The sequence below is a fragment of the Apium graveolens genome, chromosome 5 (genome assembly GCF_009905375.1).
Source record: "Apium graveolens cultivar Ventura chromosome 5, ASM990537v1, whole genome shotgun sequence".
Classification (NCBI taxonomy): Eukaryota; Viridiplantae; Streptophyta; class Magnoliopsida; order Apiales; family Apiaceae; genus Apium; species Apium graveolens.
The window spans coordinates 189,374,835-189,446,923 of NC_133651.1; positions in this window are offsets into that span (position 1 = coordinate 189,374,835).

Genomic DNA, 72,089 nt, shown 5'->3' on the forward strand with positions numbered 1-72,089 from the left:
TAACATCAATGCTTCATGTCTTCAAAATGCGGAAGTATACGCTTCCTAAACTTTCCTCTATCTCAGATGAAGCAAACTTTGACAATGCATCCGCCTTAGCATTTTCCTCCCTTGGGGTGTGCTCAACATGGCACTCATCGAATTGAGTCATCACAGCTCTTACTAGGCGGATATACTTAGCCATCATATCATCATTTGCCTCAAACTCTCCCTTCACCTGGGATATGACCAACTTTGAATCTCCACAGACCTTTAAGTTCTTGACTCTCAGGGTCCCTCCTAGGCCGAGTCCATCTATCAAAGCTTCATATTCTGCTTCATTTTTTATGGTTGGGAAGTCTAACTTTATAGCATATTTAATCAAGAACCCATCGGGGCTTTGTAAAACTAGCCCTGCTCCACTTGAATTTGTTTTTGATGCTCCATCAAAATAGAGAACCCAATATTCTTTCTCCTTAACGTCCTTTTCTTTGCCTCCTTTATCAACTTCTGTGACTTGAGGTATAGTGTCTTCATGCCCCCGACTTCTTGGTTGGGTATGGTACATTCCACCACGAAGTCAGCCAATGCCTTGGCTTTTATTGTCGTTCGTGGCTTGTACTTGATGTCAAATTTTCCCAACTCTATTGCCCACTTAATCAGCCTCCCACTAGCCTTGGGACTATAAATAATATTTCTCAAGGGCTGATTTGTTAGCACCTCAATCTGATGAGCCTGAAAGTAAGGACACAACCACAAACCATCCATGAATCTCAGCATCTCATGTCCAGCAGTAGCATCTATTAATGTATCTATCCTTGGCAATGGGAAACAGTCCTTGGGGCATGCATCATTCAAATCGGTGAAATCCACACACATCCTCCATTTTCCATTAGCTTTCTTTACCATCACAGGATTTGCTAACCATTCCGTAAATTATATCTCCTCAATGAAACCAGCCTCTAAGAGCTTCTCTACTTCTTGTTTAATAGCTTCTTGCCTCTCTGGAGTAAAACTTATTTTCTTTTGCTTCACTGTCTTCCGATTCGGATCAACATTCAGCTTGTGAGTAATTAGTTTCGGGTTTATGCCTGGCATATCAGCTGTCGACCATGCAAACAGATCACTATTTTCTTGCAAAACTTTCACCAACTTCCCTCTAAGGGGCTCCTCTAGTGTGGTTCCAACAAAAGTCACTCTCTCATGATCCTCGGGAGCCAAAGGAATCGAAACCAAGTCTTCTGCTGGCTTCCCTCTTTTCTCATCATTCTCTCGGATATCCAGATCTTCAATAGGCAGAACTTGCCCCTCAACTCCATCTGCCCTAAGAGAGGCCACGTAACAACTCCTTGCCATCTTTTGATCTCCTCTCTCTTCTCTAATCCCATTCTGGGTAGGAAACTTCATCACTAAATGGTAGGAGGAAGGGATTGCCTTGAAGGCATGTATTCCTGTTCTTCACATGATCGCGTTGTAAGTTGAACTAGCCTTTACCACCACAAAGTCCAACTTTTGAGTTGCTTGTCTTGGTTCCTGACCTATGGTTGTTAAAAACTTAATTATCACTTTCACGAGGCACTTCACTACTGCGAATCCATATATTGGCATATCGGTCGGGGTTAGTTGAGAGTCATTATAACCCATCCTTAAAAAGGTATCATGGAGTAAAATGTCCATCGAGGCACCGTTATCTACAAGGACCCTCTTCACCGGGCTATTCCCTATTATTAGTGTTATGACCAGCGGGTCATCATGAGGAAATTTCACACCCTCCAAGTCAGAATCATCAAATGTCATTGTTACTCCTGTCCTGGCCCTTTTCGGGGCTTCCCCAACAATATACATAACCTCTCTAGTATACGCCTTCCTGGAGTTCCTGGATAATCCAGCATCAGTTGGTCCTCAAAAATTGTATTTATCACAGGCCCTCGGGGTCACGGCCCTCCAAAGATTGCATTTATCACCGGTCCCCTAGGCTGGGGATTCCTCCCTTGATTGTTTTGGTCCCTCCTACAATCTTCAAAGTTCTTTCTCCCATCATTGTTCCTATCTCCCCCGTCTCTAGTATACTTGCTCAATCTTCCTTTCCGAATGAGGAACTCTATTTCATCTTTCAATTGCCTACACTCATCGATGTCATGACCAGCATCCTTGTGAAATCTACTATTTACTTTTATCTAGCTTGGTAGGATCAACCTTCAATGGTTTAGGCCAACGAATATCTCTATCTTTCTCGATTTCCATCAAGATCTGGCTTCGAGGAGCATTCAACTTAGCATATTCAGTGAACTTTTGCCCAGGTCCTCCCTTCTTCGGGGTTGAATCGGGGTTTTGCTCAGTTCTAGGATACTTGTCCTTAGCAATATATTCCAGATCAGTTTTCCGCTTCTTGCCTCCAAAGGGCTCGTTACTTACTACTGTGTTCCTCATGCTCTCCTCCACTTTTATGTATTTCCCGACCCTATCTTGGAGCTGCAACATACTTTCAGGGGGGCCTTTGGCCAATGACATCTTGAAGAACTCATCCCTCGTTCCCTATTACAGTGCTATCATGGCTACCTTGTTGTCAAGGTTTGGGACTTTCAAGGCTTCCTTTGTGAAACGATTCAGGTAATCCCTCAAGTACTCTTTTGCTCCCTGCACTATGCTCATGAGGGATACTGAACTTTTCTCATGCACTCTCCTGCTAATGAATTGCTTAATAAAAGCCTGACTTAATTCTCTAAAGGACCAACAGAATTCGGGGGCAAATGACTATACCATCTTTGAGCCATTCCCGACAAGGTTTGAGGAAAGGCCCGACACTTAATAGCGACATTCACGGGCTGCAACAACAGTGCATTAGAGAATGTCCTGACATGATTAACGGGATCTCCAGTGCCATCATAAACTTTGATGATGGGCATCTTGAACTTCCTTGAGATAAGGGCACTCATTATCTCTTCAGTGAATGGTGGAGTAGGATCATCAAGATCTCCAAGGGGAAGAAGATTGCTTGGATCATGTAATAACCCCTATTTTTGGAATTTTTGAAACACTGATGAATAGTAACTTTTTACTGATGATGTTGATTAAGGAAAATTATCAGACCACACTATATAGGAGTACTATTATGGAAATTCTGAGATCGTATTAGTATTCCATAAATTAAATGAGTGTATGTAAATATCGTCAGAATCCAAATTCGAACACTTTGATTTTTTCCCGAAAATCCACCAGATATCGAAAGGATTAAGTATAAGGTAACATAATTAAAATGATTTTATTTAAGGATTATAGTAAAGGATCATTAAAGGAATATAAGATATTAAGAAAGGTTTAGGGGAACCCAAGTAATAAGATCCCGGATATGATCCCTCAAACTACAAACGAAAACGAAAGTTAAGCGAACCGTATAACAGATAAACGGTCATTAGCCAAGTAATTAAGCACTAATCAAAGGGATTAGGGTAGGATGACATCATCCAACCACAAGGATTGAACAAGTGTCGTTGTGATGATGTATTAAGGTGAGATCATCACTTTATTAAAGCAAAAGCAAAGATACTTTGAAAGGTTAATTTTCAACCAAGCATTTCATTTCATTCAAAAAATATCAACCAAGCAACATTTCATTTTTCTCCCCCCATTTCCAACCTTCTTGCTCTCGGCCAAAATAATACCAGTAACTTCAAACTGCCATATCTCCTTCAATACTGACTAAAATGTTGTGTTCTATAGCTCGTTGGAAAGGTATTGAGATGGCCTACAATTCTTGTTCACAAGTCTCATCCAAATTATCAGGGTAAGACCCTCATATTTACAGTTCTTTAAATCGGATAAACTGTGACTCCAAAAGTTCTAACTCATTTCTTGAACTCCTTTGCAAGTTTAAACATGATAAACATAGATCAAGGCTCTATTAAGGATTAAAATCTCTTGTAAGTGGTTGAAGGATCTAATTAAGGTATAAACTACAAACCCTAGCTTTGATTTTATGATTCCATTAAGTTTTATCGAAGCATTGTTAGTATTAAGGCTTGATCTTTGATTATAAGTAGTTTTGGTAGATTTGTATTGGTTTTGAATATTGGGTCTTTGATTGATTGGATAAATTGGTAAAACTTGGATTTGGGGACTGATTTTGTAGTATGATGGTTGAATATTGTTGTGATGGTGATTGTGAGTGAATTGATGAGGATTTAGAGTGGTAATTATTTTGGAATCTCGTAAACATAGCCGTCGTAATGCTCTTTTTCCTTAGACTATTTTTCATGAAACTTTAGGACCCGTTAACTCACTGTAAGCTTCTGACCTTTGCCATGTTTAGATATTTCATGTTACGAGCTTCGTTTTGATATGTCTTCGCCTAAATCCGAGTTACGAGCGATGAGAAATGACCATTTTAAGAAATGTCGTTTCGTGAGCGAACCACAAAACCTCGAGTAACTTTGAGACCATAATTGTGACCATTAAATGATTAATCGAAACACAAAACAATTATGTAAGGTGAATTAGGCAGTTGGTAAAGTACTCGCGAAAGAGTCGCATTAAAATTCGTAACAGTTAATTTATTAAAATTGGTGGAGCCGAGGGTACACAAGGGATTAACGCAAATCGTTAAGCGTATAGGCGACTGTTAGCGACCGTTAGGGTATGATTGAGTTTTGATTAGTTTCTTAAGCGACCATGGTCTAATTCCGGCTTATGTTGTTGTTCATAGGTTACCGGACCCACTCCAAGCTTAAGTCTACCCCAGAACACTCATGCAAGTTTTCTACCCGTTATACTGTTGTTGTGATGTATATATTTGTATATGCATTATCTTGTAATAAGTGCATAGTTGTTATTAGCAAGTCTTGCGATATATTGGAGCATGTTGATATGATATATATACATATATGAATGCCTGTTTCTTAATCTTGATATCTCATTTTTTATTCAATTGATTATAATCTGCATTATACCTATGCTAGAGATAAGCAGTAATTGCGTATACCCTTAGTATAGGGGACCCAGAGTTGAACATTTTTCTAAACCGGGAGGCGATGTTCCCGAGTATATTATATATATATATAAATAGTTTTCAAAACTATTAATCGAATAATGTTTATTTGATAGTTTTATATTATAAATGAATATTAGTCTGAATATTCATTCGAGGACTTATGACTCCGCTCATTTAATTTAATGAATATTAGTTCGAATATTCATTTGAGGACTTATGACCCCTTATTTTATTTAAAAAATATTATTTTGAATATTCATTCGAGGACTTATGACTCCGCTTATTTTATTAAATAATATTCTTAATTAGAGAATAATGTTTCGATATTTGCCAAGTATTCGGAAAATAATTGATACTATCAAATCATCCTTATTCTAGACGCTTTCAAAAATATTTTGAGTCTTCAAAATGATTTCAAAGGTTAGAGCGGATCCCAAAACTTGTTTTCAAATTTGAGATCATCCTTTCGAAGGGGATTTAAATACTCTCTTAAAAATATGAGGGATTCGGCTCCATGATGTATTTTTTTATATTCGCAACAAGGTTGCTGTTTTGATAAACGAGTTTTTGATTACTTACCTAACACTCGGGAAGTAAAATTCTTGGAATGAGTTTAATCCATTAACAGGCATCTCCTAGGAAATATCGGTGAGTTTTCCTTTCCAACTAGATAAGGCTTCTTGGTGGAGTTGTATTAACAAGTTTCTACTTGGGAAAGGGGGGGCGAGCTTTACGTTTCAGAGTCATTGATTTCATCTAAACTAGGAGTGGCGTAAGTGGTCGAGTGGCACTGACCCAGCCTTATTATATTGGCCAAATGACCTGGAAGTTCCGCTAAGACGGTCCATTCCTTAGGAGTCCAGCGTTCGGTCGACAAGTAAATCCGACTATTCTCCTCAACATGTAGAAAATTGTGGGGTTGCAGTACTGCGACTGATCATCGTGAGTGGTCTTCTTGGCGCGGCAAACTCCCGTAATGAGTTCATCATCCAGTTGGATATTTCTGCAACACTACCCAGAGCACTTCGATAGAAAGGCTATGGCTGGGCGATTGTTGAGTGTTGGTAGGGTCGAGTTTTCAAAATGATGTTTTCATCAAATGAAGTATCTCGTAACTTCATTTCATTTTGATGATATTTCAAAGATTGATTCTATATAAGTTTTTTCTTGTAGCTTCATCTATGGGATGAACTAATTATACCTCGAACGGTGGTAGTTCAAGTAGTATTCGGAAAAGATATAAGTATATTGGAGTGTCTTGTAACTTCATCTTTTCAACTTATATCTAGTTAATGATTATCTTATGCACGACAAAGATTTTCAGAAAAACGTTGAGATAAGGTTAGATATATGAGATCACCTTGCAACGATATTTTTATACAGTTATAAAATAGAAATATGTGTATATTATACATGTCAGAGGATTTTAAAGATTTTAAGAAGTATATATTTATATATATACTGAATATTTTGCGACTTCGTTGTATTAAGATATCAAACTTGGTTCATTTCTTCTTGACCAAGACTTTCATGAGTACTATGAGAATGTTCATATATTGTTAATTATTATACATGTTATTTTGGTGGGCTTGTTGCTCACCCTTGCTTAATTCTTTCATCACACAACAATAGCTAGACAAGATGAAGAGGACCAAGCTCCCAATTCACAAGCGGATAGGAAATATTCAGCACTATCCTATAGGTGTTGATGTCGTTGTAGCTGAGGTAGGAACTACCAATAGGCTAGGCTTTCAACTTTTGATGTACCGGACTTATGTATATTTATGAATTGTAATAATGGCTAAGAATCTGTAAATTTATTCAGAAACCCTTTTGAGGTGTAATGACTTATAATTGTGGAATAAAATGACTTGTGTTATTTTTGGTATTTATCTTTGAGACTATAACTTGTGGTGTGTGTGTGTATATTGTGGGGTCACAGTACACAGTAGTTGGTTGTTTATTAATATTAAGTGTTATTAAGGGAAATAGAACTCATGACAACCTGTATCCTCGACCCCGGATTTGGGGGTGTTATAGAAATGGTATCAGAGCTAAGCGTTATAAACCTCAGAGACGATGTGACGTTAAAATAATAAGTTCACTAAGATAATAAGAACTCTTTCCAAGTTCATAGTCGGACTACCTAACGTAGAACGGACAGTTAAAACCTTTATGGGAACCCTTATAAATATCATGATAGTAATATAGATCCATGTAGCGGGGCACCGAACCCTGAGGTTAAGGAGCAACAACGCGATGTTGTTTTATTACTTATTAGAGATTAGATGGTGGATCCGATAGAGCGTCCTAACGAGGGACCGGATAATGCTCATGTTGAGGATGTAGCCGTTGAGGAGGTTGTCCCAGGAGAGATTGTTGCTGAGGAGGACCCCGAGCAGGATCCTGACATTTTTAAAAATTTGATCACTGAGGAATTGGTGACCGTAGTCAGGGCGACTACAAGAGATCGGAATTGTTGGTTACTACCGTAGGTTCGTTCGGAATTGGGTGCACAACTCTTCACCTACCAAACAATTAATGTCGTGATCCATTATCTCCTCTTGACAATTCCTTATCTTTTCTAACAACTCTGGCTGGAAAGTCATACTATACACTTTTGCTTCATCAGGTTTGCAAACTCTGATCTCCAATTCTAATTTCTAAAATTCCTTGTATATCTTCTCGGGTACTGATAACACATTCAATTTCTCCTTTCGACTTAATGCGTCCTCCACAACATTTGCTTTGCCGGGATGGTAGTTAATCGTGCAATCATAATCATTAATCAACTCTAACCATCTTCTCTGTCTCATATTAAGCTCTTTTTGTGTGAATATGTACTTCAAACTTTTGTGATCTGTATCAATCTCACATTTTTCTCCATATAAATAATGTCTCCAAATCTTTAAAGCGAATACTATGGCTGCTAGCTCCAAATCAAGAGTAGGATACTTTTGTTCGTGTGGTTTTAGTTGCCTTGACGCATACGAAATAACCTTATCGTGTTATATCAGAACACATCCTAGTCCTTTATGAGAAGCATCGCTATAGATTAAGAAATTCCCTTGGTCATCTGGAAGTGACAAAATAGGTGTTGTAATTAATCTTTGCTTCAATTCCTGAAAGCTTTCTTCAAATTTGATGTTCCATATAAACTTTTCATGCTTCCGTGTAAGCTTTTTCAATGGTGTTGCAATCCTTGAGAAATTTTGAACAAATTGCCAATAATATCCCACTAATCCCAAGAAACTTCTTACTTCTGTCGGTGTTTTCGGCCTTTCCTAATTTGTAATAGCTTCAATTTTTGTCAGGTCCACTTTGATCCCTTCATTACTGACTATGTGTCCTAAGAACTGAACTTCCTGTAGCTAAAACTCACACTTCGAGAATTTAGCATATAACTTTTTCTTCCTCAAAATCTCCAGAGATGTCCTCAAATGTTCTGCATGATCCTCTTCTATCTTTGAATAAATCAAAATATCATCTATAAACACAATAACAAACTTTTCCAAGTATTCCATGAAAATTCTGTTCATCAGGTCCATAAATGCTGCTGGGGCATTGGTTAATCCAAAAAACATCACTAAAAATTCATATTGTCCATACCTTATTCTGAAAGTTTTCTTTGGTATATCCTCTGGTTTAATCTTTAGTTGGTGATATCCCGATCTCAAAATAATCTTGGAGAAGTACCTGGCTCCTTTCAACTGGTCAAACAAATCATCAATTCGAGGTAAAGAATACTTGTTCTTGATTCTAAGCTTGTTGAGCTCACGATAGTCGATGCACAGTCTCATGCTCCCATCCTTCTTCTTGACAAATAATACCGGTGCACCCCACGGGGATACACTGGGTCTGATTACTCCTTTCTCTAACAAATCTTGTAATTGCTTTGCTAATTCCTTCATTTCGACGGGCGCCATTCTGTACGGGGCGTTGGATACTGGTTCCGTTCCAGGTGCTAAGTCGATTGCAAACTCAATTTCTCTGTCTGGAGGAAGTCCTGGTAACTCATCGGGAAACACGTCTGGAAATTCATTGACTACAGGAATATCTTCAAGTTTTACTGTCTCCTGACTTCTATCAATTATATATGCAATGAAATGCTCGCATCCTTGTCATAGCAACCTTTTAGCTTGGATCATTGTTAAGAACTTCTTTGCTTACTTATGGCCCTTAAACGTTACTATCCTTTCGTCTGGTGTCTTCACAATCACCTTCTTATTACGACAGTCTATCTGGGCATCGTGCTTAGATAACCAATCCATTCCTAAGATAACGTCAAACTCTCCTAGCTTAAATGGTATCGAATCCACAAAGAACTTATTACCAGAAATCTCAATTTCACAATTCTCACAAACTTGATTAACAGATACACGTTCTTGATTTGTTAATTCCACATTCATTATTTCATTTAAATACTCAACTGGACAATTTAACTTACTAACCAAATATTGAGAAATAAACGATCGAGTTGTTCCCGAATCTATTAACACCTTGGCACATAAAGAATTCATATTAAGCGTACCTGCCACGACATCAGTGTCCTGAATCGCATCCTTCACAGACATATCAAAAACTCTAGCCCATGGAGTCTCATTCACTGCTCGAGTAGATCCCATAATCCTCAATGCATTACTGACTGGGGCTGGTGTCTTGGAATCCCTGGCTATATGTCCTGGCTTCCCACATTTAAAGTATGTAAATCCAATGGCTGGAACCTTAACTGTTGGATTCCGGGTAGGCTGATCCTTGCCCACTTGCTCTCTTGCTGGCTGGTTGCGGCACTCCCTTGAATAGTACCCTTTATGATTACAGTTGAAACAAACCACACTCAACTTATTACAAACTCCTCCGTGCTTCTTCCCACATACCTGACAATCTGGAAAAGTTAGCCTCAACTGATTTGGCTGATTCACATTGGCTAGACGGTTGCCTTGACCTCCGTCGCCTGCATTCGGCTTCTTGAAATTAGAATTCCTTCCTGGATGAAACTTGCCCTTCTTAAAATTTGGAAACTTCCCAGGATGTGAATGTCCTTCATTCCCTTCAAACTTTCTTTTCTTGCTTTCCTTCTCTTTCTGTTACATCTCGCTCTCTGTTTCTACAATCATGGCCTTCTGTACAACTCCTGCATAGGTATCTAATTCAAATATGGCTACCTTCCCTCTGATCCATGGCTTCAGACCTTGCTAAAATCTCTTGCCTTTCTTCCTGTCAGTATCCACATTTGATGGCACATACCTTGACAATTCTTCAAACTTACTTTCATAATCAGCTACCGACATACTTCCTTGCTTTAGCTCCAAAAACTTCAACTCTATCTGGTCCTGAACAAACTGGGGAAAATATTTTTTTTAAAAACAATTCTTTGAATTTTTCCCAAGTAATAGCATTTGTACCTCCCAATGTCTTCACAGTTTGCCACCACTAGGTGGCCTCATTCTTCAAATAATAACTTGCAAACTCAACCTTCTATTCTTCCTTTACCTTGACTAAGGCAAATGACTTCTCTATTTCCTTTAACCAAACATTCGCTTCAATTGGATCTAAGGAACCCTTGAATTCCGGTGGATTCACCGCCTGAAAAGTTTTGAAAGTTACCTCGGGGTTGGTCTGTCTCTGTTTCTGTTGAGTCAGGTGAACTGTTTGTTGAGCCAAGATCTGAAAAATACGGGCTATTGCTGGGTCTATAGGTCCTAGGTTTGCATTCTGGTTGGTATTATCTTGGTTGTTGTTGTTGGTTTCTTTATTCTGGGTGTTGGAACGGTTATTTCTTCTGGGAGGCATTTTCTGTAAAGAATCAAACAACTTATTTTGCCTTTAAATCAAATTATTTGCATAAAAGAAAGGTTTTATAAAACAGAAATATCCCTTTTTGAAAACAATTGTAACAGTTGAACTAAGTAAATTGCATGCTTCTTTACAGAATGTAAACAATTAAGGGGTTAGGGTATGTGGTATCACAAGAGGTATAACTGGTGCAATAAGTAAAGTGAAACAGGTTCAGTAATATAAATGACAATGCTGGAAAGGAAAAGGTACTGATATATATAGATAAAAAGTTTTAGGTAGTACAAGCGTAAAAACACTTCAGAAGTAAAAGCAAAAGGGTACAACAAATCTACTCACTAGTCAGCAGATCTAGTCTATAAATACAACCCAAAATTCTATTGATACATACTTCACAATACTGTACATAATAAACAACTACAACAACACCGCTCAACATCTCCATCACTGTATTTCTGTCTCTCTGGCTCATGGCAAGTCTGGACCTCCAATCTCCCCAAGTTCTTCTAGAACCGCTTCTGTGGTGCCCTCCAAACCCGGGTCAGAAGTTTGGGGTCCACACACACACACCTTATTTATAACCTTCTTATAATAATAATAAAGATAATAATAATATGCAGTGACCCTACTTAACAACTACAACAGATCACAACAGGTTAAAGTATGCACACAAGCCACACACACACACACTTATATTATAAACGCCCAAATCCCAACTATTTAAACTTACAACTGAATAATAAACATTATTACAAAATTCACAAACTTAAACTATTCCAAAAGCCTTTAGCTAGTTTATTCCGATCAACCTGGAATCCTAGCTCTCGCACTGGATTGGGGATCCTCGCTACCAACAGATTCCTTCTTAATTGGAAAAGAGTATAAACAAAATCGCACAAATGAGCTAACTAGCTCAGCAAGTCATATTGACAATACTGAGAATAAATAATGATCAAGTGAAATGAGTTAAGGTATCAAGTGAATAATGAATAATGATTTAGAATTGGATATTAGATTTTCATTTTAAAAACCAGGGTTAGGCTACTGATCAGTCACGTACTAACCCCGAGCAAGGCACACAACTCTACTCTAATTACTGGATCCAAGGCACACATTGGCCTAACTTGACCACCAATCTGGTCTGATCACGAATCTGGTCCACAATTTTATAAAACAATCCAATTTTATCACAATAAAAGAATAAACAATGTAAAGCAATAAACAGATTCATAAACAACATTGGATTTCCAATCATGAAATGGTTTCAATCTTCACTAGGAAACTATATGGCAATTACAAATAATGGCTATCAGGTGGTGAAAGAATTGTATAACAAAAGAATCAAAGTTTAAGAGCTACAAGGATTTGGTCTTTCAATGTATAAGGTACAATGGTTTGAGTATGTAAGTAATCCTGGTTCAGTGTTCAGTATTTAGTTTGTATGTATTTGTGGAGTAGTATTGTATATCTGTGGTTTGTATTCGGGTATTTAATATTCACTGGTTCAGAAAGAATAAGTTTTACGGCTCAAAGATCAATAACGGGAATCAAGGTTTAGGGTTCAGTGCTTCAAAGCACTTGCAATATAAAACAGAACTATCAACTATTCATAGTATATCTCGAGAAAGTTCAGAACACTTGCCTTATATTAGCTTGCTACACTCTACTAGCTTTCAATCACAACATCTTATTCCTCGACTACTTGCTTCCCTTTTCCTACTAGCTTTCAATCACAACCTCTTACTCCTCGACTACTTGCTTCTCTTTCCTACGCCTTGCCTCTTCTGCTCACATAGCATAAGTATCTATCAATACTCAACTCATATGATTATACTCGATATAAGCTTCTATCTACCCTTCGTTCTACCCAAATCTGATTTACAGATTGAAAGATACGACCAAACAGTCATATAACGTACACATTTGCATTTAACACGTTAATCAGTGCACATATAATACATACATGTAAGATGTTTGATTTAAAATACTTTTCAAAGAAGGTTTGATGTTAAAAGGATTTTTCAAATACTTAATATGGATTTTTAAACATTTTTCGGAATTTAAACGGGCGGTTGAACCATTTTTGAAATAATAAACAGGGTTCGGTTGGTCGATTCTGGCTTCAAAATAATTTTATAATAATTATCGAGCCTTAAAAACAATTTAGAATAATATTTTAAAGATCGAAACTATTTTTCGGAATTTTTAAATCAAAAATAAATAATTAAATCTAATTAAATAATTAATTAAAATCAATTAATAATTTATTAAATCAATTAATCAATTAATTTTTGAATTTAATTGACCAATTATCTAATTAATTATTAACTAAAATTAATTAACTAATTAATTCATATTTATTTTTGAATTAAAAATAATTTTTTGGAATTAAAATAATAATTTTTAAAATTTTTTAATAATTAAAAATGAATTTCTGTAATTAAAATAAATAGTAAATATAATTTTTAAATATTTTCAAAACAGCAATCCTATTTTTGAAACTTCTGGAAACAATAGGGACTAAACTTCATCGTCCCCAAAAGTTCAGGGACTAAACTGCAATTTTTCAACCCCTCGCCGGAAAATTCCCTTGTCTCGCCGGAGAAGACGATTCCGGCATCCTCACACCACCACCTCCAAATATCACCTACTACTCACTAGGAACATAACCTAATAATCAAATCAGTCCAATAACCCCAGAGGTGGTCGGAAATTGGCCGAGAAGTTCGCCGGTTCCGACGAACTTTGTTTGCTTCGATTCGAGCAAACCAGGAATCATCAGTTGTTGTAATATACATGAATCGATTGCAAATTCAACAAGGAACATGATGCAATCAACAAAAACGTCTAGTAACCCCTAGAACAAAAAGCCCCAAATTTCAATTAAGAACATTCATACGGGTTATAAACCCTAATTTTGAAATTTGAGAATTAAACCCAATTTTGAACATGTTATTGAACTCCAAATCAGTCATATAATATATCAAAATCATCAGGAAGAAAAGCTCTACAACATGCGATCATCAAATCATCCAAACAATCATCCGAACAAAAATTCATAATTTTAATCAAAATAATTCGAAAGTAATTAAAATATAGAAATTAAACCTTGACTTCTGCAGTAAATGAGTCCTGGAATCTGAAAGTACACTCCAAATCCTTCGTTTTGGTTACTCCAACTTTCCCAAATGATTCCAATAACACCTTGAAACTGTAGTTTGATTCTCAAAAGGTTTTATGAAATTAGGGTTTTTCTCTGAAAAATTCCATAATTACTGTTTGCAAATGATTTTCGGTACGAAATAAAATACAGTAAGGGCTATTTATATTCACGGAAAATTAGTACCCCGTTGGATCATTACATATATAAAATAGTGCATTTATTTATAAAAACATATCCAAAATGGTACTGGTTTCAGGATAATAATCCAAATCTGTACAATTTGTACTACGGTCTTGGTCTCAGCACCTGATTACACGTATTACGAGGTGATAACTAAAATAGTTTAATAAAAAGATCCTGTTTATCGAAAATACGAGTTTTATTGATTTATAGAAAAAAAATTGTATCAAAAATATTGCGTCAGGACCTGTACAGGATAAACCGTACGCCGGATCGAAAAAGTCAAAACATGGAAAATGCTCGGAATATTGCAATTAGGTTAGGAAGGAGTTCTCGGAAGAGTTTTGAGTTATAAAAACGTAAAAACGGGTGAAGTCGGCTGGTTACCGATTATATAAAATGATGTAAAAATACTCGGAAAAAGAATTTATTATATCCATAAACTTTCTATAAAATCATAAATCAACATATAAAATTAAAAATAGAAAGATATGAAAATTATCTATATTTTATTTTGGACATATAAAAATTAAAATACTCAATTTATATTATTTTTAATCTTCCAAACACATATACCACTTAACAAATAATTCACAGAATACAAACTGAACATGCATAATATTTATTTATTAACCAAAATGATTACACGTTATATCCCAGATATTATAGCTTCTGCCCCATATGATAACATGAAGGGAGTTGCTCCAGTCGTGACCCTACAGGTTGTCCTATAGGCCCATAGTATTGGGAGTATTTCATCCACCCAGTTATTCCTCGACTTCTCGATCCTCTTCTTTAGTCCATCCAGGATTATTCGATTTACCACTTCTGCTTGCCCATTGGCTTGCGGGTGAGCTATGGAGGTAAATCGCAACTCAATATCATTCTCCTCACAATACTTCTTGAATTTCTCATTGTTGAATTGTGTTCCATTATCGGTAAATAGGATACGGGGAATTCCATAACGGGACATGATGTTTTCCCACAGGAATTATGTAACCTGCTTAGTTGTGATCATGGCCAAAGGCTTGGCTTTAATCCATTTAGTAAAATAATTAATGGCTACAATTAGGAACTTCCTTTGTGCCGTGGCCATGGGGAAAGGCCCATATCCATTCCCCGCACGACAAAGGGGATGGGAGAGTTGATGGAAGTCAACATATTGCGGGATTGTCGAACAACAGGTGCATCTTTCTGACAACGATCACACTTCTTCACATACTCTTGGGCATCGCCCATTTCTGGACAATGGAAGCCTAAACGGGTTATCTTATGAGCCAGCCCTCTACCCCCAAGTGTTGCCCACAGACACCTTTGTGTACCTCCTCAAGAGCCAAGTGTGCCTCATCGGGCTTGAGACATCTTAAGTTAGGAACTACATAAGATCTTTTGTACAAAATCCCATCGATTAAGGAGTATCTCAGTGCTCGAACAACCAACTTTCGTGCTTCAGTTACGTTATTTGGCAGCCAACCAGTTTGAATATGGGCCTTAATGGGATCTATTCATGACGTCCCCAGCCCTATACGAGCTACAAGCTTAACATCAATGCTTCATGTCTTCAAAACACGGAAGTATATACTTCCTGAACTTTCCTCTATCTCAGATGAAGCAAACTTTGACAATGCATCTGCCTTAGCATTTTCCTCCTTTGGGGTGTGCTCAATATGGCACTCATCGAATTGAGTCATCACAGCTCTTACTAGGCGGATATACTTAGCCATCATATCATCCTTTGCCTCAAACTCTCCCTTCACCTGGGATATGACCAACTTCGAATCTCCACAGACCTTCAAGTTCTTGACTCTCAGGGTCCCTCCTAGGCCGAGTCCATCTATCAAAGCTTCATATTCTGCTTCATTTTTTGTGATTGGGAAGTCTAACTTCATTGCATATTCAATCAAGAACCCATCGGGGCTTTGTAAAACTAGCCCTGCTCCACTTGAATTTGTTTTTGATGCTCCATCAAAATAGAGAACCCAATATTCTTTCTCCTTAACGTCCTTTTCTTTGCCTCCTTTATCAACTTTTGTGACTTGAGGTATAGTGTCTTCCTGCCCCCGACTTCTTGGTTGGGTATGGTACATTCCACCACGAAGTCAGCCAATGCCTTGGCTTTTATTGTCGTTCATGGCTTGTACTTGATGTCAAATTTTCCCAACTCTATTGCCCACTTAATCAGCCTCCCACTAGCCTTGGGACTATAAATAATATTTCTTAAGGGCTGATTTGTTAGCACCTCAATTTGATGAGCCTGAAAGTAAGGACACAACCATAAACCATCCATGAAGCTCAACATCTCATGTCCAGCAGTAGCATCTATTAATGTATCTATCCTTGGCAATGGGAAACAGTCCTTGGGGCATGCATCATTCAAATCCGTGAAATCCACACACATCCTCCATTTTCCATTAGCTTTCTTTACCATCACAGGATTTGCTAAACCATTCCGTAAATTATATCTCCTCGATGAAACCAGCCTCTAAGAGCTTCTCTACTTCTTGTTTAATAGCTTCTTGCCTCTCTGGAGTAAAACTTATTTTCTTTTGCTTCACTGTCTTCCGATTCGGATCAACATTCAGCTTGTGAGTAATTAGTTTCGGGTTTATGCCTGGCATATCAGCTGCCGACCATTGCAAAGACATCACTATTTTCTTGCAAAACTTTCACCAACTTCCCTCTAAGGGGCTCCCCTAGTGTGGTTCCAACAAAAGTCACTCTCTCATGATCCTCGGTAGCCAAAGGAATCGAAACCAAGTCTTCTACTGGCTTCCCTCTTTTCTCATCATTCTCTCGGATATCCAGATCTTCAATAGGCAGAACTTGCCCCCCAACTCCATCTGCCCTAAGAGAGGCCACGTAACAACTCCTTGCCATCTTTTGATCTCCTCTCTCTTCTCTAATCCCATTCCGGGTGGGAAACTTCATCACTGAATGGTAGGAGGAAGGGATTTCCTTGAAGGCATGTATTCCTGTTCTTCACATGATCGCGTTGTAAGTTGAACTAGCATTTACCACCACAAAGTCCAACATTTGAGTTGCTTGTCTTGGTTCCTGACATATGGTTGTTAAAAACTTAATTATCGCTTCCACGAGGCACTTCACTACTCCGAATCCATATATTGGCATATCGGTCGGGGTTTGTTGAGAGTCATTGTAACCCATCCTTAAAAAGGTATCATGGAGTAAAATGTCCACCGAGGCACCGTTATCTAAAAGGACCCTCTTCACCGGGCTATTCCCTATTATTGATGTTATGACCAGCGGGTCATCATGAGGAAATTTCACACCCTCCAAGTCAGAATCATCAAATGTCATTGTTACTCCTGTCCTGGCCCTTTTCGAGGCTTCCCCAACAATATGCATAACCTCTCTAGTATACGCTTTCCTGGAGTTCCTGGATAATCCAGCATCAGTTGGTCCTCAAAAATTGTATTTATCACAGGCCCTCAGGGTCGCGGCCCTCCAAAGATTGCATTTATCACCGGTCCCCTAGGCTGGGGATTCCGCCCTTGATTTTTTTGGTCCCTCCTACAATCTTCAAAGTTCTTTCTCCCATCGTTGTTCCTATCTCCCCCGTCTCTAGTATACTTGCTCAATCTTCCTTTGCCGAATGAGGAACTCTATTTCATCTTTCAATTGCCTACACTCATCGATGTCATGACCAGCATCCTTGTGAAATCTACTATTTACTTTTATCTAGCTTGGTAGGATCAGCCTTCAATGGTTTAGGCCAACGAATATCTCTATCTTTCTCGATTTCCATCAAGATCTGGCTTCTAGGAGCATTCAACTTAGCATATTCAATGAACTTTTGCCCAGGTCCTCCCTTCTTCGGGGTTGAAGCGGGGTTTTGCTCAGTTCTAGGATACTTGTCCTTAGCAATATATTCCAGATCAGTTTTCCGCTTCTTGCCTCCAAAGGGCTTTTTACTTACTACTGTCTTCCTCATGCTCTCCTCCACTTTTATGTATTTCCCGACCCTATCTTGGAGCTGCAACATACTTTCAGGGGGGCCTTTGGCCAATGACATCTTGAAGAACTCATCCCTCGTTCCCTATTACAGTGCTATCATGGTTACCTTGTTGTCAAGGTTTGGGACTTTCAAGGCTTCCTTTGTGAACGATTCAGGTAATCCCTCAAGTACTCTTTTGCTCCCTGCACTATGCTCATGAGGGATGCTGAACTTTTCTCATGCACTCTCCCGCTAATGAATTGCTTAATAAAAGCCTGACTTAATTCTCTGAAGGACCCAATAGAGTTCGGGGGCAAACGACTATACCATCTTTGAGCCATTCTCGACAAGGTTTGAGGAAAGGCCTGACACTTAATAGCGACATTCACGGGCTGCAACAACAGTGCATTAGAGAATGTCCTGACATGATTAGTGGGATCTCCAGTGCCATCATAAACTTTGATGATGGGCATCTTGAACTTCCTTGAGATATGGGCACTCATTATCTCTTCAGTGAATGGTGGAGTAGGATCATCAAGATCTCCAAGGGGAAGAAGATTGCTTGGATCATGTAATAACCCCAATTTTTGGAATTTTTGAAACACTGATGAATAATAACTTTTTGCTGATGATGTTGATTAAGGAAAATTATCAGACCACACTATATAGGAGTACTGTTATGGAAATTCTGAGATCGTATTAGTATTCCATAAATTAAATGAGTGTATGTAAATATCGTCAGAATCCAAATTCGAACACTTTGATTTTTTCCCGAAAATCCACCAGATATCGAAAGGATTAAGTATAAGGTAACATAATTAAAATGATTTTATTTAAGGATTATAGTAAAGGATCATTAAAGGAATATAAGATATTAAGAAAGGTTTAGGGGAACCCAAGTAATAAGATCCCGGATATGATCCCTCAAACTACAAACGAAAACGAAAGTTAAGCGAACCGTATAACAGATAAACGGTCATTAGCCAAGTAATTATGCACTAATCAAAGGCATTAGGGCAGGATGACATCATCAACCATAAGGATTGAACAAGTGTCGTTGTGATGATGTATTAAGGTGAGATCATCACTTTATTAAAGCAAAAGCAAAGATATTTTGAAAGGTTAATTTTCAACCAAGCATTTCATTTCATTCAAAGAAAATCAACCAAGCAACATTTCATTTTCTCCCCCCATTTCCAACTTTCTTGCTCTCGGCCAAAATAATACCAGTAACTTCAAACTGCCATATCTCCTTCAATACTGACTCAAATGTTGTGTTCTTCTCGTTGGAAAGGTATTGAGATGGCCTACAATTCTTGTTCACAAGTCTCGTCCAAATTATCAGGGTAAGACCCTCATATTTACAGTTCTTTAAATCGGATAAACTGTGACTCCAAAAGTTCTAACTCATTTCTTGAACTCCTTTGCAAGTTTAAACATGATAAACATAGATCAAGGCTCTATTAAGGATTAAAATCTCTTGTAAGTGTTTTAAGGATCTAAGTAAGGTATAAACTACAAACCGTAGCTTTGATTTATGATTCCATTAAGTTTTATCGAAAGCATTGTTAGTATTAAGGCTTGATCTTTGATTATAAGTAGTTTTGGTAGATTTGTATTGGTTTTGAATATTGGGTCTTTGATTGATTGGATAAATTGGTAAAACTTGGATTTGGGGACTGATTTTGTAGTATGATGGTTGAATATTGTTTTGATGGTGATTGTGAGTGAATTGATGAGAATTTAGAGTGGTAATTATTTTGGAATCTCGTAAACATAGCCGTCGTAATGCTCTTTTTCCTTAGACTATTTTTCATGAACTTTAGGGACCCGTTAACTCACTGTAAGCTTCTCACCTTTGCCATGTTTAGATATTTCATGTTACGAGCTTCGTTTTGATATGTCTTCGCCTAAATCCGAGTTACGAGCGATGAGAAATGACCATTTTAAGAAATGCTGTTTCGTGAGCGAACCACGAAACCTCGAGTAAATTTCAGACCATAATTGAGACCATTAAATGATTAATCGAAACAAAAAAACAATTATGTAAGGTGAATTAGGCAGTTGGCAAAGTACTCGCGAAAGAGTCGCATTAAAATTCGTAACAGTTAATTTATTAAAATTGGTGGAGCCGAGGGTACGCAAGGGATTAACGCAAATCATTAAGCGTATAGGCGATTGTAAGCGACCGTTAGGGTATGATTGAGTTTTGATTAGTTTCTTAAGCGACCATGGTCTAATTTCGGCTTATGTTATTGTTCATAGGTTACCGGACCCACTCCAAGCTTAAGTCTACCCCGGAACACTCATGCAAGTTTTCTACCCGTTATACAGTTGTTGTGATGTATATATTTGTATATGCATTATCTTGTAATAAGTGCATAGTTGTTATTAGCAAGTCTTGCGATATATTGGAGCATGTTGATATGATATATATACATATATGAATGCCTGTTTCTTAATCTTGATATCTCATTTTTTTTCAATTGATTATAATCTGCATTATACCTATGCTAGAGATAAGCAGTAATTGCGTATACCCTTAGTATAGGGGACCCAGAGTTGAATATTTTCTAAACCGGGAGGCGATGTTCCCGAGTATATTATATATATATATAAATAGTTTTCAAACTATTATCGAATAAAGTTTATTTGATAATTTTATATTATAAATGAATATTAGTCTGAATATTCATTCGAGGACTTATGACTCCGCTCATTTTATTTAATGAATATTAGTTCGAATATTCATTTGAGGACTTATGACCCCTTATTTTATTTAATAAATATTATTTTGAATATTCATTCGAGGACTTATGACTCCGCTTATTTTATTAAATAATATTCTTAATTAGAGAATAATGTTTCGATATTTGCCAAGTATTCGGAAAAATAATTGATATTATCATATCATCCTTATTCTAGACGCTTTCAAAAATATTTGAGTCTTCAAAATGATTTCAAAGGTTAGAGCGGGTCCCAAAACTTGTTTTCAAATTTAAGATCATCCTTTCGAAGGGGATTTAAATACTCGCTTAAAAATATGAGGGATCTGGCTCCATGATGTATTTTTTTATATTCGCAACAAGGTTACTGTTTTGATAAACGAGTTTTTGATTACTTACCCAACACTCGGGAAGTAAAATTCTTGGAATGAGTTTAATCCATTAACAGGCATCTCCTAGGAAATATCGGTGAGTTTTCCTTTCCAACTAGATATGGCTTCTTGGTGGAGTTGTATTAACAAGTTTCTACTTGGGGAAAGGGGGGCGAGCTTTACGTTTCAGAGTCATGGATTTCATCTAAACTAGGAGTGGCGTAAGTGGTCGAGTGGCGCTGGCCCAGCCTTATTATATTGGCCAAATGACCTGGAAGTTCCGCTAAGACGGTCCATTCCTTAGGAGTCCAGCATTCGTCGACAAGTAAATCCGACTATTCTCCTCAACATGTAGAAAATTGTGGGGTTGCACTACTGCGACTGATCATCGTGAGTGGTCTTCTTGGCGCGGCAAACTCCCGTAATGAGTTCATCATCCAGTTGGATATTTCTGTAACACTACCCAGAGCACTTCGATAGAAAGGCTACGGCTGGGCGATTGTTGAGTGTTGGTAGGGTCAAGTTTTCAAAATGATGTTTTCATCAAATGAAGTATCTGGTAACTTCATTTCATTTTGATGATATTTCAAAGATTGATTCTATATAAGTTTTTTCTTGTAGATTCATCTATGGGATGTACTAATCATACCTCGAACGGTGGTAGTTCAAGTAGTATTCGGAAAAGATATAAGTATATTGGAGTGTCTTGTAACTTCATCTTTTCAACTTATATCTAGTTAATGATTATCTTATGCACGACAAAGATTTTCAGAAAAACGTTGAGATAAGGTTAGATATATGAGATCACCTTGCAACGATATTTTTATACAGTTATAAAATAGAAATATGTGTATATTATACATGTGAGAGGATTTCAAAGATTTTAAGAAGTATATATTTATATATATACTGAATATTTTGCAACTTCGTTGTATTAAAATATCAAACTTGGTTCATTTCTTCTTGACCAAGACTTTCATGAGTACTATGAGAATGTTCATATATTGTTAATTATTATACATGTTATTTTGGTGGGCTTGTTGCTCACCCTTGCTTAATTCTTTCATCACACAACAACAGCTAGACAAGATGAAGAGGACCAAGCTCCCAATTCACAAGCGGGATAGGAAATATTCAGCATTTTCCTGTAGGTGTTGATGTCGTTGTAGCTGAGGTAGGAACTACCAATAGGATAGGCTTTCAACTTTGATGTACCGGACTTATATATATTTATGAATTGTTATAATGGCTAAGAATCTGTAAATTTATTCAGAAACCCTTTTGAGGTGTAATGACTTATAATTGTGGAATAAAATGACTTGTGTTATTTTTGGTATTTATCTTTGAGACTATAACTTGTGGTGTGGTGTGTATATTGTGGGGTCACAGTACACAGTAGTTGGTTGTTAATTAATATTAAGTGTTATTAAGGGAATAGAACTCGCGACAACCTGTATCTCGACCCCGGATTTGGGGGGTGTTATAGAAAATGGTATCAGAGCTAAGCGTTATAACCTCAGAGACGATGTGACGTAAAATAATAAGTTCACTAAGATAATAAGAACTCTTGCAAGTTCATAGTCGGACTACCTAACATAGTACTTGACAGTTAAAACTTTATGGGAACCCTTATAAATATCATGATAGTAACATAGATCCATGTAGCGGGGCACCGAACCCTGAGGTTCAGGAGCAACAGCGCGATGTGTTTTATTATTTATTGGAGATTAGATGGTGGATCCGATAGAGCGTCCTAACAAGGGACCGGATAATGCTCATGTTGAGGATGTAGCCGTTGAGGAGATTGTCCCAGGAGAGATTGTTGCTGAGGAGGATCCCGAGCAGGATCCTGACATGATTAAAATTTGATCACTGAGGAATTGGTGACCGTAGTCAGGGCGACTACAAGAGATCGGAATTGTTGCTTACTACCGTAGGTTCGTTCGGAATTGGGTGCACAACTCTTCGCCTACCAAACGATTAATGTCATGATCCATTATCTCCTTGACAATTCCTTATCTTTTCTAACAACTCTGGCTGGAAAGTCATACTATACACTTTTGCTTCATCAGGTTTGCAAACTCTGATCTCCAATTCTAATTTCTAAAATTCCTTGTATATCTCCTCGGGTACTGATAACACATTCAATTTCTCCTTTCGACTTAACGCGTCCTCCACAACATTTGCTTTGCCGGGATGGTAGTTAATCGTGCAATCGTAATCATTAATCAACTCTAACCATCTTCTCTGTCTCATATTAAGCTCTTTTTGTGTGAATATGTACTTCAAACTTTTGTGATCTGTATCAATCTCACATTTTTCTCCATATAAATAATGTCTCCAAATCTTCAAAGCGAATACTATGGCTGCTAGTTCCAAATCATGAGTAGATACTTTTGTTCGTGTGGTTTTAGTTGCCTTGACGCATACGAAATAACCTTATCATGCTGTATCAGAACATCCTAGTCCTTTATGAGAAGCATCGCTATAGATTAAGAAATTCCCTTGTCATCTGGAAGTGACAAAATAGGTGTTGTAATTAATCTTTGCTTCAATTCCTGAAAGCTTTCTTCACATTTGATGTTCCATATAAACTTTTCATGCTTCCGTGTAAGCTTTGTCAATGGTGTTGCAATCCTTGAGAAATTTGACACAATCGCCGATAATATCCACTATCCCAAAAAACTTCTTACTTTTGTGTCGGTGTTTTCGGCCTTTCCCAATTTATAATAGCTTCAATTTTTGCCAGGTCCCTTTGATCTTCTTGACTATGGTAAGAACTTCCTGTAGCTAAAACTCACACTTCGAGAATTTAGCATATAAACTTTTCTTCGCTAAAATCTCCAGAGCTGTCTCAAATGTTCTGCATGATCCTCTTCTGTCTTTGTAAAATCAAAATATCATCTATAAACACAATAACAAACTTTTCCAAGTATTCCTTGAAAATTCTGTTCATCAGGTCCATAAATGCTGCTGAGGGCATTGGTTATCCAAAAAAACATCACTAAAAAATTCATATTGTCACGTCCTTGATTCTGAAAGTTTTCTTGGTATATCTCTGGTTTAATCTTTAGTTGGTGATACCGATCTCAAATCAACTCGAGAAGTACCGGCTCCTTTCAACTGGTCAAAAAAAATCATCAATTCGAGGTAAGAATACTTGTTCTTGATTCTAAGCTTGTTGAGCTCACGATAGTCGATGCACAGTCTCATGCTCCCATCCTTCTTCTTGACAAATAATACCGGTGCACCCCACGGGGATACACTGGGTCTGATTACTCCTTTCTCTAACAAATCTTGTAATTGCTTTGCTAATTCCTTCATTTCGACGGGCGCCATTCTGTACGGGGCTTGGATACTGGTTCCGTTCCAGGTGCTAAGTCGATTGCAAACTCAATTTCTCTGTCTGGAGGAAGTCCTGGTAACTCATCGGGAAACACGTCTGGAAATTCATTGACTACGAATATCTTCAAGTTTTACTGTCTCCTGACTTCTATCAATTATATGCAATGAAATGCTCGCATCCTTGTCATAGCAACCTTTTAGCTTGGATCATTGTTAAGAACTTCTTTGCTTCTTATGGCCCTTAAACGTTACTATCCTTTCGTCTGGTGTCTTCACAATCACCTTCTTATTACGACAGTCTATCTGGGCATCGTGCTTAGATAACCAATCCATTCCTAAGATAACGTCAAACTCTCCTAGCTTAAATGGTATCGAATCCACAAGAACTTATTACCAGAAATCTCAATTTCACAATTCTCACAAACTTGATTAACAGATACACGTTCTTGATTTGTTAATTCCACAGTCATTATTTCATTTAAATACTCAACTGGACAATTTAACTTACTAACCAAATTGAGAAATAAACGATCGAGTTGTTCCCGAATCTATTAACACTTGGCACATAAAGAATTCATATTAAGCGTACCTGCCACGACATCAGTGTCCTGAATCGCATCCTTCACAGACATATCAAAAACTCTAGCCCTTGGAGTCTCATTCACTGCTCGAGTAGATCCCATAATCCTCAATGCATTACTGACTGGGGCTGGTGTCTTGGAATCCCTGGCTATATGTCCTGGCTTCCCACATTTAAAGTATGTAAATCCAATGGCTGGAACCTTAACTGTTGGATTCCGGGTAGGCTGATCCTTGCTCACTTGCTCTCTTGCTGGCTGGTTGCGGCACTCCCTTGAATAGTCCCTTTCTGATTACACTTGAAACAAACCACACTCAACTTATTACAAACTCCTCCGTGCTTCTTCCCACATACCTGACAATTGGAAAAGTTAGCCTCAACTGATTTGGCTGATTCACATTGGCTAGACGGTTGCCTTGACCTCCGTCGCCTGCATTCGCTTCTTGAAATTAGAATTCCTTCCTGGATGAAACTTGCCCTTCTTAAAATTTGGAAACTTCCCAGGCTGTGAATGTCCTTCATTCCCTTCAAACTTTCTTTTCTTGCTTTCCTTCTCTTTCTGTTACATCTCGCTCTCTGTTTCTACAATCATGGCCTTCTGTACAACTCCTGCATAGGTATCTAATTCAAATATGGCTACCTTCCCTCTGATCCATGGCTTCAGACCTTGCTAAAATCTCTTGCCTTTCTTCCTGTCAGTATCCACATTTGATGGCACATACCTTGACAATTCTTCAAACTTACTTCATAATCAGCTACCGACATACTTCCTTGCTTTAGCTCCAAAAACTTCAACTCCATCTGGTCCTGAACAAACTGGGGAAAATATTTTTCTAAAAACAATTCTTTGAACTTTCCCAAGTAATAGCATTTGTACCTTCCAATGTCTTCACAGTTTGCCACCAGTAGGTGGCCTCATTCTTCAAATAATAACTTGCAAACTCAACCTTCTGTTCTTCCTTTACCTTGACTAAGGCAAATGACTTCTCTATTTCCTTTAACCAAACATTCGCTTCAATTGGATCTAAGGAACCCTTGAATTCCGGTGGATTCACCGCCTGAAAAGTTTTGAAAGTTACCTCGGGGTTGGTCTGTCTCTGTTTCTGAGTCAGGTGAACTGTTTGTTGAGCCAAGATCTGAAAAATACGGGCTATTGCTGGGTCTATAGGTCCTAGGTTTGCATTCTGGTTGGTATTATCTTGGTTGTTGTTGTTGGTTTCTTTATTCTGGGTGTTGGAACGGTTATTTCTTCTGGGAGGCATTTTCTGTAAAGAATCAAACAACTATTTTGCCTTTAAATCAAATTATTTGCATAAAAGAAAGGTTTTATAAAACAGAAATATCCCTTTTTGAAAACAGTTGTAACAGTTGAACTAAGTAAATTGCATGCTTCTTTACAGAATGTAAACAATTAAGGGGTTAGGGTATGTGGTATCACAAGAGGTATAACTGGTGCAATAAGTAAAGTAAAACAGGTTCAGTAATATAAATGACAATGCTGGAAAGGAAAAGGTACTGATATATAGATAAAAAGTTTTAGGTAGTACAAGCGTAAAAACACTTCAGAAGTAAAAGCAAAAGGGTACAACAAATCTACTCACTAGTCAGCAGATCTAGTCTATAAATACAACCCAAAAGTCTACTGATACATACTCACAATACTGTACATAATAAACAACACAACAACACCGCTCAACATCTCCATCACTGTATCTCTGTCTCTCTGGCTCATGGCAAGTCTGGACCTCCAATCTCCCCAAGCTCTTCTAGAACCGCTTCTGTGGCGCCCTCCAAACCCGGGTCAGAAGTTTGGGGTCCACACACACACACCTTATTTATAACCTTCTTATAACAATAATAAAGATAATAATAATATGCAGTGACCCTACTTAACAACTACAACGGATCACAACAGGTTAAAGTATGCACACAAGCCACACACACACACACTTATATTATAAACGCCCAAATCCCAACTATTTAAACTTACAACTGAATAATAAACATTATTACAAAATTCACAAACTTAAACTATTCCAAAAGCCTTTAGCTAGTTTATTCCGATCAACCTGGAATCCTAGCTCTCGCACTGGATTGGGGATCCTCGCTACCAACAGATTCCTTCTTAATTGGAAAAGAGTATAAACAAAATCGCACAAATGAGCTAACTAGCTCAGCAAGTCATATTGACAATACTGAGAATAAATAATGATCAAGTGAAATGAGTTAAGGTATCAAGTGAATAATGAATAATGATTTAGAATTGGATATTAGATTTTCATTTTAAAACCAGGGTTAGGCTACTGATCAGTCACGCACTAACCCCGAGCAAGGCACACAGCTCTACTCTAATTACTAGATCCAAGGCACACATTGGCCTAACTTGACCACCAATCTGGTCTGACCACGAATCTGGTCCACAATTTCATAAAACAATCCAATTTTATCACAATAAAAGAATAAAACAATGTAAGCAATAAACAGATTCATAAACAACATTGGATGTCCAATCATGAGATGGTTTCAATCTTCACAAGGAAACAATATGGCAATTACAAATAATGGCTATCAGGTGGTGAAGAATTGTATAACAAAGAAGCAAAGTTTAAGAGCTACAAGGATTTGGTCTTTCAATGTATAAGGGTACAATGGTTGAGTATTAAGTAATCCTAGTTCAGTGTTCAGTAGTTAGTTTGTATGTATTTGTGGAGTAGTATTGTATATCTTGGTTTGTATTCGGGTATTCAATGTTCACTGGTTCAGAAAGAATAAGTTTTACGGCTCAAAGATCAATAACGGGAATCAAGGTTTAGGGTCCAGTGCTTCAAAGCACGTTGCAATATAAAATAGAACTATCAATTATTCATAGTATATCTCAAGAAAGTTCAGAACACTTGCCTTGTATTAGCTTGCTACACTCTACTAGCTTTCAATCACAACCTCTTACTCCTCGACTACTTGCTTCCTTTCCTACTAGCTTTCAATCACATCCTCTTACTCCTCGACTACTTGCTTCCCTTTTCTATGCCTTGCCTCTTCTGCTCACATAGCATAAGTATCTATCAATACTCAACTCATATGATTATACTCGATATAAGCTTCTATCTACCCTTCGTTCTACCCAAATCTGATTTACAGATTGAAAGATACGACCAAACAGTCATATAACGTAAACATACGCATTTAACACGTTAATCAATGCACATATAATACATACATGTAAGATGTTGATTTAAAATACTTTTCAAGAAGGTTTGATGTTAAAAGGATTTTCAAATACTTAATATGGATTTTTTAAACATTTTTTGGAATTTAAACGGGCCGTGTGAACCATTTTTGAAATAATAAACCAGGTTCGGTTGGTCGATTCTGGCTTCAAAATAATTTTCTAATAATTATCGAGCCTTAAAACAATTTAGAATAATATTTTAAAGCTCGGAACTATTTTTCAGAATTTTTCAATCAAAAACAAATAATTAAATCTAATTAAATAATTAATTAAAATCAATTAATAATTTATTAAATCAATTAATCAATTAATTTTTGAATTTAATTGACCAATTATCTAATTAATTATTAACTAAAATTAATTAACTAATTAATTCATATTTATTTTTGAATTAAAAATAATTTTTGGAATTAAAATAATAATTTTTTAAATTTTTTAATAATTAAAAATGAATTTCTGTAATTAAAATAATAGTAAATATAATTTTTAAATATTTTCAAAATAACAATCCTATTTTTGAACTTCTGGAAACAATAGGGACTAAACTTCATCGTCCCCAAAAGTTCAGGGACTAAACTGCAATTTGTTTAACCCCCTCGCCGGAAAATTCCTTGTCTCGCCGGAGAAGACGATTCCGGCATCCTCACACCACCACCTCCAAGATATGACCTCCTACTCATAGGAACTAACTAACAATCAAATCAGTCTAATAACCCAGAGGTGGTCGGAAATTGGGCCGAAGAAGTTCGCCAGGTTTCCGACAACTTTGTTTGCTTCGATTCGAGCAAACCAGGAATCGCCAGTTATTGTAATATACATGAATCGACTGCAAATTCAACAAGGAACATGATGCAATCAACAAAAACGTCTAGTAACCCCTAGAACACAAAGCCCCCAAATTTCAATTAAGAACATTCATACGGGTTATAACCCCTAATTTTGAAATTCGAGAATTAAACCCAATTTTGAACATGTTATTGAACTCCAAATCAGTCATATAATATATCAAAATCATCAGGAAGAAAAAGCTTTAACAACATGCAATCATCAAATCATCCAAACAATCATCCGAACAAAAATTCATAATTTTAATCAAAATAATTCGAAAGTAATTAAAAATATGGAAATTAAACCTTGACTTCTGCAGTAAAATGAGTCCTGGAATCTGAAAGTACACTCCAAATCCTTCGTTTTGGTTACTCCAACTTCCCAAATGATTTCAATAACACCTTGAAACTGTAGTTTGATTCTCAAAAGGTTTTATGAAATTAGGGTTTTTCTCTGAAAAATTCTATAATTACTGTTTGCAATAATTTTCGATACGAAATAAAATACGGTAAAGGCTATTTATATTTACGGAAAATTAGTACCCCGTTGGATCATTACATATATAAAAGTAGTGCATTTATTATAAAATCATATCCAAAATGGTACTGGTTTCGGGATAATTAGCCAAATCTGTACAATTTGTACTCGGTCTTGTGCTCAGCGCCTGGTTACACGTATTACGAGGTGATAACTATAATAGTTTAATAAAAAGATCCCGTTTATCGAAAATACGAGTTTTATTGATTTATAGAAAAAAAAATTATATCGAAAATATTGCGTCAGGACCTGTACAGGACAAACCGTACGCCGGACTCGAAAAAATTCAAAAACATGGAAAATGCTCGGAATATTGCAATTAGGTTAGGAAGGAGTTCTCGGAAGAGTTTGAGTTATAAAAATGTAAAAACGGGTGTAGTCGGCTGGTTACCAATTATATAAAATGATGTAAAATACTCGGAAAAAGAATTTATTATATCCATAAACTTTCTATAAAATCATAAATTAACATATAAAATTAAAAATAGAAAGATATGACAATTATCTATATTTTATTTTGGACATATAAAATTAAAATACTCAATTTATATTATTTTTAATCACCCAAACACATATACCACTTAACAAATAATTCACATAATACATACTGAACATGCATAATATTTATTTATTAACCAAATAATTACACGATATATCCCAAATATTATAGCTTCTACCCCATATGCTAACATGAAGGGAGTTGCTCCAGTCGTGACCCTACAGGTTGTCCTATAGGCCCATAGTATTGGGAGTATTTCATCCACCCAGTTATTCCTCGACTTCTTGATCCTCTTCTTTAGTCCATCCAGGATTATTCGATTTACCACTCCTGCTTGCCCATTGGCTTGCGGGTGAGCTATGGAGGTAAATCGCAACTCAATATCATTCTCCTCACAATACTTCTTGAATTTCTCATTGTTGAATTGTGTTCCATTATCGGTAAATAGGATACGGGGAATTCCATAACAGCACATGATGTTTTCCCACAGAAATTATGCAACCTGCTTAGTTGTGATCATGGCCAAAAGGCTTGGCTTCAATCCATTTAGTAAAATAATTAATGGCTACAATCAGGAACTTCCTTTATGCCATGACCATTGGGAAAGGCCATATCCATTCCTCACATGGCAAAGGGGATGGGAGAGTTGATGGAAGTCAACATGTTGCGGGATTGTCGAACAACAGGTGCATGTTTCTGACAACGATCACACTTTTTCACATACTCTTGGGCATCGGCCATTTCTGGCCAATGGAAGCCTAAACGGGTTATCTTATGAGCCAGCCCTCTGCCCCCAAGTGTTGCCCACAGACACCTTTGTGTACCTCCTCAAGAGCCAAGTGTGCCTCATCGGGCTTGAGACATCTTAAGTTAGGAACTACATAAGATCTTTTGTACAAAATCCCATCGATCAAGGAGTATCTAAGTGCTCGAACAACCAACTTTCGTGCTTCAGTCACGTCATTTGGCAGCCAACCAGTTTGAATATGGGCCTTAATGGGATCTATTCATGACGTCCCCAGCCCTATAGGAGCTACAAGCTTAACATCAATGCTTCATGTCTTCAAAATGCGGAAGTATACGTTCCTGAACTTTCTTCTATCTCAGATGAAGCAAACTTTGACAATGCATCCGCCTTAGCATTTTCCTCCCTTGGGGTGTGCTCAACATGGCACTCATCGAATTGAGTCATCACAGCTCTTACTAGGCGGATATACTTAGCCATCATATCATCCTTTGCCTCAAACTCTCCCTTCACCTGGGATATGACCAACTTCGAATCTCCACAGACCTTCAAGTTCTTGACTCTCAGGGTCCCTCCTAGGCCGAGTCCATCTATCAAAGCTTCATATTCTACTTCATTTTTGTGGTTGGGAAGTCTAACTTCATAGCATATTCAATCAAGAACCCATCGGGGCTTTGTAAAACTAGCCCTGCCCCACTTGAATTTGTTTTTGATGCTCCATCAAAATAGAGAACCCAATATTCTTTCTCCTTAACGTCCTTTTTATTGCCTCCTTTATCAACTTCTGTGACTTGAGGTATAGTGTCTTCCTGCCCCCGACTTCTTGGTTGGGTATGGTAAATTCCACCACGAAGTCAGCCAATGCCTTGCTTTTATTGTCGTTCGTGGCTTGTACTTGATGTCAAATTTTCCCACTCCATTGCCCCACTTAATCAGCCTCCCACTAGCCTTGGGACTATAAATAATATTTCTCAAGGGCTGATTTGTTAGGCACCTCAATCTGATGAGCCTGAAAGTAAGGACACAACCACAAACCATCCATGAAGCTCAGCATCTCATGTCCAGCAGTAGCATCTATTAATGTATCTATCATTGGCAATGGGAAACAGTCCTTGGGGCATGCATCATTCAAATCGGTGAAATCCACACACATCCTCCATTTTCTATTAGCTTTCTTTACCATCACAGGATTTGCTAACCATTCCGTAAATTATATCTCCTCGATGAAACCAGCCTCTAAGAGCTTCTCTACTTCTTGTTTAATAGCTTCTTGCCTCTCTGGGGTAAAACTTATTTCTTTTGCTTCACTGTCTTCCGATTCGGATCAACATTCAGCTTGTGAGTAAATAGTTTCGGGTTTATGCCTGGCATATCAGCTGCCGACCATGCAAACACATCACTATTTTCTTGCAAAACTTTCACCAACTTCCCTCTAAGGGGCTTCTCTAGTGTGGCTCCAACAAAAGTCACTCTCTCACTATCCTCGGGAGCCAAAGGAATCGAAAACCAAGCCTTCTGCTGGCTTCCTTCTTTTCTCATCATTCTCTCGGATATCCAGATCTTCAATAGGCAGAACTTGCCCCCCAACTCCATCTGCCCTAAGAGAGGCCACGTAACAACTCCTTGCCATCTTTGATCTCCTCTTCTTCTTCTCTAATCCCATTCCGGGTGGGAAACTTCATCACTGAATGGTAGGAGGAAGGGATTGCCTTGAAGGCATGTATTCCTGTTCTTCACATGATCGTGTTGTAAGTTGAACTAGCCTTTACCACCACAAAGTCCAACATTTGAGTTGCTTGTCTTGGTTCCTGACCTATGGTTGTTAAAAACTTAATTATCACTTCCACGAGGCACTTCACTACTGCGAATCCATATATTGGCATATCGGTCGGGGTAGTTGAGAGTCATTGTAACCCATCCTTAAAAGGTATCATGGAGTAAAATGTCCACCGAGGCACTGTTATCTACAAGGACCCTCTTCACCGGGCTATTCCCTATTATTGGTGTTATGACCAGCGGGTCATCATGAGGAAATTTCACACCCTCCAAGTCAGAATCATCAAATGTCATTATTACTCCTGTCCTGGCCCTTTTCGGGCTTCCCCAACAATATGCATAACCTCTCTAGTATACGCTTTCCTGAGTTCCTGGATAATCCAACATCAGTTGGTCCTCCGAAATTGTATTTATCACAGGCCCTCGGGGTCGCGGCCCTCCAAAGATTGCATTTATCATCGGTCCCCTAGGCTGGGGATTCCGCCCTTAATTATTTTGGTCCCTCCTACAATCTTCAAAGTTCTTTCTCCCATCGTTGTTCCTATCTCCCCCGTCTCTAGTATACTTGCTCAATCTTCCTTTCCGAATGAAGAACTCTATTCATCTTTCAATTGCCTACAATCATCGATGTCATGACCAGCATCCTTGTGAAATCTACTATTTACTTTTATCTAGCTTGGTAGGATCAGCCTTCAATTATTTAGTCCAACGAATATCTCTATCTTTCTCGATTTCCATCAAGATCTGGCTTCTAGGAGCATTCAACTTAGCATATTCAGTGAATTTTTGCCCAGGTCCTCCCTTCTTCGGGGTTGAATCAGGGTTTTGCTCAGTTCTAGGATACTTGTCTTTAGCAATATATTCCAGATCAGTTTTCCACTTCTTGCCTCCAAAGGGCTCGTTACTTACTACTGTCTTCCTCATGCTCTCCTCCATTTTATGTATTTCCCGACCCTATCTTGTAGCTGCAACATACTTTCTGGGGGGCCTTTGGCCAATGACATCTTGAAGAACTCGTCCCTTGTTCCCTATTACAGTGCTATCATGGCTACCTTGTTGTCAAGGTTTGGGGACTTTCAAGGCTTCCTTTGTCAAACGATTCAGGTAATCCCTCAAGTACTCTTTTGCTCCCTACACTATGCTCATGAGGGATGCTGAACTTTTCTCATGCACTCTCCCGCTAATGAATTGCTTAATAAAATCCTGACTTAATTCTCTGAAGGACCCAATAGAGTTCGGGGGCAAATGACTATACCATCTTTGAGCCATTCCCGACAGGGTTTGAGGAAAGGCCCGACACTTAATAGCGACATCACGGGCTGCAACAACAGTGCATTAGAGAATGTCCTGACATGATTAGCGGGATCTCCAGTGCCATCATAAACTTTGATGATGGGCATCTTGAACTTCCTTGAGATATGGGCACTCATTATCTCTTTAGTGATGGGGGAGTAGGATCATCAGGATCTCCAAGGGGAAGAAGATTGCTTGGATCATGTAATAACCCCAATTTTTGGAATTTTTTAACACTGATGAATAGTAACTTTTTGCTAATGATGTTGATTAAGGAAATTATCAGACCACACTATATAGGAGTACTGTTATGGAAATTCTGAGATCGTATTAGTATTCCATAAATTAAATGAGTGTATGTAAGATCGTCAGAATCCAAATTCGAACACTTTGATTTTTTCCCGAAAATCCACCAGATATCGAAAGGATTAAGTATAAGGTAACATAATTAAAATGATTTTATTTAAGGATTATAGTAAAGGATCATTAAAGATATATAAGATATTAAGAAAGGTTTAGGGGAACCCAAGTAATAAGATCCCGGATATGATCCCTCAAACTACAAACGAAAATGAAAGTTAAGCGAACCGTATAACAGATAAAGGGTCATTAGCCAAGTAATTAAGCACTAATCAAAGGGATTAGGGCAGGATGACATCATCCAACCATAAGGATTGAACAAGTGTCGTTGTGATGATGTATTAAGGTGAGATCATCACTTTATTAAAGCAAGAGCAAAGATATTTTGAAAGGTTAATTTTCAACCAAGCATTTCATTTCATTCAAAAAAAATCAACCAAGCAACATTTCATTTTCTCCCCCCATTTCCAACCTTCTTGCTCTCGCCAAATAATACCAGTAACTTCAAACTGCCATATCTCCTTCAATACTGACTGAAATGTTGTGTTCTATAGCTCGTTGGAAAGGTATTGAGATGGCCTACAATTCTTGTTCACAAGTCTCGTCCAAATATCAGGGTAGGACCCTCATATTTACAGTTCTTTAAATCGGATAAACTGTGACTCAATAGTTCTAACTCATTTCTTGAACTCCTTTGCAAGTTTAAACATGATAAACATAGATCAAGGCTCTATTAAGGATTAAATCTCTTGTAAGTGGTTAAGGATCTAAGTAAGGTAGAAACTACAAACCCTAGCTTTGATTTTATGATTCCATTAAGTTTTATCGAAGCATTGTTAGTATTAAGGCTTGATCTTTGATTATAAGTAGTTTGGTAGATTTGTATTGGTTTTGAATATTGGGTCTTTGATTGATTGGATAAATTGGTAAAACTTGGATTTGGGGACTGATTTTGTAGTATGATGGTTGAATATTGTTGTGATGGTGATTGTGAGTGAATTGATGAGGATTTAGAGTGGTAATTATTTTGGAATCTCGTAAACATAGCTGTCATAATGTTTTTTTTTCCTTAGACTGTTTTTCATGAAACTTTAGGACCCGTTAACTCACTGTAAGCTTCTGTCCTTTGCCATGTTTAGATATTTCATGTTACGAGCTTCGTTTTGATATGTCTTCGCCTAAATCCGAGTTATGAGCGATGAGAAATGACCATTTTAAGAAATGTCGTTTCGTGAGCGAACCACGAAACCTCGAGTAACTTTGAGACAATAATTGACACCATTAAATGATTAATTGAAACACAAAACAATTATGTAAGGTGAATTAGGCAGTTGGTAAAGTACTCGCGAAAGAGTCGCATTAAAATTCGTAACAGTTAGTTTATTAAAATTGGTGGAGCCGAGGGTACGCAAGGGATTAACGCAAATCGTTAAGCGTATAGGCGACCGTAAGCGACCGTTAGGGTATGATTGAGTTTTGATTAGTTCTTAAGCGACCATGGTCTAATTCCGGCTTATGTTGTTGTTCATAGGTTACTGGACCCACTCCAAGCTTAAGTCTATACCGGAACACTCATGCAAGTTTTCTACCCGTTTATACTGTTGTTGTGATGTATATATTTGTATATGCATTATCTTGTAATAAGTGCATAGTTGTTATTAGCAAGTCTTGCGATATATTGGAGCATTTTGATATGATATATATACATATATGAATGCCTATTTCTTAATCTTGATATCTCATTTTTTATTCAATTGATTATAATCTGCATTATACCTATGCTAGAGATAAGTAGTAATTGCGTATACCCTTAGTATAGGGGACCCAGAGTTGAACATTTTTCTAAACCGGGAGGCGATGTTCCCGAGTATATTATATATATATATAAATAGTTTCAAAACTATTAATCGAATAATGTTTATTTGATAGTTTTATATTATAAATGAATATTAGTCTGAATATTCATTCGAGGACTTATGACTCCGCTCATTTTATTTAATGAATATTAGTTCGAATATTCATTTGAGGACTTATGACCCCTTATTTTATTTAATAAATATTATTTTGAATATTCATTCGAGGACTTATGACTCCGCTTATTTTATTAAATAATATTCTTAATTAAAGAATAATGTTTCGATATTTGCCAAGTATTCGGAAAATAATTAATACTATCAAATCATCCTTATTCCAGACGCTTTCAAAAATATTTTGAGTCTTCAAAATCATTTCAAAGGTTAGAGCGGATCCCAAAACTTGTTTTCAAATTTAAGATCATCCTTTCGAAGGGGATTTAAATACTCGCTTAAAAATATGAGGGATCCGGCTCCATGATGTATTTTTTTATATTCGTAACAAGGTTGCCGTTTTGATAAACGAGTTTTTGATTACTTACCCAATACTCGGGAAGTAAAATTCTTGGAATGATTTTAATCCATTAACAGGCATCTCCTAGGAAATATCAGGTGAGTTTTCCTTTCCAATAGATATGGCTTCTAGGTGGAGCTGTATTAACAAGTTTCTACTTGGGGAAAGGGGGGCGAGCTTTACGTTTCAGAGTCATGAATTTCATCTAAACTAGGAGTGGCGTAAGTGGTCGAGTGGCGCTAGCCCAGCCTTATTATATTGGCCAAATGACCTGGAAGTTCCGCTAAGATGGTCCATTCCTTAGGAGTCCAAGCATTCGGCGACAAGTAAATCCGACTATTCTCCTCAACATGTAGAAAATTGTGGGGTTGCACTACTGCGACTGATCATCGTGAGTGGTCTTCTTGGCGCGGCAAACTCCCGTAATGAGTTCATCATCCAGTTGGATATTTCTGCAACACTACCCAGAGCACTTCGATAGAAAGGCTACGGCTGGGCGATTGTTGAGTGTTGGTAGGGTTGAGTTTTCAAAATGATGTTTTCATCAAATGAAGTATCTCGTAACTTCATTTCATTTTGATGATATTTCAAAGATTGATTCTATAGAAGTTTTTTCTTGTAGATTCATCTATGGGATGAACTAATTATACCTCGAATGGTGGTAGTTCAAGTAGTATTCGGAAAAGATATAAGTATATTGGAGTGTCTTGTAAGTTCATCTTTTCAACTTATATCTAGTTAATGATTATCTTATGCACGACAAAGATTTTCAGAAAAATGTTGAGATAAGGTTAGATATATGAGATCACCTTGCAACGATATTTTTATACAGTTATAAAATAGAAATATGTGTATATTATACATGTCAGAGGATTTCAAAGATTTTAAGAAGTATATATTTATATATATACTGAATATTTTGCGACTTCGTTGTATTAAGATATCAAACTTAGTTCATTTCTTCTTGACCAAGACTTTCATGAGTACTATGAGAATGTTCATATATTGTTAATTATTATACATATTATTTTGGTGGGCTTGTTGCTCACCCTTGCTTAATTCTTTCATCACACAACAACAGCTAGACAAGATGAAGAGGACCAAGCTCCCAATTCACAAGCGGATAGGAAATATTCAGCACTTTCCTGTAGGTGTTGATGTCGTTGTAGCTGAGGTAGGAACTACCAATAGGCTAGGCTTTCAACTTTTGATGTACCGGACTTATGTATATTTATGAATTGTAAGTAATGGCTAAGAATCTATAAATTTATTCAGAAACCCTTTTGAGGTGTAATGACTTATAATTGTGGAATAAAATGACTTGTGTTATTTTTGTATTATCTTTGAGACTATAACTTGTGGTGTGTGTGTGTGTGTATATTGTGGGGTCACAGTACACAGTAGTTGGTTGTTTATTAATATTAAGTTTTATTAAGGGAAATAGAACTCGTGACAACCTGTATCCTCGACCCCGGATTTGGGGGTGTTATAGAAATGGTATCAGAGCTAAGCGTTATAAACCTCAGAGACGATGTGACGTTAAATAATAAGTTCACTAAGATAATAAGAACTCTTGCCAAGTTCATAGTCGGACTACCTAACGTAGATACTGACAGTTAAAACCTTTATGGGAACCCTTATAAATATCATGATAGTAATATAGATCCATGTAGCGGGGCACCGAACCCTGAGGTTAAGGAGCAACAACGCGATGTTGTTTTATTACTTATTAGAGATTAGATGGTGGATCCGATAGAGCGTCCTAACGAGGGACCGGATAATGCTCATGTTGAGGATGTAGCCGTTGAGGAGGTTGTCCCAGGAGAGATTGTTGCTGAGGAGGACCCCGAGCAGGATCCTGACATTTTAAAAATTTGATCACTGAGGAATTGGTGACCGTAGTCAGGGCGACTACAAGAGATCGGAATTGTTGGTTACTACCGTAGGTTCGTTCGGAATTGGGTGCACAACTCTTCACCTACCAAACAATTAATGTCGTGATCCATTATCTCCTCTTGACAATTCCTTATCTTTTCTAACAACTCTGGCTGGAAAGTCATACTATACACTTTTGCTTCATCAGGTTTGCAAACTCTGATCTCCAATTCTAATTTCTAAAATTCCTTGTATATCTTCTCGGGTACTGATAACACATTCAATTTCTCCTTTCGACTTAATGCGTCCTCCACAACATTTGCTTTGCCGGGATGGTAGTTAATCGTGCAATCATAATCATTAATCAACTCTAACCATCTTCTCTGTCTCATATTAAGCTCTTTTTGTGTGAATATGTACTTCAAACTTTTGTGATCTGTATCAATCTCACATTTTTCTCCATATAAATAATGTCTCCAAATCTTAAAGCGAATACTATGGCTGCTAGCTCCAAATCAAGAGTAGGATACTTTTGTTCGTGTGGTTTTAGTTGCCTTGACGCATACGAAATAACCTTATCGTGTTATATCAGAACACATCCTAGTCCTTTATGAGAAGCATCGCTATAGATTAAGAAATTCCCTTGGTCATCTGGAAGTGACAAAATAGGTGTTGTAATTAATCTTTGCTTCAATTCCTGAAAGCTTTCTTCAAATTTGATGTTCCATATAAACTTTTCATGCTTCCGTGTAAGCTTTTTCAATGGTGTTGCAATCCTTGAGAAATTTTGAACAAATTGCCAATAATATCCCACTAATCCCAAGAAACTTCTTACTTCTGTCGGTGTTTTCGGCCTTTCCTAATTTGTAATAGCTTCAATTTTTGTCAGGTCCACTTTGATCCCTTCATTACTGACTATGTGTCCTAAGAACTGAACTTCCTGTAGCTAAAACTCACACTTCGAGAATTTAGCATATAACTTTTTCTTCCTCAAAATCTCCAGAGATGTCCTCAAATGTTCTGCATGATCCTCTTCTATCTTTGAATAAATCAAAATATCATCTATAAACACAATAACAAACTTTTCCAAGTATTCCATGAAAATTCTGTTCATCAGGTCCATAAATGCTGCTGGGGCATTGGTTAATCCAAAAAACATCACTAAAAATTCATATTGTCCATACCTTATTCTGAAAGTTTTCTTTGGTATATCCTCTGGTTTAATCTTTAGTTGGTGATATCACGATCTCAAAATAATCTTGGAGAAGTACCTGGCTCCTTTCAACTGGTCAAACAAATCATCAATTCGAGGTAAAGAATACTTGTTCTTGATTCTAAGCTTGTTGAGCTCACGATAGTCGATGCACAGTCTCATGCTCCCATCCTTCTTCTTGACAAATAATACCGGTGCACCCCACGGGGATACACTGGGTCTGATTACTCCTTTCTCTAACAAATCTTGTAATTGCTTTGCTAATTCCTTCATTTCGACGGGCGCCATTCTGTACGGGGCGTTGGATACTGGTTCCGTTCCAGGTGCTAAGTCGATTGCAAACTCAATTTCTCTGTCTGGAGGAAGTCCTGGTAACTCATCGGGAAACACGTCTGGAAATTCATTGACTACAGGAATATCTTCAAGTTTTACTGTCTCCTGACTTCTATCAATTATATATGCAATGAAATGCTCGCATCCTTGTCATAGCAACCTTTTAGCTTGGATCATTGTTAAGAACTTCTTTGCTTACTTATGGCCCTTAAACGTTACTATCCTTTCGTCTGGTGTCTTCACAATCACCTTCTTATTACGACAGTCTATCTGGGCATCGTGCTTAGATAACCAATCCATTCCTAAGATAACGTCAAACTCTCCTAGCTTAAATGGTATCGAATCCACAAAGAACTTATTACCAGAAATCTCAATTTCACAATTCTCACAAACTTGATTAACAGATACACGTTCTTGATTTGTTAATTCCACATTCATTATTTCATTTAAATACTCAACTGGACAATTTAACTTACTAACCAAATATTGAGAAATAAACGATCGAGTTGTTCCCGAATCTATTAACACCTTGGCACATAAAGAATTCATATTAAGCGTACCTGCCACGACATCAGTGTCCTGAATCGCATCCTTCACAGACATATCAAAAACTCTAGCCCATGGAGTCTCATTCACTGCTCGAGTAGATCCCATAATCCTCAATGCATTACTGACTGGGGCTGGTGTCTTGGAATCCCTGGCTATATGTCCTGGCTTCCCACATTTAAAGTATGTAAATCCAATGGCTGGAACCTTAACTGTTGGATTCCGGGTAGGCTGATCCTTGCCCACTTGCTCTCTTGCTGGCTGGTTGCGGCACTCCCTTGAATAGTACCCTTTATGATTACAGTTGAAACAAACCACACTCAACTTATTACAAACTCCTCCGTGCTTCTTCCCACATACCTGACAATCTGGAAAAGTTAGCCTCAACTGATTTGGCTGATTCACATTGGCTAGACGGTTGCCTTGACCTCCGTCGCCTGCATTCGGCTTCTTGAAATTAGAATTCCTTCCTGGATGAAACTTGCCCTTCTTAAAATTTGGAAACTTCCCAGGATGTGAATGTCCTTCATTCCCTTCAAACTTTCTTTTCTTGCTTTCCTTCTCTTTCTGTTACATCTCGCTCTCTGTTTCTACAATCATGGCCTTCTGTACAACTCCTGCATAGGTATCTAATTCAAATATGGCTACCTTCCCTCTGATCCATGGCTTCAGACCTTGCTAAAATCTCTTGCCTTTCTTCCTGTCAGTATCCACATTTGATGGCACATACCTTGACAATTCTTCAAACTTACTTTCATAATCAGCTACCGACATACTTCCTTGCTTTAGCTCCAAAAACTTCAACTCTATCTGGTCCTGAACAAACTGGGGAAAATATTTTTTTTAAAAACAATTCTTTGAATTTTTCCCAAGTAATAGCATTTGTACCTCCCAATGTCTTCACAGTTTGCCACCACTAGGTGGCCTCATTCTTCAAATAATAACTTGCAAACTCAACCTTCTATTCTTCCTTTACCTTGACTAAGGCAAATGACTTCTCTATTTCCTTTAACCAAACATTCGCTTCAATTGGATCTAAGGAACCCTTGAATTCCGGTGGATTCACCGCCTGAAAAGTTTTGAAAGTTACCTCGGGGTTGGTCTGTCTCTGTTTCTGTTGAGTCAGGTGAACTGTTTGTTGAGCCAAGATCTGAAAAATACGGGCTATTGCTGGGTCTATAGGTCCTAGGTTTGCATTCTGGTTGGTATTATCTTGGTTGTTGTTGTTGGTTTCTTTATTCTGGGTGTTGGAACGGTTATTTCTTCTGGGAGGCATTTTCTGTAAAGAATCAAACAACTTATTTTGCCTTTAAATCAAATTATTTGCATAAAAGAAAGGTTTTATAAAACAGAAATATCCCTTTTTGAAAACAATTGTAACAGTTGAACTAAGTAAATTGCATGCTTCTTTACAGAATGTAAACAATTAAGGGGTTAGGGTATGTGGTATCACAAGAGGTATAACTGGTGCAATAAGTAAAGTGAAACAGGTTCAGTAATATAAATGACAATGCTGGAAAGGAAAAGGTACTGATATATATAGATAAAAAGTTTTAGGTAGTACAAGCGTAAAAACACTTCAGAAGTAAAAGCAAAAGGGTACAACAAATCTACTCACTAGTCAGCAGATCTAGTCTATAAATACAACCCAAAATTCTATTGATACATACTTCACAATACTGTACATAATAAACAACTACAACAACACCGCTCAACATCTCCATCACTGTATTTCTGTCTCTCTGGCTCATGGCAAGTCTGGACCTCCAATCTCCCCAAGTTCTTCTAGAACCGCTTCTGTGGTGCCCTCCAAACCCGGGTCAGAAGTTTGGGGTCCACACACACACACCTTATTTATAACCTTCTTATAATAATAATAAAGATAATAATAATATGCAGTGACCCTACTTAACAACTACAACAGATCACAACAGGTTAAAGTATGCACACAAGCCACACACACACACACTTATATTATAAACGCCCAAATCCCAACTATTTAAACTTACAACTGAATAATAAACATTATTACAAAATTCACAAACTTAAACTATTCCAAAAGCCTTTAGCTAGTTTATTCCGATCAACCTGGAATCCTAGCTCTCGCACTGGATTGGGGATCCTCGCTACCAACAGATTCCTTCTTAATTGGAAAAGAGTATAAACAAAATCGCACAAATGAGCTAACTAGCTCAGCAAGTCATATTGACAATACTGAGAATAAATAATGATCAAGTGAAATGAGTTAAGGTATCAAGTGAATAATGAATAATGATTTAGAATTGGATATTAGATTTTCATTTTAAAAACCAGGGTTAGGCTACTGATCAGTCACGTACTAACCCCGAGCAAGGCACACAACTCTACTCTAATTACTGGATCCAAGGCACACATTGGCCTAACTTGACCACCAATCTGGTCTGATCACGAATCTGGTCCACAATTTTATAAAACAATCCAATTTTATCACAATAAAAGAATAAACAATGTAAAGCAATAAACAGATTCATAAACAACATTGGATTTCCAATCATGAAATGGTTTCAATCTTCACTAGGAAACTATATGGCAATTACAAATAATGGCTATCAGGTGGTGAAAGAATTGTATAACAAAAGAATCAAAGTTTAAGAGCTACAAGGATTTGGTCTTTCAATGTATAAGGTACAATGGTTTGAGTATGTAAGTAATCCTGGTTCAGTGTTCAGTATTTAGTTTGTATGTATTTGTGGAGTAGTATTGTATATCTGTGGTTTGTATTCGGGTATTTAATATTCACTGGTTCAGAAAGAATAAGTTTTACGGCTCAAAGATCAATAACGGGAATCAAGGTTTAGGGTTCAGTGCTTCAAAGCACTTGCAATATAAAACAGAACTATCAACTATTCATAGTATATCTCGAGAAAGTTCAGAACACTTGCCTTATATTAGCTTGCTACACTCTACTAGCTTTCAATCACAACATCTTATTCCTCGACTACTTGCTTCCCTTTTCCTACTAGCTTTCAATCACAACCTCTTACTCCTCGACTACTTGCTTCTCTTTCCTACGCCTTGCCTCTTCTGCTCACATAGCATAAGTATCTATCAATACTCAACTCATATGATTATACTCGATATAAGCTTCTATCTACCCTTCGTTCTACCCAAATCTGATTTACAGATTGAAAGATACGACCAAACAGTCATATAACGTACACATTTGCATTTAACACGTTAATCAGTGCACATATAATACATACATGTAAGATGTTTGATTTAAAATACTTTTCAAAGAAGGTTTGATGTTAAAAGGATTTTTCAAATACTTAATATGGATTTTTAAACATTTTTCGGAATTTAAACGGGCGGTTGAACCATTTTTGAAATAATAAACAGGGTTCGGTTGGTCGATTCTGGCTTCAAAATAATTTTATAATAATTATCGAGCCTTAAAAACAATTTAGAATAATATTTTAAAGATCGAAACTATTTTTCGGAATTTTTAAATCAAAAATAAATAATTAAATCTAATTAAATAATTAATTAAAATCAATTAATAATTTATTAAATCAATTAATCAATTAATTTTTGAATTTAATTGACCAATTATCTAATTAATTATTAACTAAAATTAATTAACTAATTAATTCATATTTATTTTTGAATTAAAAATAATTTTTTGGAATTAAAATAATAATTTTTAAAATTTTTTAATAATTAAAAATGAATTTCTGTAATTAAAATAAATAGTAAATATAATTTTTAAATATTTTCAAAACAGCAATCCTATTTTTGAAACTTCTGGAAACAATAGGGACTAAACTTCATCGTCCCCAAAAGTTCAGGGACTAAACTGCAATTTTTCAACCCCTCGCCGGAAAATTCCCTTGTCTCGCCGGAGAAGACGATTCCGGCATCCTCACACCACCACCTCCAAATATCACCTACTACTCACTAGGAACATAACCTAATAATCAAATCAGTCCAATAACCCCAGAGGTGGTCGGAAATTGGCCGAGAAGTTCGCCGGTTCCGACGAACTTTGTTTGCTTCGATTCGAGCAAACCAGGAATCATCAGTTGTTGTAATATACATGAATCGATTGCAAATTCAACAAGGAACATGATGCAATCAACAAAAACGTCTAGTAACCCCTAGAACAAAAAGCCCCAAATTTCAATTAAGAACATTCATACGGGTTATAAACCCTAATTTTGAAATTTGAGAATTAAACCCAATTTTGAACATGTTATTGAACTCCAAATCAGTCATATAATATATCAAAATCATCAGGAAGAAAAGCTCTACAACATGCGATCATCAAATCATCCAAACAATCATCCGAACAAAAATTCATAATTTTAATCAAAATAATTCGAAAGTAATTAAAAATATAGAAATTAAACCTTGACTTCTGCAGTAAAATGAGTCCTGGAATCTGAAAGTACACTCCAAATCCTTCGTTTTGGTTACTCCAACTTTCCCAAATGATTCCAATAACACCTTGAAACTGTAGTTTGATTCTCAAAAGGTTTTATGAAATTAGGGTTTTTCTCTGAAAAATTCCATAATTACTGTTTGCAAATGATTTTCGGTACGAAATAAAATACAGTAAGGGCTATTTATATTCACGGAAAATTAGTACCCCGTTGGATCATTACATATATAAAATAGTGCATTTATTTATAAAAACATATCCAAAATGGTACTGGTTTCAGGATAATAATCCAAATCTGTACAATTTGTACTACGGTCTTGGTCTCAGCACCTGATTACACGTATTACGAGGTGATAACTAAAATAGTTTAATAAAAAGATCCTGTTTATCGAAAATACGAGTTTTATTGATTTATAGAAAAAAAATTGTATCAAAAATATTGCGTCAGGACCTGTACAGGATAAACCGTACGCCGGATCGAAAAAGTCAAAACATGGAAAATGCTCGGAATATTGCAATTAGGTTAGGAAGGAGTTCTCGGAAGAGTTTTGAGTTATAAAAACGTAAAAACGGGTGAAGTCGGCTGGTTACCGATTATATAAAATGATGTAAAAATACTCGGAAAAAGAATTTATTATATCCATAAACTTTCTATAAAATCATAAATCAACATATAAAATTAAAAATAGAAAGATATGAAAATTATCTATATTTTATTTTGGACATATAAAAATTAAAATACTCAATTTATATTATTTTTAATCTTCCAAACACATATACCACTTAACAAATAATTCACAGAATACAAACTGAACATGCATAATATTTATTTATTAACCAAAATGATTACACGTTATATCCCAGATATTATAGCTTCTGCCCCATATGATAACATGAAGGGAGTTGCTCCAGTCGTGACCCTACAGGTTGTCCTATAGGCCCATAGTATTGGGAGTATTTCATCCACCCAGTTATTCCTCGACTTCTCGATCCTCTTCTTTAGTCCATCCAGGATTATTCGATTTACCACTTCTGCTTGCCCATTGGCTTGCGGGTGAGCTATGGAGGTAAATCGCAACTCAATATCATTCTCCTCACAATACTTCTTGAATTTCTCATTGTTGAATTGTGTTCCATTATCGGTAAATAGGATACGGGGAATTCCATAACGGGACATGATGTTTTCCCACAGGAATTATGTAACCTGCTTAGTTGTGATCATGGCCAAAGGCTTGGCTTTAATCCATTTAGTAAAATAATTAATGGCTACAATTAGGAACTTCCTTTGTGCCGTGGCCATGGGGAAAGGCCCATATCCATTCCCCGCACGACAAAGGGGATGGGAGAGTTGATGGAAGTCAACATATTGCGGGATTGTCGAACAACAGGTGCATCTTTCTGACAACGATCACACTTCTTCACATACTCTTGGGCATCGCCCATTTCTGGACAATGGAAGCCTAAACGGGTTATCTTATGAGCCAGCCCTCTACCCCCAAGTGTTGCCCACAGACACCTTTGTGTACCTCCTCAAGAGCCAAGTGTGCCTCATCGGGCTTGAGACATCTTAAGTTAGGAACTACATAAGATCTTTTGTACAAAATCCCATCGATTAAGGAGTATCTCAGTGCTCGAACAACCAACTTTCGTGCTTCAGTTACGTTATTTGGCAGCCAACCAGTTTGAATATGGGCCTTAATGGGATCTATTCATGACGTCCCCAGCCCTATACGAGCTACAAGCTTAACATCAATGCTTCATGTCTTCAAAACACGGAAGTATATACTTCCTGAACTTTCCTCTATCTCAGATGAAGCAAACTTTGACAATGCATCTGCCTTAGCATTTTCCTCCTTTGGGGTGTGCTCAATATGGCACTCATCGAATTGAGTCATCACAGCTCTTACTAGGCGGATATACTTAGCCATCATATCATCCTTTGCCTCAAACTCTCCCTTCACCTGGGATATGACCAACTTCGAATCTCCACAGACCTTCAAGTTCTTGACTCTCAGGGTCCCTCCTAGGCCGAGTCCATCTATCAAAGCTTCATATTCTGCTTCATTTTTTGTGATTGGGAAGTCTAACTTCATTGCATATTCAATCAAGAACCCATCGGGGCTTTGTAAAACTAGCCCTGCTCCACTTGAATTTGTTTTTGATGCTCCATCAAAATAGAGAACCCAATATTCTTTCTCCTTAACGTCCTTTTCTTTGCCTCCTTTATCAACTTTTGTGACTTGAGGTATAGTGTCTTCCTGCCCCCGACTTCTTGGTTGGGTATGGTACATTCCACCACGAAGTCAGCCAATGCCTTGGCTTTTATTGTCGTTCATGGCTTGTACTTGATGTCAAATTTTCCCAACTCTATTGCCCACTTAATCAGCCTCCCACTAGCCTTGGGACTATAAATAATATTTCTTAAGGGCTGATTTGTTAGCACCTCAATTTGATGAGCCTGAAAGTAAGGACACAACCATAAACCATCCATGAAGCTCAACATCTCATGTCCAGCAGTAGCATCTATTAATGTATCTATCCTTGGCAATGGGAAACAGTCCTTGGGGCATGCATCATTCAAATCCGTGAAATCCACACACATCCTCCATTTTCCATTAGCTTTCTTTACCATCACAGGATTTGCTAACCATTCCGTAAATTATATCTCCTCGATGAAACCAGCCTCTAAGAGCTTCTCTACTTCTTGTTTAATAGCTTCTTGCCTCTCTGGAGTAAAACTTATTTTCTTTTGCTTCACTGTCTTCCGATTCGGATCAACATTCAGCTTGTGAGTAATTAGTTTCGGGTTTATGCCTGGCATATCAGCTGCCGACCATGCAAAGACATCACTATTTTCTTGCAAAACTTTCACCAACTTCCCTCTAAGGGGCTCCCCTAGTGTGGTTCCAACAAAAGTCACTCTCTCATGATCCTCGGTAGCCAAAGGAATCGAAACCAAGTCTTCTACTGGCTTCCCTCTTTTCTCATCATTCTCTCGGATATCCAGATCTTCAATAGGCAGAACTTGCCCCCCAACTCCATCTGCCCTAAGAGAGGCCACGTAACAACTCCTTGCCATCTTTTGATCTCCTCTCTCTTCTCTAATCCCATTCCGGGTGGGAAACTTCATCACTGAATGGTAGGAGGAAGGGATTTCCTTGAAGGCATGTATTCCTGTTCTTCACATGATCGCGTTGTAAGTTGAACTAGCATTTACCACCACAAAGTCCAACATTTGAGTTGCTTGTCTTGGTTCCTGACATATGGTTGTTAAAAACTTAATTATCGCTTCCACGAGGCACTTCACTACTCCGAATCCATATATTGGCATATCGGTCGGGGTTTGTTGAGAGTCATTGTAACCCATCCTTAAAAAGGTATCATGGAGTAAAATGTCCACCGAGGCACCGTTATCTAAAAGGACCCTCTTCACCGGGCTATTCCCTATTATTGATGTTATGACCAGCGGGTCATCATGAGGAAATTTCACACCCTCCAAGTCAGAATCATCAAATGTCATTGTTACTCCTGTCCTGGCCCTTTTCGAGGCTTCCCCAACAATATGCATAACCTCTCTAGTATACGCTTTCCTGGAGTTCCTGGATAATCCAGCATCAGTTGGTCCTCAAAAATTGTATTTATCACAGGCCCTCAGGGTCGCGGCCCTCCAAAGATTGCATTTATCACCGGTCCCCTAGGCTGGGGATTCCGCCCTTGATTTTTTTGGTCCCTCCTACAATCTTCAAAGTTCTTTCTCCCATCGTTGTTCCTATCTCCCCCGTCTCTAGTATACTTGCTCAATCTTCCTTTGCCGAATGAGGAACTCTATTTCATCTTTCAATTGCCTACACTCATCGATGTCATGACCAGCATCCTTGTGAAATCTACTATTTACTTTTATCTAGCTTGGTAGGATCAGCCTTCAATGGTTTAGGCCAACGAATATCTCTATCTTTCTCGATTTCCATCAAGATCTGGCTTCTAGGAGCATTCAACTTAGCATATTCAATGAACTTTTGCCCAGGTCCTCCCTTCTTCGGGGTTGAAGCGGGGTTTTGCTCAGTTCTAGGATACTTGTCCTTAGCAATATATTCCAGATCAGTTTTCCGCTTCTTGCCTCCAAAGGGCTTTTTACTTACTACTGTCTTCCTCATGCTCTCCTCCACTTTTATGTATTTCCCGACCCTATCTTGGAGCTGCAACATACTTTCAGGGGGGCCTTTGGCCAATGACATCTTGAAGAACTCATCCCTCGTTCCCTATTACAGTGCTATCATGGTTACCTTGTTGTCAAGGTTTGGGACTTTCAAGGCTTCCTTTGTGAAACGATTCAGGTAATCCCTCAAGTACTCTTTTGCTCCCTGCACTATGCTCATGAGGGATGCTGAACTTTTCTCATGCACTCTCCCGCTAATGAATTGCTTAATAAAAGCCTGACTTAATTCTCTGAAGGACCCAATAGAGTTCGGGGGCAAACGACTATACCATCTTTGAGCCATTCTCGACAAGGTTTGAGGAAAGGCCTGACACTTAATAGCGACATTCACGGGCTGCAACAACAGTGCATTAGAGAATGTCCTGACATGATTAGTGGGATCTCCAGTGCCATCATAAACTTTGATGATGGGCATCTTGAACTTCCTTGAGATATGGGCACTCATTATCTCTTCAGTGAATGGTGGAGTAGGATCATCAAGATCTCCAAGGGGAAGAAGATTGCTTGGATCATGTAATAACCCCAATTTTTGGAATTTTTGAAACACTGATGAATAATAACTTTTTGCTGATGATGTTGATTAAGGAAAATTATCAGACCACACTATATAGGAGTACTGTTATGGAAATTCTGAGATCGTATTAGTATTCCATAAATTAAATGAGTGTATGTAAATATCGTCAGAATCCAAATTCGAACACTTTGATTTTTTCCCGAAAATCCACCAGATATCGAAAGGATTAAGTATAAGGTAACATAATTAAAATGATTTTATTTAAGGATTATAGTAAAGGATCATTAAAGGAATATAAGATATTAAGAAAGGTTTAGGGGAACCCAAGTAATAAGATCCCGGATATGATCCCTCAAACTACAAACGAAAACGAAAGTTAAGCGAACCGTATAACAGATAAACGGTCATTAGCCAAGTAATTATGCACTAATCAAAGGCATTAGGGCAGGATGACATCATCCAACCATAAGGATTGAACAAGTGTCGTTGTGATGATGTATTAAGGTGAGATCATCACTTTATTAAAGCAAAAGCAAAGATATTTTGAAAGGTTAATTTTCAACCAAGCATTTCATTTCATTCAAAGAAAATCAACCAAGCAACATTTCATTTTTCTCCCCCCATTTCCAACTTTCTTGCTCTCGGCCAAAATAATACCAGTAACTTCAAACTGCCATATCTCCTTCAATACTGACTCAAATGTTGTGTTCTTCTCGTTGGAAAGGTATTGAGATGGCCTACAATTCTTGTTCACAAGTCTCGTCCAAATTATCAGGGTAAGACCCTCATATTTACAGTTCTTTAAATCGGATAAACTGTGACTCCAAAAGTTCTAACTCATTTCTTGAACTCCTTTGCAAGTTTAAACATGATAAACATAGATCAAGGCTCTATTAAGGATTAAAATCTCTTGTAAGTGTTTTAAGGATCTAAGTAAGGTATAAACTACAAACCGTAGCTTTGATTTTATGATTCCATTAAGTTTTATCGAAGCATTGTTAGTATTAAGGCTTGATCTTTGATTATAAGTAGTTTTGGTAGATTTGTATTGGTTTTGAATATTGGGTCTTTGATTGATTGGATAAATTGGTAAAACTTGGATTTGGGGACTGATTTTGTAGTATGATGGTTGAATATTGTTTTGATGGTGATTGTGAGTGAATTGATGAGAATTTAGAGTGGTAATTATTTTGGAATCTCGTAAACATAGCCGTCGTAATGCTCTTTTTCCTTAGACTATTTTTCATGAAACTTTAGGACCCGTTAACTCACTGTAAGCTTCTCACCTTTGCCATGTTTAGATATTTCATGTTACGAGCTTCGTTTTGATATGTCTTCGCCTAAATCCGAGTTACGAGCGATGAGAAATGACCATTTTAAGAAATGCTGTTTCGTGAGCGAACCACGAAACCTCGAGTAAATTTCAGACCATAATTGAGACCATTAAATGATTAATCGAAACAAAAAACAATTATGTAAGGTGAATTAGGCAGTTGGCAAAGTACTCGCGAAAGAGTCGCATTAAAATTCGTAACAGTTAATTTATTAAAATTGGTGGAGCCGAGGGTACGCAAGGGATTAACGCAAATCATTAAGCGTATAGGCGATTGTAAGCGACCGTTAGGGTATGATTGAGTTTTGATTAGTTTCTTAAGCGACCATGGTCTAATTTCGGCTTATGTTATTGTTCATAGGTTACCGGACCCACTCCAAGCTTAAGTCTACCCCGGAACACTCATGCAAGTTTTCTACCCGTTATACAGTTGTTGTGATGTATATATTTGTATATGCATTATCTTGTAATAAGTGCATAGTTGTTATTAGCAAGTCTTGCGATATATTGGAGCATGTTGATATGATATATATACATATATGAATGCCTGTTTCTTAATCTTGATATCTCATTTTTTTTTCAATTGATTATAATCTGCATTATACCTATGCTAGAGATAAGCAGTAATTGCGTATACCCTTAGTATAGGGGACCCAGAGTTGAATATTTTTCTAAACCGGGAGGCGATGTTCCCGAGTATATTATATATATATATAAATAGTTTTCAAAACTATTAATCGAATAAAGTTTATTTGATAATTTTATATTATAAATGAATATTAGTCTGAATATTCATTCGAGGACTTATGACTCCGCTCATTTTATTTAATGAATATTAGTTCGAATATTCATTTGAGGACTTATGACCCCTTATTTTATTTAATAAATATTATTTTGAATATTCATTCGAGGACTTATGACTCCGCTTATTTTATTAAATAATATTCTTAATTAGAGAATAATGTTTCGATATTTGCCAAGTATTCGGAAAATAATTGATATTATCATATCATCCTTATTCTAGACGCTTTCAAAAATATTTTGAGTCTTCAAAATGATTTCAAAGGTTAGAGCGGGTCCCAAAACTTGTTTTCAAATTTAAGATCATCCTTTCGAAGGGGATTTAAATACTCGCTTAAAAATATGAGGGATCTGGCTCCATGATGTATTTTTTTATATTCGCAACAAGGTTACTGTTTTGATAAACGAGTTTTTGATTACTTACCCAACACTCGGGAAGTAAAATTCTTGGAATGAGTTTAATCCATTAACAGGCATCTCCTAGGAAATATCGGTGAGTTTTCCTTTCCAACTAGATATGGCTTCTTGGTGGAGTTGTATTAACAAGTTTCTACTTGGGGAAAGGGGGGCGAGCTTTACGTTTCAGAGTCATGGATTTCATCTAAACTAGGAGTGGCGTAAGTGGTCGAGTGGCGCTGGCCCAGCCTTATTATATTGGCCAAATGACCTGGAAGTTCCGCTAAGACGGTCCATTCCTTAGGAGTCCAGCATTCGGTCGACAAGTAAATCCGACTATTCTCCTCAACATGTAGAAAATTGTGGGGTTGCACTACTGCGACTGATCATCGTGAGTGGTCTTCTTGGCGCGGCAAACTCCCGTAATGAGTTCATCATCCAGTTGGATATTTCTGTAACACTACCCAGAGCACTTCGATAGAAAGGCTACGGCTGGGCGATTGTTGAGTGTTGGTAGGGTCAAGTTTTCAAAATGATGTTTTCATCAAATGAAGTATCTGGTAACTTCATTTCATTTTGATGATATTTCAAAGATTGATTCTATATAAGTTTTTTCTTGTAGATTCATCTATGGGATGTACTAATCATACCTCGAACGGTGGTAGTTCAAGTAGTATTCGGAAAAGATATAAGTATATTGGAGTGTCTTGTAACTTCATCTTTTCAACTTATATCTAGTTAATGATTATCTTATGCACGACAAAGATTTTCAGAAAAACGTTGAGATAAGGTTAGATATATGAGATCACCTTGCAACGATATTTTTATACAGTTATAAAATAGAAATATGTGTATATTATACATGTGAGAGGATTTCAAAGATTTTAAGAAGTATATATTTATATATATACTGAATATTTTGCAACTTCGTTGTATTAAAATATCAAACTTGGTTCATTTCTTCTTGACCAAGACTTTCATGAGTACTATGAGAATGTTCATATATTGTTAATTATTATACATGTTATTTTGGTGGGCTTGTTGCTCACCCTTGCTTAATTCTTTCATCACACAACAACAGCTAGACAAGATGAAGAGGACCAAGCTCCCAATTCACAAGCGGATAGGAAATATTCAGCATTTTCCTGTAGGTGTTGATGTCGTTGTAGCTGAGGTAGGAACTACCAATAGGATAGGCTTTCAACTTTTGATGTACCGGACTTATATATATTTATGAATTGTTATAATGGCTAAGAATCTGTAAATTTATTCAGAAACCCTTTTGAGGTGTAATGACTTATAATTGTGGAATAAAATGACTTGTGTTATTTTTGGTATTTATCTTTGAGACTATAACTTGTGGTGTGTGTGTGTATATTGTGGGGTCACAGTACACAGTAGTTGGTTGTTAATTAATATTAAGTGTTATTAAGGGAAATAGAACTCGCGACAACCTGTATCCTCGACCCCGGATTTGGGGGTGTTATAGAAATGGTATCAGAGCTAAGCGTTATAAACCTCAGAGACGATGTGACGTTAAAATAATAAGTTCACTAAGATAATAAGAACTCTTGCCAAGTTCATAGTCGGACTACCTAACATAGTACTGACAGTTAAAACCTTTATGGGAACCCTTATAAATATCATGATAGTAACATAGATCCATGTAGCGGGGCACCGAACCCTGAGGTTCAGGAGCAACAGCGCGATGTTGTTTTATTATTTATTGGAGATTAGATGGTGGATCCGATAGAGCGTCCTAACAAGGGACCGGATAATGCTCATGTTGAGGATGTAGCCGTTGAGGAGATTGTCCCAGGAGAGATTGTTGCTGAGGAGGATCCCGAGCAGGATCCTGACATGATTAAAAATTTGATCACTGAGGAATTGGTGACCGTAGTCAGGGCGACTACAAGAGATCGGAATTGTTGCTTACTACCGTAGGTTCGTTCGGAATTGGGTGCACAACTCTTCGCCTACCAAACGATTAATGTCATGATCCATTATCTCCTCTTGACAATTCCTTATCTTTTCTAACAACTCTGGCTGGAAAGTCATACTATACACTTTTGCTTCATCAGGTTTGCAAACTCTGATCTCCAATTCTAATTTCTAAAATTCCTTGTATATCTCCTCGGGTACTGATAACACATTCAATTTCTCCTTTCGACTTAACGCGTCCTCCACAACATTTGCTTTGCCGGGATGGTAGTTAATCGTGCAATCGTAATCATTAATCAACTCTAACCATCTTCTCTGTCTCATATTAAGCTCTTTTTGTGTGAATATGTACTTCAAACTTTTGTGATCTGTATCAATCTCACATTTTTCTCCATATAAATAATGTCTCCAAATCTTCAAAGCGAATACTATGGCTGCTAGTTCCAAATCATGAGTAGGATACTTTTGTTCGTGTGGTTTTAGTTGCCTTGACGCATACGAAATAACCTTATCATGCTGTATCAGAACACATCCTAGTCCTTTATGAGAAGCATCGCTATAGATTAAGAAATTCCCTTGGTCATCTGGAAGTGACAAAATAGGTGTTGTAATTAATCTTTGCTTCAATTCCTGAAAGCTTTCTTCACATTTGATGTTCCATATAAACTTTTCATGCTTCCGTGTAAGCTTTGTCAATGGTGTTGCAATCCTTGAGAAATTTTGAACAAATCGCCGATAATATCCCACTAATCCCAAGAAACTTCTTACTTTTGTCGGTGTTTTCGGCCTTTCCCAATTTATAATAGCTTCAATTTTTGCCAGGTCCACTTTGATCCCTTCATTACTGACTATGTGTCCTAAGAACTGAACTTCCTGTAGCTAAAACTCACACTTCGAGAATTTAGCATATAACTTTTTCTTCCTCAAAATCTCCAGAGCTGTCCTCAAATGTTCTGCATGATCCTCTTCTGTCTTTGAATAAATCAAAATATCATCTATAAACACAATAACAAACTTTTCCAAGTATTCCTTGAAAATTCTGTTCATCAGGTCCATAAATGCTGCTGAGGCATTGGTTAATCCAAAAAACATCACTAAAAAATTCATATTGTCCGTACCTTATTCTGAAAGTTTTCTTTGGTATATCCTCTGGTTTAATCTTTAGTTGGTGATATCCCGATCTCAAATCAATCTTGGAGAAGTACCTGGCTCCTTTCAACTGGTCAAACAAATCATCAATTCGAGGTAAAGAATACTTGTTCTTGATTCTAAGCTTGTTGAGCTCACGATAGTCGATGCACAGTCTCATGCTCCCATCCTTCTTCTTGACAAATAATACCGGTGCACCCCACGGGGATACACTGGGTCTGATTACTCCTTTCTCTAACAAATCTTGTAATTGCTTTGCTAATTCCTTCATTTCGACGGGCGCCATTCTGTACGGGGCCTTGGATACTGGTTCCGTTCCAGGTGCTAAGTCGATTGCAAACTCAATTTCTCTGTCTGGAGGAAGTCCTGGTTACTCATCGGGAAACACGTCTGGAAATTCATTGACTACCGGAATATCTTCAAGTTTTACTATCTCCTGACTTCTATCAATTATATGTGCAATGAAATGCTCGCATCCTTGTCATAGCAACCTTTTAGCTTGGATCATTGTTAAGAACTTCTTTGCTTGCTTCTGGCCCTTAAACGTTACTATCCTTTCGTCTGGTGTCTTCACAATCACCTTCTTATTACGACAGTCTATCTGGGCATCGTGCTTAGATAACCAATCCATTCCTAAGATAACGTCAAACTCTCCTAGCTTAAATGGTATCGAATCCACAGAGAACTTATTACCAGAAATCTCAATTTCACAATTCTCACAAACTTGATTAACAGATACACATTCTTGATTTGTTAATTCCACAGTCATTATTTCATTTAAATACTCAACTGGACAATTTAACTTACTAACCAAATCTTAAGAAATAAACGATCGAGTTGTTCCCGAATCTATTAACACTTTGGCACATAAAGAATTCATATTAAGCGTACCTGCCATGACATCAGTGTCCTGAATCGCATCCTTCACAGACATATCAAAAACTCTAGCCCTTGGAGTCTCATTCACTGCTCGAGTAGATCCCATAATCCTCAATGCATTACTGACTGGGGCTGGTGTCTTGGAATCCCTGGCTATATGTCCTGGCTTCCCACATTTAAAGTATGTAAATCCAATGGTTGGAACCTTAACTGTTGGATTCCGGGTAGGCTGATCCTTGCTCACTTGCTCTCTTGCTGGCTGGTTGCGGCACTACCTTGAATAGTTCCCTTTCTGATTACACTTGAAACAAACCACACTCAACTTATTACAAACTCCTCCGTGCTTCTTCCCACATACCTGACAATCTGGAAAAGTTAGCCTCAACTGATTTGGCTGATTCACATTGGCTAGACGGTTGCCTTGACCTCCGTCGCCTGCATTCTGCTTCTTGAAATTAGAATTCCTTCCTGGATGAAACTTCCCTTCTTAAAATTTGGAAACTTCCCAGGCTGTGAATGTCCTTCATTCCCTTCAAACTATCTTTTCTTGTTTTCCTTCTCTTTCTGTTACATCTCGCTCTCTGTTTCTACAATCATGGCCTTCTGTACAACTCCTGCACAGGTATCTAATTCAAATATGGCTACCTTGCCTCTGATCCATGGCTTCAGACCTTGCTAAAATCTCTTGCCTTTCTTCCTGTCAGTATCCACATTTGATGGCACATACCTTGACAATTCTTCAAACTTACTTTCATAATCAGCTACCGACATACTTCCTTGCTTTAGCTCCAAAAACTTTAACTCCATCTGGTCCTGAACAAACTGGGGAAAATATTTTTCTAAAAATAATTCTTTGAACCTTTCCCAAGTAATAGCATTTGTACCTTCCAATGTCTTCACAGTTTGCCACCAGTAGGTGGCCTCATTCTTCAAATAATAACTTGCAAACTCAACCTTCTGTTCTTCCTTTACCTTGACTAAGGCAAATGACTTCTCTATTTCCTTTAACCAAACATTCGCTTCAATTGGATCTAAGGAACCCTTGAATTCCGGTGGATTCACCGCCTGAAAAGTTTTGAAAGTTACCTTAGGGTTGGTCTGTCTCTGTTGAGTCAGGTGAACTATTTGTTGAGCCAAGATCTGAAAAATACGGGCTATTGCTGGGTCTATAGGTCCTAGGTTTGCATTCTGGTTGGTATTATCTTGGTTGTTGTTGTTGGTTTCTTTATTCTGGGTGTTGGAACGGTTATTTCTTCTGGGAGGCGTTTTCTGTAAAGAATCAAACAACCTATTTAGCCTTTAAATCAAATTATTTGCATAAAAGAAAGGTTTTATAAAACAGAAATATCCCTTTTTGAAAGCAGTTGTAACAGTTGAACTAAGTAAATTGTATGCTTCTTTACAGAATATAAACAATTAAGGGGTTAGGGTATGTGGTATCACAAGAGGTATAACTGGTGCAATAAGTAAAGTAAAACAGGTTCAGTAATATAAATGACAATGCTGGAAAGGAAAAGGTACTGATATAGATATAGATAAAAAGTTTTAGGTAGTACAAGCGTAAAAACACTTCAGAAGTAAAAGCAAAAGGGCACAACAAATCTACTCACTAGTCAGCAGATCTAGTCTATAAATACAACCCAAAAGTCTACCGATACATACTACACAATACTGTACATAATAAACAACCACAACAACACCGCTCAACATCTCCATCACTGTATCTCTGTCTCTCTGGCTCATGGCAAGTCTGGACCTCCAATCTCCCCAAGCTCTTCTAGAACCGCTTCTGTGGCGCCCTCCAAACCCGGGTCAGAAGTTTGGGGTCCACACACACACACCTTATTTATAACCTTCTTATAACAATAATAAAGATAATAATAATATGCAGTGACCCTACTTAACAACTACAACGGATCGCAACAGGTTAAAGTATGCACACAAGCCACACACACACACACTTATATTATAAACGCCCAAATCCCAACTATTTAAACTTACAACTGAATAATAAACATTATTACAAACTTCACAAACTTAAACTATACCAAAAGCCTTTAGCTAGTTTATTCCGATCAACCTGGAATCCTAGCTCTCGCACTGGATTGGGGATCCTCGCTACCAACAGATTTCTTCTTAATTGGAAAAGAGTATAAACAAAATCGCACAAATGAGCTAACTAGCTCAGCAAGTCATATTGACAATACTGAGAATAAATAATGATCAAGTGAAATGAGTTAAGGTATCAAGTGAATAATGAATAATGATTTAGAATTGGATATTAGATTTTCATTTTAAAAACCAGGGTTAGGCTACTGATCAGTCACGCACTAACCCCGAGCAAGGCACACAACTCTACTCTAATTACTGGATCCAAGGCACACATTGGCCTAACTTGACCACCAATCTGGTCTGATCACGAATCTGGTCCACAATTTCATAAAACAATCCAATTTTATCACAATAAAAGAATAAACAATGTAAAGCAATAAACAGATTCATAAACAACATTGGATTTCCAATCATGAGATGGTTTCAATCTTCACAAGGAAACAACATGGCAATTACAAATAATGGCTATCAGGTGGTGAAAGAATTGTATAACAAAAGAATCAAAGTTTAAGAGCTACAAGGATTTGGTCTTTCAATGTATAAGGTACAATGGTTTGAGTATGTAAGTAATCCTGGTTCAGTGTTCAGTATTTAGTTTGTATGTATTTGTGGAGTAGTATTGTTTATCTATGGTTTGTATTTGGGTATTTAATATTCACTGGTTCAGAAAGAATAAGTTTTACGGCTCAAAGATCAATAACGGCAATCAAGGTTTAGGGTTCAGTGCTTCAAAGCACTTGCAATATAAAACAGAACTATCAACTATTCATAGTATATCTCGAGAAAGTTCAGAACACTTGCCTTGTATTAGCTTGCTACACTCTACTAGCTTTCAATCACAACCTTTTACTCCTCGACTACTTGCTTCCCTTTCCTACTAGCTTTCAATCACAACCTCTTACTCCTCGACTACTTGCTTCCCTTTCCTATGCCTTGCCTCTTCTGCTCACATAGCATAAGTATCTATCAATACTCAACTCATATGATTATACTCGATATAAGCTTCTATCTACCCTTCGTTCTACCCAAATCTAATTTACAGATTGAGAGATACGACCAAACAGTCATATAACGTACACATACGCATTTAACACATTAATCAGTGCACATATAATACATACATGTAAGATGTTTGATTTAAAATACTTTTCAAAGAAGGTTTGATGTTAAAAGGATTTTTCAAATACTTAATATGGATTTTTAAACATTTTTCGGAATTTAAACGGGCCGTTGAACCATTTTTGAAATAATAAACAGGGTTCGGTTGGTCGATTCTGGCTTCAAAATAATTTTATAATAATTATGGAGCCTTAAAAACAATTTAGAATAATATTTTAAAGCTCCAAACTATTTTTTGGAATTTTTAAATCAAAAATAAATAAGTAAATCTAATTAAATAATTAATTAAAATCAATTAATAATTTATTAAATCAATTAATCAATTAATTTTTGAATTTAATTGACCAATTATCTAATTAATTATTAACTAAAATTAATTAACTAATTAATTCATAATTATTTTTGAATTAAAAATAATTTTTTGGAATTAAAATAATAATTTTTAAAATTTTTTAATAATTAAAAATGAATTTCCGTAATTAAAATAAATAGTAAATATAATTTTTAAATATTTTCAAAACAACAATTCTATTTTTGAAACTTCTGGAAACAATAGGGACTAAACTTCATCGTCCCCAAAAGTTCAGGGACTAAACTGCAATTTTTCAACCCTTGTCTCGCCGGAGAAGACGATTCCGGCATCCTCACACCACCACCTCCAGATATCACCTACTACTCACTAGGAACATAACCTAACAATCAAATCAGTCTAATAACCCCAGAGGTGGTCGGAAATTGGCCGAGAAGTTCGCCGGTTCCGACGCACTTTGTTTGCTTCGATTCGAGCAAACCAGGAATCGTCAGTTGTTGTAATATACATGAATCGATTGCAAATTCAACAAGGAACATGATGCAATCAACAAAAACGTCTAGTAACCCCTAGAACAAAAGGCCCAAATTTCAATTAAGAACATTCATACGGGTTATAAACCCTAATTTTGAAATTCGAGAATTAAACCCAATTTTGAACATGTTATTGAACTCCAAATCAGACGTATGACATTTGAAAATCATCAGGAAAACAAGCTCTACAACATGCAATCATCAAATCATATTGGCATATGGTTGAACTAGCCTTTACCACCACAAAGTCCAACATTTGAGTTGCTTGTCTTGGTTCCTGACTTATGGTTGTTAAAAACTTAATTATCACTTCCACGAGGCACTTCACTACTGCGAATCCATATATTGGCATATCGGTCGGGGTTAGTTGAGAGTCATTGTAACCCATCCTTAAAAAGGTATCATGGAGTAAAATATCCACCGAGGCACCGTTATCTACAAGGACCCTCTTCACCGGGCTATTCCCTATTATTGGTGTTATGACCAGCGGGTCATCATGAGGAAATTTCACACCCTCCAAGTCAGAATCATCAAATGTCATTGTTACTCCTGTCCTGGCCCTTTTCGGGGCTTCCCCAACAATATGCATAACCTCTCTAGTATACGCTTTCCTGGAGTTCCTGGATAATCCAGCATCAGTTGGTCCTTAAAAATTGTATTTATCACAGGCCCTCAGGGTCGCGGCCCTCCAAAGATTGCATTTATCACCGGTCCCCTAGGCTGGGGATTCCGCCCTTGATTGTTTTGGTCCCTCCTACAATCTTCAAAGTTCTTTCTCCCATCGTCGTTCCTATCTCCCCCGTCTCTAGTATACTTGCTCAATCTTCCTTTCCGAATGAGGAACTCTATTTCATCTTTCAATTGTCTACACTCATCGATGTCATGACCAACATCCTTGTGAAATCTACTATTTACTTTTATCTAGCTTGGTAGGATCAGCCTTCAATGGTTTAGGCCAATGAATATCTCTATCTTTCTCGATTTCCATCAAGATCTGGCTTCTAGGAGCATTCAACTTAGCATATTCAATGAACTTTTGCTCAGGTCCTCCCTTCTTCGGGGTTGAATCGGGGTTTTGCTCAGTTCTAGGATACTTGTCCTTAGCAATATATTCCAGATCAGTTTTCCGCTTCTTGCCTCCAAAGGGCTCGTTACTTACTACTGTCTTCCTCATGCTCTCCTCCACTTTTATGTATTTCCCGACCCTATCTTGGAGCTGCAACATACTTTCAGGGCGGCCTTTGGCCAATGACATCTTGAAGAACTCATCCCTCGTTCCCTATTACAGTGCTATCATGGCTACCTTGTTGTCAAGGTTTGGGACTTTCAAGGCTTCCTTTGTGAAACGATTCAGGTAATCCCTCAAGTACTCTTTTGCTCCCTGCACTATGCTCATGAGGGATGCTGAACTTTTCTCATGCACTCTCCCGCTAATGAATTGCTTAATAAAAGCCTGACTTAATTCTCTGAAGGACCCAATAGAGTTCGGGGGCAAACGACTATACCATCTTTGAGCCATTCCCGACAAGGTTTGAGGAAAGGTGTGGCGCCCTCCAAACCCGGGTCAGAAGTTTGGGGTCCACACACACACCTTAATTATAACCTGCTTATAACAATAATAAAGATAATAATAATATATGCAATGACCCTACTTACCAACCACCACGGACCGCAACAGGTTAAAGTATGCACACAAGCCAAACACACTAATATATTACAAATCGTTCAAATCCCAACTATTTCAAATTCAAACTGAGTATTAAACATTATTACAAACTTTTACAAACTTAAATTATTCCAAAAGAAGTCTACTAGCTCAGCTTTCTCAACCTGAACCCCTAGCTCTCGCGCTGGACTGTGGATCCTCTTTACCAACTGGTTCCTTTTTAACTGGAAAGAATATAAACAACATCGCACAAATGAGCTAACTAGCTCAGCAAGTCATAATGACAAAACTGAGAATAATGATCATCAGGTGAATATGGTTATGATATCAAGTGAACAATGGATTATGATTTAGAATTGGATATTATACTTTTAATTTAAAAACCAAGGTTAGGCTGCTGATCAGTCACGCACTAACCCCGAGCAAGGCACACAGCATTGCTCTAACTACTGGATCCAAGGCACACATTGGCCTAACTTGACCATTATATGGTCTAACCACGAATCTGGTCCACAATTTTATAAAAACAATCCAATTCTAGCATAATAACAGAATATGCAAATATAAACAATAACCGAAATCATTAACAACAATAAATGTTTAACAATGAAAGGGTTTCAATCCTTGTAAGGATCAACAAGGTACTTTCAAAGCTTGAATGCTGGGTAATAAAAGAATTGGATAACAAAGGAAACAACGTTTCAGAGTTTCAAGGATTTGGTCTTTCAAAGCATAAGATATCATGGATTGAGTATATAATAATTCAGTTCAGTGTCTGGTATTTAGTTTGTATGTATTTGTGGAGTAGTATCGTAGATTTGTGGTTCGGGTTTGGGTATACAATAATCAATGGCTTAGAAAGAATATGGTTCATAGCTCAAGAACAATAACTGAAATCAGGATTTAGGTTTCCGTGCTTCAAAGCACTTGCAATGTCAACAAGGCTATCAAGAATTACAATATCTCGAGAAAGTTCAGAACACTTGCCTGATATTAGCTTACTATCCTACACTTGCTTTCAATCACAATCGTCTTACTCCTCAACTACATGTTTCCCTTTCCTACGCCTTGCCGCTTCTGCTCACATATCATAAGCATCTATCAATCATCAACTCACACGATTCTATTCAACACATACTTCTATCTACCCTTCGTTTTACCCAAATCCGATTAACGGATTGAAATCTATGCAATAACCAAGTAAACACCGAATATATAGACCGATAGTCAAACAACAGGTCACGTATAACACATAATACATCACGTAATCAATGACATATCATCTATAAAGAAGTCTCGGGTCATAAATATGCTTTCGGGTATTTAAAATGATTTTTAAAACATTTTTCGGAATTAAAACGAGTCGTTGGATCAATTTCGGGTTAATAAACAGGGTTCGGTTGGCCCATTCTGGCTCCGAAATAATTTTAGAATAATTATCGAGCCTTGGAAATAATTTAGAATAATATTTTAAAGCTCGAAACTATTTTTCAGAATTTTTAAATCATTTTTAAATAATTAAATCTAATTAAATAACTAATTAAAATCAATTAATAATTAATTAAATCAATTAATCAATTAATTTTCGAATTAATTGACCAATTATTCAATTATAAATTAACTGAAATTAATTAACTAATTAATTCAGATTTATTTGTGAATTAAAAATAATTTTCGGAATTAAAATAATAATTTTCAGAATTTTCAGAAATTAAAAATGAATTTTTATAATAAAAATAAATAGGAAATATGATTTTTAAACATTTTATAAACAGGAATCCTATTTTTGAAAACTTTGCAAACTACAGGGACTAAACTTCACCATCTTCAAAAATACAGGGACTAAACTGCAATTTTGCAGTTTTAGTCGCCGGAAAATCGGGGGTGACCGGAGAAGACGATCCCGACGTCCTCACCCCACCAACACCTCCAGATCAACACTACACAACACCAGGAACTTGTTCATGCATTCAAAACATTCTAATCATCCCTGTTCTGGCCGGAAATTGGCCAAGAACATCGCCGGTTTCCGGCGAACATCGCAAATCTTTAAAACACAACTCCCTTCGATTCAAGCATCCTCTGTTAACGAGCTATATATCCATCGATTGCAAATTTTATAAGGAACACAACCCACTATAAATCAACAGCTAATAACCCCTGAATCAAAAACCCCCAAATTTCAATTGAAAACATTCATACGGGTTATAAACCCTAATTTTGAAATTCGAAAATTAAACCCACTTTTGAGCATGTTATTGAACTCCAAATCAGACGTATGACATTTGAAAATCATCAGGAAAACAAGCTCTACAACATGCAATCATCAAATCATACAAACAATCATCCGAACAAAAATTCATATTTTTAATAAAATAAATTCGAAAATAAATAAATTTTTAGAAAAATACCCTTGATTTCTGCAGTGAAATAAAGCTCAGAATCTGATAGAACACCTCAAATCCTTCGTTTTGGTTACTCAAGCTTTAAAAACAGAGATCAGTAACGCCTTCGTTTTGCTGTTTGATTCTTAGAACAGTTTATGTAATTAGAGTTTTTCTCTGAAAATTATATAATTAACTATCTGTAAATGATTTTGATACGAAATAAAATACGGTAAAAGGCTATTTATAATTACGGAAAATTTGTATCCCGTTGGATCATTCCGGATATAAAACAGTACGTTTATCTGTAAAAACTGATCCAAACGGTATCGGTTTTCGGGATAATTATCCAAATTAGTACAATTTGTACTGCGGTCTTGGTCTCAGCGCCTGGTTACACGTATTACGAAGTGATAATTGGGATAGTTTAATAAAAAGCTCCCGTTTATCGAAAATACGGGTTCTATTGATTTACCGAAACGAATATTGTATCGAAAATGTTGCGCCGGGACCCGCACAGGACAAACCGTAAGCCGGATCGAAAAAGTCGGAACATGAAAAATGCTCGGAATATTACAGTTAGGTTAGGAAGGAGTTCTCGGAAGAGTTTCGGGTTCCAAAAACGTAACAACGCTTGACGTCGGTTGGTTCCCGTTTTTATAAAATAGATTTTAATTACCCAGAAATTTTTTTTAGAAATTTCATATGATTCTTATAAATCCATAAATCAACATAAAAATAATTAGGAAGATATGACAATTATCTATATTTTATTTTGGACATAAAAATTAAAATACTCAATTAATATTATTTTTGAATATTCAAGTACAGATAACACTTAACAATTAATTCACAGAATAGATACTGGGCACACATAATAATATCAAAAATAATTACATGATATATTCCGGATATTACATCCTTCCCCCCTTAAAAGGATTTTGTCCTCAGAATCTCCTAAGAAAACAAATGAGGGTACTTTTCTCTCATATCACTTTCTAACTCCCAGGTTGACTCTTCAACCTTTGGGTTTCTCCACAATACTCTTACTAACTTTACCACTTTATTTCTCAATACTTTCTCTCTTGCCTCTAGAATCTCTATCGGACTCTCTACATATGATAAATCTGTCTGAAGCTCTATTGGCTCATATTCTATTACATGCCTGGAGTCTGGATTATATTTCTTGAGCATCGATACATGAAAAACATTGTGAATGTGCTCCATGTACGGAGGTAACGCCAATTCATAAGCTACTTTGCCAACGCACTTTAGGATCTCAAAAGGTCCGACATATCTTGGGTTTAGCTTCCCTTTCTTCCCAAACCTTGTTAGTCCTTTCCACGGTGATACTTTCAATAATACTAAGCTTCCTTCTTCAAATTCCATATCTTTTCTTGACTGGTCTGCATATTTCCTTTGACGATCTTGTACGGCTATTAATCTTTTCTGGATAATTTCAACAACTTCCTTTGTTTGTTGCACCAATTCAGGTCCGAGTATTTTGCGTTCTCCTACTTCATCCCAATATATTGGAGATCTACATTTGCATCCATAAAGGGCTTCATATGGTGGCATTCCAATGCTGGCATGATAACTGTTGTTGTAAGCAAACTCTACCAGGGGTAAATGTTCGTCCCAACTTCCTTTGAAATCAATAGCACAAACACGTAACATATCCTCGATTGTATGGATCGTTCTTTCACTTTGGCCATCCGTTTGGGGGTGATAAGCTGTACTCATATTCAGTCTTGTTCCCAAACATTCTTGAAAACTCTTCCAGAATCTTGAATTAAACCTTGGATCTCGATCAGATACGATAGACACTGGAATTCCATGACGAACTACAATTTCTTTTAGGTACATATGGACCAACTTGTCGAGCGAAAATCTTTCATTTATAGGCAGAAAATGAGCTGACTTGGTAAGTCTATCCACTATAACCCAAATGGCATCATGATTAGCCCTTGTCCTTGGTAATCCAACTATGAAATCCATGGTAATATGTTCCCACTTCCATTCTGGAATCTCCAATGGTTGTAGCAATCCACTTGGTCTCTGATGCTCTGCTTTAACTCTCTGACAGGTATAGCATTTGCTAATCCATTCCGCAATTTCCCTCTTCATATCTGGCCACCAATAATTCTTCTTTAAATCTCTGTACATTTTAGTACTCCCTGGATGGATGGAATATCTTGAACTATGTGCTTCTTGTAAAATTTCATTCTTTAACTCCGTCACTGGTGGAATCCAGATTCTAGATGAAAATCTCAAAATGCCTTGATCATCCTTCTGCGTGCATAATTCTTCACCTACCAAACGATTTATATCTTGATCCATTACATCTTTCTGACATTTCTTTATTTTCTCCAACAACTCCGGCTGGAAAGTCATACTGTACACTTTCGCTTCCTCAGGCTCGCAAACTCTAATCTCCAATTCCAATTTTTGAAATTCTTTATATATCTCTTCAGGTACGGATAACACATTTAACCTTTCCTTCCGACTTAACGCATCTGCTACAACGTTCGCCTTACCGGGATGATAATTAATCGAGCAATCATAATCCTTGATCAATTCTAACCATCTCCTTTGCCTCATATTAAGTTCCTTCTGGGTAAATATATATTTCAAACTTTTGTGATCCGTGAAAATCTCACACTTTTCTCCATACAAATAATGTCTCCAAATCTTCAAAGCGAAAACTATAGCTGCTAACTCCAAATCATGAGTAGGGTACTTCTGTTCGTGTGGGTTCAATTGCCTTGACGCATACGCAATCACCTTGTCGTGTTGCATAAGAACAGATCCTAATCCTTTGTAGGAAGCATCGCTATAAATTACGAAATTCCCTTGATCGTCTGGAAGTGACAAAACAGGTGTTGTGATTAATCTCCACTTCAATTCCTGAAAACTTTCTTCGCACTTGTCATTCCATATAAACTTTTCATTCTTTCGTGTAAGCTTTGTTAATGGTGTGGCAATCCTTGAGAAATTCTGAACGAATCGTCGATAATATCCTGCCAATCCCAAGAAACTTCTTACCTCAGTGGGTGTTCTCGGTCTTTCCCAATTCGTAATTGCCTCGATCTTTGCCGGGTCCACTTTGATCCCTTCGTTACTGACTATGTGTCCTAAGAACTGAACTTCTTGTAGCCAAAACTCACACTTCGACAATTTAGTATATAACTTCTTTTTCCTTAAGATCTCCAAAGTTGTCCTTAAATGTTCCGCATGATCCTCCTCTGTCTTTGAATAGATCAAAATATCGTCTATAAATATTATAACGAACTTGTCCAAATATTCCTTGAAAATTCTGTTCATCAGGTCCATAAACGCTGCTGGGGCGTTGGTCAATCCAAAAGACATCACTAAAAACTCGTAATGTCCATACCTTGTTCTGAAAGCTGTCTTTGGTATATCTTCTGGTTTGATTTTCAGTTGATGATATCCCGATCTTAAATCGATTTTGGAGAAATACTTGGCTCCCTTCAATTGGTCAAACAAATCATCAATTCTGGGTAACGGATACTTATTCTTAATCGTCAATTTGTTGAGCTCCCTATAGTCGATGCACAGTCTCATGCTTTCATCTTTCTTCTTGACAAATAATACCGGGGCTCCCCACGGGGATACGCTGGGTCTGATTACTCCTTTCTCTAACAATTCCTGCAATTACTTTGCTAGCTCTTTCATCTCAACAGGCGCCATTCTGTACGGGGCTTTGGATACTGGTTCTCTTCCAGGTGCTAAGTCGATCGCAAATTTAATTTCTCTATCTGGAGGAAGTCCTGGCAATTCGTCGGGAAATACATCTGGAAATTCATTCACTACTGGGATATCTTCAAGTTTTGCTGGCTCCTGACTTTTGTCAATCACGTATGCTACGAAATGCTCGCATCCTTGCCGTAGTAACTTCTTGGCTTGAATCATCGTTAAGAACTTCTTTACTTGTTTCTGACCCTTGAACGTTACTATTCTTTCGTCTGGCGTTTTCACCATTACTTTCTTATTTCGACAATCTATCTGAGCATCATGCTTAGATAACCAATCCATCCCTAATATCACATCAAATTCTCCTAACTTAAATGGTATCAAATCTACACAAAACTTACTACCAAAAATCTCAACCTCACAATTCTCACAAACTTGATTCACAGCTACACGTTCTTGATTTACTAACTCCACAGTCATTATTTCATTTAAGCACTCAACTGGACAATTTAATTTACTAACAAAATTTTGTGAAACAAACGATCGAGTTGCTCCCGAGTCTATTAACACTTTGGCACATAAAGAATTAACATTAAGCGTACCTGCCACGACATCCGTATCCTGGATAGCATCCTTCACTGACATGTCGAAAACTCTAGCCCTTGGAGTCTCATTTACTGCTGGGGTAGATCCCATAATTCTCAATGCATTACTAACTGGGGCTGGTGTCTTGCAATCCCTGACCATATGTCCTGGCTTCCCACATTTAAAGCATGTAAATCCAATGACTGGAACTTTCACTGCTGGATTCCGGATAGGTTGATCTTTATTTGCTGGCTCTCTTGCTGGCTGATTTCGGCACTCCCTCGAGTAGTGCCCTTTCTGGTTGCATTTAAAACATACCACATTCAACTTGTTACAAACTCCTCCATGCTTTTTTCCACATACTTGACAATCTGGAAAAGTTAATCTCAACTGATTCGGCGGATTCACATTAGCTGGACGATTGCCCTGGCCTCCGTCTCCTGCATTTTGTCTCCTAAAATTAAAATTTCTCCCTGGCTGAAACTTGCCCTTCTTAAAATTTGGAAACTTCCCTGTTTGTGACTGACCCTCACTTCCCTCAACTTTCCTTTTCTTGCTTTCCTTATCTTTCTGGAACATCTCACTCTCTGTCTCTGCGATCATAGCTTTCTGTACAACCCCGGCGTAGGTATCCAATTCAAAAATAGCTACCTTCCCCCTGATCCATGGCTTCAAGCCTTGCTGGAATCTCTTAGCTTTCTTTCTATCAGTATCAACCTACGACGGCACATACCTTGACAATTCCTCAAACTTCCCCTCATAATCTGTTACCGACATACTCCCTTGCTTTAACTCTAAAAACTTCAGCTCCATTTGATCCTGAACAAACTGAGGAAAATACATTTCGAAAAACAATTCCTTGAACCTTTCCCAACTAATAACATCTGTGCCTTCCAATGTCTTCACCATTTCCCACCAATAGGTGGCCTCATTCTTCAGATAGTAACTTGCAAACTCAACCTTCTGTTCATCTTTCACTTTCACTAAGGCAAATGCCTTTTCTATTTCCTTTAACCAAACATTTGCTTCAATTGGATCTAAGGAACCCTTGAATTCTGGTAGGTTTATTGCCTGAAAAGTTTTGAAAGTTACCCGGGGATTGGTCTGTCTCTGCTGTTGTTGTGCCAGGTGAACTGTTTGTTGGGCCAAGATTTGAAGAATCTGGGCTATTGCTGGGTCCATGGGTCCTGGGTTCACATTCTGGTTTATATCATTTTGATTGTTATTGTTGTTGTTGTTGTTGGTTTCTTCATTCTGGGTGTTGGTGCGGGTATTTCTTTTGGAAGGCATTTTCTGTAAAGAATCAATCAATTTATTTAGCTTTTGAATCAAATATTTGCATAAAAGAAAAGTTTTGTAAAACAGGAATATCTCTTTTTGAAAACAGTTGTAACTAAGTAAATTGCATGCTTCTTTACAGAATATAAACAGTTATGGAAAACAGGGCACATGGTATCACAGGGTATACTGGTACAATAAATAAGGTAAAGTAAAACAGGTGCGATAAAGTAAATGACAGTGTTGGAAAGGAAAAAGGTACTGATATATATAGATCAAAAGTTTTAGGGTAGTACAAGCGTAAAGATGCTTCGAAAGTAAAAGCAAAAAGGGTACAACAACCTACTCACTAGTCAGCATCGCTAGTCTATAAATACAACTCAAAAGTCTTCTGATACACACTACACACTACTGTCCATACTACATAATCATAGCAACACTACTCAGCATCTTCATCTCAAAATCTCTAACTCAGCTCCAAGGAAACTCTGGTCCTGCTAGCCTCTCAAAGTCCTCCATCACCTCAGTAGCCCAGCCCAGCAGTGCATCAGGGCCTCTGCCAGGTAGTGTAGCTCCATGTAACCTAGCCTCAAGAACCTTCCGTGTCACATGAATCTCCTCTCGAAGCTCCCTCACACCACGATTAACATCTGTAGTCCTGATGATATGCTGTAACTCTCTAATCTGAGCCAACAAGGAATCACGCTCCAATAGAAGAGCCTCATACCGGTAATAAGGAACTCGGGGCAATGTAGACTGGAATGGGGCACTCGCTACTGAATGCCCAGTGGAATCTGAATCAGCTGGTGGGGGTCCTCTGACAGGTAGCCTCATGCCTGGGGGTGGAATAGCTTGCAATGGTACGGGCTGTAACACCGGTGGAGGTAGAATAGCCAATGCTGGTGGAATCACAGGACGTGGATCTGATGCTGGTGCTCCAACTGAAGGCTCTGAGTGATCAGCTGATACGGGAATAAAAGAGCCGGCCATCTCTGCTATCTGAAATTATATCGTAATATAAGAATCTCGTACTATAACGCAATTTACGCTAATATCTGATATACTGAAACACTCAACCTCTCAACGTTCTATCATCCTATGCCTTACTTCTAATCCTAACCTTCTACCCATTCCCGTTAACCTAGGCTTGTGTCAGTGACTTATAACCTGTAGCTCTGATACCAAACCTGTGGCGCCCTCCAAACCCGGGTCAGAAGTTTGGGGTCCACACACACACCTTAATTATAACCTGCTTATAACAATAATAAAGATAATAATAATATATGCAATGACCCTACTTACCAACCACCACGGACCGCAACAGGTTAAAGTATGCACACAAGCCAAACACACTAATATATTACAAACCGTTCAAATCCCAACTATTTCAAATTCAAACTGAGTATTAAATATTATTACAAACTTTTACAAACTTAAATTATTCCAAAAGAAGCCTACTAGCTCAGCTTTCTCAACCTGAACCCCTAGCTCTCGCGCTGGACTGGGGATCCTCTTTACCAACTGGTTCCTTTTTAACTGGAAAGAATATAAACAAAATCGCACAAATGAGCTAACTAGCTCAGCAAGTCACAATGACAAAACTGAGAATAATGATCATCAGGTGAATATGGTTATGATATCAAGTGAACAATGGATTATGATTTAGAATTGGATATTATACTTTTAATTTAAAAACCAAGGTTAGGCTGCTGATCAGTCACGCACTAACCCCGAGCAAGGCACACAGCATTGCTCTAACTACTGGATCCAAGGCACACATTGGCCTAACTTGACCATTATATGGTCTGACCACAAATCTGGTCCACAATTTTATAAAAACAATCCAATTCTAGCATAATAACAGAATATGCAAATATAAACAATAACCGAAATCATTAACAACAATAAATGTTTAACAATGAAAGGGTTTCAATCCTTGTAAGGATCAACAAGGTACTTTCAAAGCTTGAATGCTGGGTAATGAAAGAATTGGATAAAAAAAGGAAACAACGTTTCAGGGTTTCAAGGATTTGGTCTTTCAAAGCATAAGATATCA